At 37.8% G+C, this 72089-nt stretch overlaps 1 protein-coding gene across 2 annotated transcripts; it reads right to left on the minus strand.

Moving 5' to 3' along the window:
- Positions 1 to 14378: 14378 nt before the first annotated feature.
- On the minus strand, positions 14379 to 33861 carry LOC104225236 (ABC transporter B family member 26, chloroplastic). 2 transcript variants are annotated; one of them, XR_011405556.1, is made up of 19 exons: positions 33296 to 33861; positions 33072 to 33199; positions 32908 to 32950; positions 32622 to 32666; positions 32397 to 32519; positions 32219 to 32322; positions 31462 to 31516; positions 31303 to 31373; positions 31058 to 31160; positions 29667 to 29877; positions 28366 to 28439; positions 27973 to 28029; positions 16698 to 16772; positions 16426 to 16500; positions 16063 to 16344; positions 15922 to 15986; positions 15791 to 15851; positions 15183 to 15337; positions 14379 to 14667 (listed from the first exon to the last, which is right to left on the minus strand). XR_011405556.1 is itself a non-coding variant. In XM_009777000.2 (18 exons), the coding sequence occupies exons 1-18, from the start codon at positions 33710 to 33712 to the stop codon at positions 15257 to 15259; spliced, it is 2070 nt and encodes a 689-aa protein (XP_009775302.1). In that variant the 5' UTR covers positions 33713 to 33861; the 3' UTR covers positions 14705 to 15256. The 2 variants fall into 2 exon arrangements, 1 of the variants encoding a protein (XP_009775302.1); XM_009777000.2 differs by lacking the exon at positions 14379 to 14667 and having other exon boundaries at positions 14705 to 15337.
- Between the last annotated feature and the right edge of the window lie 38228 nt (positions 33862 to 72089).

The raw sequence follows: 72089 nt of genomic DNA on the forward strand, positions 1-72089 counted from the left end.
AATTTAGAATCAAGAACCAGGTCCACTCCCCTGACTTCAAAACTCACTATGCCATCCTCCGGCAATTTGAAGTTTTGGTAAAATTGAAGCATTGACTCACCATACATGAATGGGAGTGGGTATAAAAACAAGTGCGTCCACCCCTGAAACTCGAACTTCTCCATCAACTCCTTTATCCCAAACATGGTTACCACATCTGGGTTAATTACTCGACCCTTCAACATCATCCATCCATCGAACCACTCCTATCTGCCAATAAGACCAGATCAAAATAAGAATGATGCTCCTCTATGACAAACCAAAACCATACCTGTAGCGGCATCATCTGGTGCAGTGGCCTCATCCCTACTAGGGAAAGCATATCAACAAGCCGAGCCCCCCCCCCCCTAGTACGCCCTCTACCTGACTATCCTCCATATCTAGTTGGCTGAGCAGGTGGAGTAGAAACTGGAATGGAGCCTGTAGCCTGAGCGCCCTGGTGAAATCCAACTCTCCCGAGTCTGGGACAATCCCGCATGATGTGCGTAGTATTGCCACACTCATAACAACCCTTATGTGGGTGTGGCTGCTGGAACTGAGTCTATATCGGATAACTGGAATAACTACTGTAGAAACCCCGTGCAAGTAGTGTACTAAAAGATGACTGCCCCATATGAGTACCTTGAGGTCCCTGACTAGCTGGAGCACCACGAGTAGTCTGAAGTGCTGATTGGACTGGTCGAACCTCTACCGTGATGGGTGCTGAAGAGTAGAATACACTGAATCCTCTAGAATCTCGAGACCTCTTGGCCTATTTATCCTCCCTCTACTCATCTCGAATACGCTCTAACCTCATGGCAATCTCCGCAACCTACTGAAATGGAGTATCAATCTCTAACTCCCGAGCTATGCTGAATCTAAGACCAAAACTAAGCCCCTCGATAAATCTACGGAATTATTCTCTGACTGTAGGAACCAAGTTAGGTACATGTCGGGAAAGCTCAATGAACCTGATGGTGTACTCTGACACTGTCATAGTGCCCTAGCGCAGCTGCTCAAACTCTATGCGCCACGCATCCCGGAGAGTCTGGGCAACAAACTCCCTCAAAAACATATTTGAAAACTTAGTCCAACTGAGAGGTGTTGCACCAGCTGGCCTACCATCCTCATACGATTGTCACCACTGATACGCTGCTCCTAACAATTGAAATATAGTAAAAGCAACTCTGCAAACCTCCATAATACCCATGGTACGGAGAATATGGTGACACTTCTCTAGAAAACCCTGCACATCCTCGGTAGTTGTGACACTAAAAGTACGTAGATCATACTTTTTGAACCTCTCAAGCCTCTTCCACTCCTCCTCTGATGCCAATGGCCTAACCTCAGGTTGAACCAGAATAACAGGCTGTAGTGGCACCACACTTGGAGTATGACCAACATAAGCATGCTGCTCTAGAGTATGGGTGGCAGGAGTTTGAGCTTCTCCCCCAATCTGTGAAGTAGCTAGTGCAACCGAGATCCCTCCCGCCCGAGCCAGTGTACCAAACAGGATCAGGAACTGCGCTAAAGTGTCCTGAAGTCTGGGAATAACAACAGGCGCCTCTGGTGCCTGTCCCTCAACCGGAGCTGCTAGTGGCTCCTCAGTTGCTACTCGGGTAGGTGCTCTAGCTACAAGACGTGCCCCTACCCTACCTCTACCTTGGCCCTGGCCTCTCCCAACTCTAGCAAGGGGCGCGGGTGTCTGTTCGACTAATCCGGTAGTGCGTGTTCTCATTATTTGTGAGAGAATAAAGATACAAAGGTTTAAACTTCAAAATCAATAAATCAGCATGATAGGAATGAAAGAAGTGGAGTTTTCCTAATAGTTTCGAAGCCTCCCAATGATAAGTACAGACGTCTTCGTACCGATCCGCAAGACTCTAGTAAACTTGCTTGTGACTCGTAGAACCTACGAACCTAGAGCTCTGATACCAACTTGTCACAACCCAATATCCCGCCTTATGCGTCATGATGGCACCTATTATCTAAGACTAGGTAAGTCGATTACTTACAGAAGTTAAGCACGATGTTTGGCTATAAATGTATATTTTTAGTGCATTGTTTATCTTACATTATAATGTTTTAGTGATTAAATGTGCGACGTTTGAGCCTAATTGTGTCATTTTATGTGTAAGATTTTTTAAGGATGAAAATGCATGAAGGTTTCACACATGGACGTCAAAGATACACAAAAAGAGCACCAAAAGGCAAAAAAATTGGACCAAGTGCCAGAGTGGGCGACACCTGGTCCTGGGTGAGATCCACCGGGCGCTGGAGTGGGAGACGCCTGCTCTGAGGCGTGCTGCACACCAAGCCTCGCGAGCTCTGAGGTTTGGTCTCTTCCCAGTCCACACTTTAAATGATTTCTACTTGTATTTGAGCTTGGGACTCCAACCATAACCTATAAATACCCCCTAAACGTGATTAATGCAGGGTTGGTCAATTTTGGAGGCAATCAAAGGCAAAGAAACACGAACGAAGCATGCAATTCATCAATCTTCCATCTTCCATCTAGTATTCATAGCTTTTATGTTTAAAAACTATATTTTGAGTATTGTCATGAACATGAGTGGCTAAGAACCTCATTATTCTGGGGTTATGGGTTGTTATTGACTATTGTGGTTTGACGGCTGAGAATATTGCATTATTTTATCATATTAATTTATTTATTTAATCTTGCACTTAATTATTCTATTGTGTAGCTAACAATAGAGTAGTATCTACGAATTTATAGTTAAACTCGAAAGTGAGAACTACAGATTGCATATAAGATTGAATAGAGTAAGTTCTTGAATCCGGGCATTAGAGAATAGATTCGCGATTAGGATAGACATATTCTAGTTGTCTTTCTTGGTTACTTTTGCTGGAAATACATATATGTTCTTGTTAATTCTGATTCTATAGACATATAGTCTTACGTTGGCTTGAATAGATGATCGAAGCTTTGAAAGAACTTCATGAGCAAAATCAATTAGATAAATCAAGTGATTAAATCAACCTGAAGAATGCAATAGGAGAGATATTAATCCCATAACCCCAGAATATTCCTGTCTTACTGAATTCTTTCTAATTGCTTGTTTATCCTACTTGCGATCTAATTCTCTTATTTGCTTATCAGTTCATAGTAATTTAGTTAGTGAAACCACAATCATCTTCCTAAAAATCTCTTGAACAAATAACTCGTAACTAGTTTAGTTTAGGCAATAGTTGATCATAAATCCTCGTGTGACGAAAGTTTATGGAAAATATGACAGTAATATCTCAGAAATTCATAATCTACAGGTAACGATACAAGAATTTAGGCATTCTTTCAGGTTTAACAATTTAACTCAGAACAGATAAAATATGTCAAGTCTGAATGATATGAGAAATGTGTCTCTATATTACATGCCAATATGCATATCGTATGTGATGAAACACAATAAAAGCCTAGCATACTCATACTCTCGGAGTACTCAACCTGACTATCTCATTTCTCACTCATCACACTCAATCACTCATCATTGTAAAAGGCTGATCCAGCCCATATGCAAATAAGTCTAGGGCGGATCTAGCCCAAATGCATATAAATCTAGGGCAAATCCAGTCCAATGCATATAAATCCATGGCAGATCCAGCCCAATGCAAATGAATTAATAGAAATTATGCTCATTGTGGGTGTGCAAACTTCGGAGGGGCAAATCCAGCCCAAGCGCTATAATAAGCCATATCCTGGCATGAATCAATAAAGTCTGTTGCAGCGTACAGCCTGATCCCATAAATGTCACTAACAAACAGGCCCTCGGCCTCACTCAGTCATCAATCTCTCCAGTCTCTCGGGCTCACAACACTCATGCTAAGAATCCCAAATCAATGATACAAGATGTGACAATATACGGTAACAGATTGAGATATGATATGCAATGATAAATGCGATTGAGTACATAACAGCAATTAAGCAAATAACTCAACAGCAAAGATCGACCACTGTGGGCCCCAATAGTACCAGCATATAGCCTAAACATGTTTTCTATCATGAATCATAACTCAAGTAATTTAACACTTAGAGTACAGTAAAAATGTTCAGTTAAGATAGCTACACAGTTCTATGGAATTAACTAAATCACAATTACTACGGTGCATGCTCACACGCCCGTCACCTAGCATGAACGTCACCCCAACACCATTCACATAACACGAAATTCGAGGTTTCATACCCTACGAACCAAGTTTAGAAGTGTTACTTACCTCAAGCTGTGCAAAACTCTACTCCAACAAGCCCTTGCCTTGCGAATCGGCCTCCAAATGCCCTAACTCTAGCCACAAACAATTCGATACAATTAATATGAGCTAAAGGAATCAATTTCATATATCAATTCTAAGTTCTTAATCAAAAGTAAAAAAGTCAACTCAAAAGTCAATTCCTGGGCCCATGTCTCGGAATCCGATGAAAGTTACAAAATCCAATCACTCATTCAACCACGAGTCCAACCATACAAAAATTACTCAAATCCAATACCAAAATCTCGCTCAAATCCCCAAAATTCGGCCAAAGAAGTTTCCTCCATTTTTCATAATATTTCAACCCAAATCACTAATTAAATAATAAAATTAAAGATATAATCATAGAATTAAACCAAACTAAATGATAATCACTTACTCCAATGACTCTCTTACAAATCTCTCCAAGAATCGCCTCCAACCGAGCTCCCAGAATCAAATTGTAAAATATACTCAAACCCTCATTTTTGAGACTTTAAATTCTTCCTAGTTATCCCTTAATCGCGATCGCAGAAAACGCTTCGCGATCGCGAAGCACAAACTCAGCTGCCCAGAGAAATAACCTTACGTGAACGCAACAATACCCATGGGAACGCAAAGCACTACCTCCTCAGACCAACGCGATTGCGTCCCTCATTATGCGATCGCGAAGAACAAACGGGTGACCTTAGTTGCTGCTACATTTCCTCTTTGCGAATGCGGCCTAGCCCACACGTTCGCGATTCGCTGCTTGACCAAACTACGCAATCGCAACCTCCATCTCGTGAATGCGTAGAGTAAAAATCCCATCTGCACAGACAAGCCTTCGCGATCGCGAACCTATCCACGCGATCGTGAAGAAGAAAACCAGACCTGTACGCCAAAAAAACTTCAGCAATCTCCCAAGTCCAAAATTTGATCCATTAACCATCCGAAACCTATCCGAGGCCCTGGGACCTCAACCAAACATACCAACAAGTCCTAAAACATCATATAAACTTGCGTGAAGCATCAAATCACATCAAACAACGCTAAAACCAAGAATCATGCATCGAATCAAGCCTAATGAACTTATGAACTTCCAACTTCTACATTCGACACCGAAATCAAATCAAGTTCGATTGACCTCAAATTTTTCACACAAGTCATAAATGACACAACGGGCCTACTCCAACACCCGGAACCAAAATTTGAGCCCGGTAACCACAAAGTCAACTCTCGGTCAAACTTCTCAATTTCCAAAATTTCAAATTTTCAATTTTTGCCATTTCAATCCTAAATCATCTACGGACCTCCAAATCACATGCGGAGAAAATCCTAAGTCCAAAATCACCCCAACGGAGCTATCAAAACCATCAAAACTCTATTCCGAAGTCATTTACACATAAGTCAACATCCGGTTAACCTTTTAAATTTAAGCTTCCAACCTTGAGACTAAGTGTCTCATCTCATTCCGAAACATCCCCAGAATTGAACCAACCAACCTGGCAAGTCACGTAATGACAATTGAGCATAAAATAAGTTGTAAATGGGGGAACAAGGATACAATACTCAAAACGACCGGCCAAGTCGTTACACCATATATGTATCATCATCATAACTCGTCGGTGCCCATATGATATAGATTACTCCACATCGCATACGAATGAATAGAAACAACCGAATATATAGGCTTCAAGACGAGACAAAGTCGCATGGTAAGGAATCAAGAAAGAGAAGTTCCTAAAACTTTATAGCCTCTCGAAAATAAGTACTATATACCATTCTGCAAGACTCTATTAGGCCCACTCATGACTCAAGAGACCTATGTAAACCTAAAGCTCTAATACCAATTTGTCACGATCTAAAATCCCACCATAGGTGTGATGGCACCTAACATCGATTGCTAGGAAAGCCAACAAAAATATGCAAAAATAAACTTCAACAATGATAAGAAATAGTCTCAAATAGCGGAATAACATAAATACTGAGGCCATAATGAATACAACTGAAATCCACCCCAAAATTTGGTGTCACCGAGTGTATGAGCTCTATGAAGTACTAAATATAAAGTCTGAACAAAATAGAGCATTGTTTGAATGACTAACCAGCAATAACAATAGACAAACGAGGGGACTTCAAGGCCTGCAAATGAAACTGCAGTGCTATCTCGAAATCACCAAGAAAATTCGGATAAATAGCTCACTAGCAACTAGCGCTATCAACAAATACTGGTTCTGCGCACGAAGTGCAAAGTGTATTACGAGTACAACCGACCTCATATACTCAATAAGTAGCAAAACAAACCTTGGAGAAGGCAGTGGCAGGGTTAGGAAAGTCCGATGCTCACTTTTAACAGCCAGTAACAACAATAACAGCAGAATAATTGCAGTGGCGAGGTTGGCAAAGTCCGATGCTCACTTAGATAGAGATTTATCAAATCTATGTGCCAAATCAACAATTTCACAATTAAATTCTCAAGTATACACAATCTCAGCACATCCATAGTGTCTGGCACAAGTACCTCTCAATCATTCTCTCAGCACTCTCACGGTGCCTGTAAAAATTCCCATGAATCATACTATCACACTCTCGCGGTGCCTGGAACAATGCCCCTGAATCATGACACACACACACTCAGTACTGTACGGGTGCCTAACATAAGTTTCTCACCAAGCACATCTCGTGTGTATGCACTCACAAGTTATTACTTGACTCCGGAGGGGGGATCCTAGCCTAAGAACTCAACCTAATATGGGGCCTGATGCAGGTCTCACCTCACAATTAATATCAACACCCAACAATCAATGTCACTCAACCTAATATGGGGCCTTGACGCAAATATCGCCTCATAATCTTATGGCCCAAGATCAGTCATCTATACGCTAGTATGGCTCTATGGCCCAAAATCAATCATCAATCTCCTCAAGTCTCAATATGCCAATATCTCACTATCATAATCAATATACCGCACGGAATATGCCAATGTGCCACAACTCATCTTAAACACAATATTACACACACAAGCAAACTGACAACATGAGAGACAACATATAAAAATACATAAAGACAGGGATGTAATACGCAGATATAATATCATGACTGGAAAATATGACTATGACTAAGAAAAAGAGCTTAATATAGCAAAAATATCCCTATCATGTCTCAACAAATAAGTAAATGGCGTAGACATGATTTCTAGTATGAATAATAGCTCACGTAGTCATACAAATGGACAAAATATGATATCAAAGAGGCAAGATAGTAAAACAAGGCGTATAATAAACTAAGGTATACCCAGGACATGAATAACCACATTATACGTATATACGCTCGTTACCTCGCATATACGTCACCCCAACATATAATAGGTATCACAGCTAACAGTAAAAATACCCCCAATCCAAGCGTAGGCAAGATACTTACTTTATTCGGGCTAGTCTTCAACCTAAAATTACTACAAAATCTCGCTCTAGCCCTCCAATGGTGCAAATCCAAGCCAAACATCATCTAAAGAAGTCAACTATGTCAGAGGAAGCGATCCCAATCCATAAAGCTTCAATCTTTGAAATTTTTTTCAATAAGTCAACAAAGTTCAACCTAGGCTCACGTATCCTAAACCAATACAAAATTACGATGACCCATAATTTGTCGAGTTCAAATATATAATTAGTTTTCAACATTGAGTCCAAACCAGTATTCAAATACACTCTCTTAAAGTGTAGATAAAAATCCCAAATTTTCTTCCTTAGATTCGTCAATCAAATAAAAAATTAAAGATAAAATCATGATTAATAATCAAATCCGATTCAGGAACACTTACCCGATTCACGTGGGTAAAAATTGCTTCGATTTGAGCTCCCAATCTCCAAATATGAAATAACAAACTATCCCTTCAAAAATATAACATCTGCTAGTGAATCCGCATTTGTGGACAAAATAGCCGCATCTATGATACTGCTTCTGTGGTAAAAGCTCGATTCTGCGAGCATCCCTCAACTGTAGGGCTGCTAATCGGGCAGATTGGGCGGTTATTTACTCTTAATGGTTTGGCATATCGATTATCGGTTATTGGTTTTTAAATGTATTTATCTACTAGCCACCTGATAAGATATCGGGCGAATTGGTATCGGTTTAGCTATTATCGGGCGGTTATCGGACGGTTATCGGTTTAATTTCAGTTGATTGAAATTTAACATACCTCAACACAATGTTGGGGAGTACATCCCCGAGACAACAATATAGTCAACATTTCTCATGCATATATATCAACTAAATTACAGCATGAGGCCATATTACTAGTTTACTGCTCTGTTACTGCTGCTGCTCTTCTTTTTAATTGGCATTATCATACTTTGACTATGGAAACGACTTTAATTGGCAATTGAAATAAACGAACTGCTTGCTGAATGTTTTTTAGTGAAGTAAAAATAATAGGTGTTGATTGTTGCGATTGATTTAGATATATGGCATCACATTAATTTGATCTAGATGCTTGATGCATTTTTTTTAGTTTATGGATGAGATATTTGTGTATCTTATACAAGGTTATGCATTTCTTCTATTGGTGCTTTCTTTTCAGTAAATTGGTCCGCTCCTTCCATAAAAGCCCTTGAGACCTCGTTGCCTTTCCGCTTGTTGCTTTTGTATGCAGTGGTTTGACCTGCACGACATTTGTGACTAAGCATTTCTGTTTTTAACCTGACATAATTAGCGTGGCAGCTGATATTCGTGTCCATGAATTCTTGAAGACCTCTTATTTCAAGACATGAATTCATACAATTCCCGGTGCTCGACAGGCTTTTCAAAATATTATATATATATATATATATATATATATATATATATATATATATATATATATATATATATACACACACACTATATTCTTAACGGGTTAACGGATAATCCATTAAGAAAATTGAATAGTCCGCCTCCAAAACCGATAAGCCGTTAATAAAAAGATTTCAATCTGTTCCCCGTCCGTTAAACCGTTAACCCGATACCAATAAACCATTAAGCTTCGGTTTCGGTTCGATTTTCGGTTTCGGTTCGGTTTTCGGTTTCGGTTCGGTTTTCGGTTTCGGTTCGATTTTGAACACCCCTACTCAACTGGCCACATATCGGATCTATGACAACAGAGCCGCATATGCGGCTTCGTAGGTGTGCTACTCCTCGCATGTGCACTCTCACATTCCTGCAACAAGCTCCGTACATGCGGACTTCTAACTCCAGCAGGCTCCTCGCATCTGCGTCCATAAACTCCGCAAGTGTAAACTCACATCGCAGAAGAGACAATCCCCAGAACAACCAAAATTGCTGAAGCGACACCAACCTCACATAAGTGGACGCGCACCTGTAATGATCAAACCTTGCGTAGGTACGAAATATCAGAACCAGAATTGCTCAAAGACATCAAAATGCTCCGGAATCCAACCCAAACACACCCAAGCCTCCAGGGACCTCGTCCAATCATACCATCAAGTCTGAATACCTAATCCAAATTGATCAAAAGGTTCAAAACACCACAAATAATATCAAAATCATGAATTGAAGATAAAAAAACTATTCCCTTAACTTCAAATCTTCAAACTTCGTCAAACTCATCCAAATCACACTTAGACATTCTGGATCGCAACCAAACTTTGCATACATGTTTCAATCGACTAAAAAGCTAACCAAGGGATCAAACCACAATAGGAGTCCGATAACATCAATGTCAACTTCCGGTCAAACTTATGAACTCTCCAATTCTTCAGATTGCCAACTTTCGATAAATAAGGCCAAAACCTTCTAGGTAGGGGTGTTCATAAAAATCCGAAAATCCGAACCAAACAGACCAAAAAACCCGATACTTTTTGGTTTGGTTTGGTTTTGAAATTTAAAAACCGATCAAATTTGGTTTGGTTTTGGTTTTAATTAAAAAAAACCGAACCAAACCGAATATAGGAGTAGTTATTTTAAATTTATTATTACATCTATATATATGTATACTTTTATACAAAATTTTTAAAAATTTATATCAAAAAATTAATCGTTTGCACTTTTAGTACAGTTCTTTACCTATACATTCTAGTTTAATTGGTAGTTTTCTTTTGTTAAGTGTAAGAATCTATTTCATGCTAAAAATAATATATTTTTAATTGAGTCCTTAAATTATTCATTACTATTTGATTCAATTATCATCAATATATCTTGGCAAGTAATAGATTTCTCAAAGGGCAATTGATTTGATAGTGTTACATTGAAAATGTGGTCGCCGAAATGTGTGTTTTGTAGTGTATGTCTTATATTTAAGAAAAAACGATAAATAACCGAAAAAACCGAAAAATCGATATAAACCGAATCGAGAAAAACCGACTTAATTAGTTTGGTTTGGTTCTAATATTTGAAAAACCGACTTACTTGGTTTGGTTTCTTTTTAGGGAAAACCCGATCCAAACCGAACCATGAACTCTCCTACTTCTAGGAATGTCAAAATTCAAATGTGAACATATGCCCAAGTACAGAATCACTATACCAACCAACTTAAACCATAAAATATCGATTCCGGTGTCATTTACTCAAAACTTGAACCTTGATCAACTCTTCCAACTTTAATTTTCCAAATTGAGAAATACTCTTCCAAATCAACTCCAAACCTCTCAAAAATCAAACCAACCATACACGTAAGTCATAATACATCTTATAAAGCTACTCAAAGTCTTAAACCTCCGAACAAAATGCTAAACCTCAAAACTACCGCGCGGGTCATTAAAAAGTGCCTGATTTGGCAATGAAATCAACAAGGAAAGAAAAATCTGGAAGTACATGATTTGGCAGCGAAATCAACAAAGAAATCGAATACATAGATTGTTAGAAGGAAAAAATACAAAAATTTCAATTTTAGCTTTTAACTGCACTTGTACAGTATATGTATAATGATGTATAACCTTATATAACTTATATATGAAATGTATAATAATGTATATCGGTATATTTCACCAGCACAGAAAAGCAAAATCAGTGTTAATTTAAAACATAGAGGAAACGAAGTAAAAGCAACAAAAAAAAAGATCCAAATAAAATATATGCGATGCAAAAGCAAAAGGGAAACACAACAAAGCTAAAATGACTACGAAGAACTTACTTCAACGGTAGGACCACTACACTAAGTGGAATAAAAATTGGAAAAAAAAGATTAATGTTGTATAATAATATTTTCACACTAAATATACAACACTATATAAATATTTATATACTTATTATAATTTTGTATAATATTGCATAACGACGTATAATGTTGTATATGAAAATTAGGTTTCATCTTCAACTTCTTTTTCAACTGGTCTAATTCTCAAAACAAATGTTAATCAAATAAAATCAACCCAGCACTTTAGATTCAAGTATCGCTTTTGATTAAGATTTTCCAGATCCAAGTTGAACTTCGAGCTTCAAAGCTCCTTCAATGGAGTTTCGAGGCTGGCTGCATCAAAACTTCAACTTCAAATTTGGACACCCATCAATCTGAGATTCAAATATTTGGGATCTATAAATATTTGGGAAGATTAAGCAACTTAGTAGGAAAAATGCTTTAAATCAAGTTTGAGATCTATAAATATATATATATATATATATCTATGTGAGTTAGAGAAAAAGAAGCGATAGCAGGCAGGAGAGAAAATTGAGTGGGTTGGAAATGAAGAAAGAAGAGAAAAACATCATAAGTATGTCTTTAATAGTTGGATAAAGGATGATACAACCTGCGTCAAACTGTGTTAAGAAGCAAAAATATGGGACAAAATTAATTGGATTGTTAGCCCAACGAACAAAGAGTGTAATTTTTGTCTTATTTTATGTGTGGAAATTTGTAAAAGATTATAGAGACCTTTTAGAGATTCAGAATATTTTAATCGAATATTTTTCTTCATATTGATATTAGAACTTCTACTATCTTGGGAGAGAACCAATAGCTTCTGCAACCTACGGGCGATGCTAGCTAGCTAATGTGTGTCACCCATCTGGCCAATATATGTTGGAAAACGCCGGCCCAATAATATATGCATGTAAAAAAATTGATGCTAGGAAGGATAAAAAAACATTACAAGTTAAAAGAGGTACAAGAAAATATGCAATAAAAGGACTCTAAAAGTTAAAGAAAAGTTGAACCAAAAAGGAAAAACAAAAAACATGGTAGATTGGAGAGAAATGCTTCAATAACTGAAGGTTGAAAAAAACTGCTTCAACAATTGAATATTGGTAGAATGCACCAACAATTGAAATTTGGAGAGAAATGCTCCAATAATTGAAGGTTGAAGAAAATTGCTTAAGCAATTGAATATTGATGAGAAGTGCATCGACAATTGGGAGTTGGAGAGAAATACTTCGTTAAAGAGAGGCGCTTCAATAATTGAATGTTGATGAGAAGTGCATTAATAATTGGAGTTGGAGAGAAGTACTCCCGTAAATGAAGGTTGAAAAGAAGTGTTTCAACAAAAATAATTGAAGGTCGATGAAAAGTGCATCAACAAGTGGAAGTTCAAGAAAGTGCTTCAACACAACAACAAAAAAGTCAAACGTATACAACTTTAAATTACGGGAGAATATTAAAAAAACTAATTCAAAATTGTAGTAGAAAACTTAAATTGTTCAAAATTTGACAATTTCTAGTTTATCTAATTTATGTCTCAGTAGAATTTGAAGTCAGAATTATTTAGTAATAGATTTTTCTGTTCTAGTTAAAATTGGTTTCGTGTTATTATAAATAGAGATGTTGCTAGCTTATATGTGTGGAGATTTTTGGAGAATTGTATATATCTTTCATATATCCAAAATATTTGAATAAACTATCCTTCAATAAATAACCAATATGTAAATTATTACCAGATAATTTCAACGACTGAAGAAGTGTCTTTTTTTTTTTTTGTTTCAATTAGTCTCATAGACCTTTTTCCAAAATCTAAAGCAATATTAGGTTCTGTCTTTTTTTAAAAAAAATTGATCTTAATTATTCGGAATAAATTATGGAATTAAGAAAATAACCACTAGAATGTCTTTGGTTTTGATAGTTGATTTCCTAAAAATTGAAATTAGCTCATCTTTTCCCCCATTTGGGCATTAAGCGTCCAACATTTAATTCCATTTTTGAAATCAGCCCCTCCCCCGCTCTCCCCCTTTACCTTTCACTCTGTCTATAACAGTGCCAGAAAGATTTGCACTAATCCTATTCACTTTCGTAATTGAAATAGTTTATTTATTCTAATATTAATATTATTAACAAGTGCAATACAGTTTGAACAGAATTACTTGCAGTTTTTTTTTTTTTTTTGGGGTGCAGAACTACTTGCAATTCGAACAACACTAGCATAAAATATTTGCTCTAAAACACTAAACCTCACCCCCCGCCAAAAAAAAAATGTTAACGAATTTTCTATTCAAACTATTTGGGACTATAGAGTCAAATAGTAAATTAAAACACTAAATTTAAGACAAATAACATATATTGTGAAATTATTTAACTTGACTCTAGTGTCCAATAGTATTGTAAATGTTTCCCGACAATCTTCATCATTTATTTAAGAATCGGAAAATGCTGGTTGGTATTTTCTTCACTTATAGTGTTGCATTATTTTGAAAAATAATGAAATAAGATGCAAAGTGTTTTGATTAGAAAGGAGGAAATTCGGTGTCAACATAAATAAGAAACACAACCGTGTTTTTAATCCAAGAAAAATTAGAGAAGAAAATGTTTTGACAGATCTGGTGAAATTAGTACGTGAGAGAGAGCGCGCGCTTTTAAACTATTTTTAGTTTATTTGGGTGTTTGACAGAGGAAAAAAAAGTACTTAATTTAAGTCAAAAGGTTCAAAATGGCTTTTTAGCTTAAAAGTCATTTTCCTTTGACCTATGATTTTACCATTTTATGCCATAAATTTTCCTAATCCTACAATACCCCTTACTAACAAAATCCCTAGACCCTGTCCCTTTTTTTTTTCTTCCTCCTCCCATCTCTGCTATATTTCTTTTCCTCTCTTCCTTTCCTCCATCTCTACATCCCTTCTGTCTTTCTACTTGCGATTTCAACTCGGTGAAGTCCTCAGAGTTAAAGAATAATACAAAAAATCGAAATGGGTATTTCAGGAAGAAGCTTTTATGCATAGTTAAGCTCCACAGGTGAATAGATAACCCACCTTTAATAAAAATTATCTCTTGTATTGAATGTAGATTTTCTCATATGTTTTTCATCGATAGAAGGTTTCCATAATGTTGGCATGGTGTAACTTTTGTCACGCCACCAATTAGTGCAATGTTATGTATGAAATCCTACTTCCTGGAAAAGTTATTAACAACCGAAAGAATTGAAGAACCACTGGAGGATTACACCATACACTCACAGAAAGATCTTCAACCAAGATGTCATATACTATCACCGGAGGAAAAGCCCTGAATCTATCAACCATGGAAATTATCAGTAATCAACAAATTATTCGGAAAGAGAATAGCAAAACAATATTTCAAACAAAAGATTCTTCAGTTATGGAAGCCAACCGAGGGTTTTCCGTTATTGGTCTTGGTGAGGATATCTATATAGTTGAATTCCTAAAAGAAGAAAATATGAGCCGAGCCTCACACAATGGGCCTTGGTTTATTGATGGGTTTTTTCTGTAACTTTGTAACAACAGTACCTGCTCTTTGTCGATAAACATATCTGCTATCTATACAGGTTATATATTTACTCCCACCCCTTGAACCAGTTATGCATCAATCGCTGTCAAAACTCAATGGTTACAGCTTTGGCCGGTGATGCAGCAGAATCTTTGAAGCCAACCTTCTCACGAGAAAACCTGAGATGGTCGAACTGCAATGTCTGCAACTAATCTTGTATTGCCTTCTTCATTCTGAAGCCTATACCTAATCTGGTGCATAGACATTGCTAAAATTGCTCGAAAAGAAAAAACACCAACCTATCTGCAGCGTCCAATCAGGAACGAACTTGGTCAAAGAATCCGCCAGAACATTTATGTCAGTTAACAAGAGTTCATGCCACAGCATCAGCCTGTCTTCTTGTTAATCGAGCATACAAGCCATCCTTGAGGAGAAGCTCTTTGTGGCCACCCATCTGAATGTAGCAAAAGTAAGATCAGAGGTTGATCATCCAAATCAGAGTTACTAAGAGTGATTAGAGCCAGGAGACATGCGATATGACCAAAACTTAATTGAGAGAGGCAGGCAGCTCTTAGCTATGAACAGAATGAGAACCTCCAGATTGCAACATTCCACTCCTGATTGCAACATTCCATGCTTAAGTTTCCAACTTGTTAGATGCTAAATGGACAACTATAGACTAATAGCTCTTCATTTACAAGTACACAAACTTTGGCATCGCAAAACCAGTCCAGAGTGGACCACTGTCATGATGGTAAATGCACTAGTCTTAATGCAGTGCTGCTATGCTAGAGCTGCCTGACAGACTGAATCACACGACATAGAAGCGAAGATCGCAACAAGAAAGGAGACTGAATAATGACGTTAGCTACTCTCACTCTGATAAGTTAAAAGCCATAATTTGTACCTCAACAACTTTTCCACTTTCCATCACAACTATCCTGTCAGCAGCTTGGATTGTCGAAAGCCTGTGAGTAGCAGTTTGTCAATATTACATACTAGTACATGGTTCTGTTGAAAGAACAGAGGCAATTTTACCTGTGTGCAATTACTATGACAGTTCTCTTTGAGTTCAGTTCTCTTCTGACAGAACGAAGCACACCCTATGGGAATTGGAAATGCATATTTAGCGGGCAATTCAACAATCTCTATCAGTTAAACAACTTTTATAAAACACACCTTTACGTTGTGTTCACTCTCTGCATCTAGAGCACTAGTGGCTTCATCAAGCAATAAGATATCTGGATCCCTAAGAATGGCTCTAGCAATTGCGATTCGCTGCTTCTGGCCTCCACTGAGCAAATCATCATCAACAACTGTGTGGTAGCCATTGGGTAGAGATGAAATAAAGTCATGGGCAGCAGCCTCCCTAGCAGCCCATTCTACGTCTTGTTGATTGACATCTCTACTACAGCCGTATCTTATGTTTGAGCTGATATCCATGCGGAAAAGTCTAGGCTCCTGTTCAAGATATCTTAGTAATATGATATTATAAAACCATACTAAACTCAAATTGGGAAAATAATAATTAATAAGGCTAACCTGTCCCACATATCCAATTCTTTCCCTCAACCACTTGATGTCCAAATCTCGAAGTGGGTAGCCATCAATAGATATCTACAGATCCAAAACAAGCAAATTGGAAGAAAATGAAGTTCTTTTTTGTGAGAAAGAAAGGTGGAACAAAAGGTAACTGTTATTGTCAAGGCCTCTTAAAGTGAGATTTAAGCTTGTACAATTTCCTCAAGAAGCGCATGTTATATATTTTCATAATTCAACAGTATTATTTTAACATTGAACAAGACAAGAATTACCTGCCCACTTATCGGCTCATAAAGCCGAAGGAGCAGGTTCACCAGAGTGCTTTTCCCACTACCGCTTAGACCAACCTATACAGCAGATGACATTCATTTCAGAGTCATTGTTACAAATTGATGAATAGAGAAATAAAAATATACACAAATATATATCCAAAAAAAGATGGATAATATACCATACATTTATTTTTCATGCAAGTCACATAGTCACAGATCAGCAGAGATGTGATCAGGCAAAAGCCATAAGCATACCTATGTATTATATTAATGCACAAATATGTAGCATATATACAGATATGTTTACACTCACTTGACAAGAGAGAGAGAGAGAGGGCGGGGGGGGGGGGGGGGGGGGAATCTACACTTATGCCACACGTCTACGTACTTTTTATCTGTACACTATCTTACACATTATTTGCATAAATTGACTCATGAAGCCGTGTGTAAGGCCCTATAGGTTTTTGAACAGTAATTATGACAGTTACGAGCCTAATGATGTGATTAAAGTATCACAAATGTGTTAGTGATGCCTCACGATGTAGGTAATGCGCTTGGAACATTATACTGGATGATTGGTATGATTTGGAAAGGTATAAGGTTAATAAATAGCAAGAAAGTGTCGAATGAAATTTGGAAACCTAGAATAGGCTACAGTGGTGTCTCGCGGTAAGCTCGAGGCGCAAGTCAATCACGTGGAACCATCACAAGCTTAAAAATGCCAACAATACAGTTAGCCTTACCGCAAGCCAATCGCAAGAATCAGACCTTAGCCATCCAAAGGATCACGCCGCGAGAAAAAAAACTGGCAGGGCAAAGGAGCTCGTGGCTGCGAGAAGCTCCTTACTATAAATACTCCGTGAATTGGGGAAAGAGAAAAGGAAGGGAGAAAGGGGTTAGGGTTGTGAGTTCCAAAGGTCGTACCCAGTCAAGGGGTACCATCTAAGGAAGTGATTTCGAGTATTTTGAGTCAATTATGCTCACTAAATGCTAGTCCCAACATCCATTAATCTTTCATTTCACTAGATTTCAATATCTTCAAGAATCTCCCAAGTATGTAAATTAAGGAATTTGACTACAAGAGGTAACCCCATTACCCAAACTCCATATACGATGTATAGATGAGTATGTAGAAGGTGATTATGAGAAGAAATCATGGTTTGATTGAAGTATTAGTTGAACCCCAGAAGTGGATTCGATGGATGCGGTTGGAATAATTGGGGAAGATGATGAAGAGTAATTGGGAATGTTAATTGGGTGTAGTGACCTAAATGGCTTTGATAACCAAATAAATATATGTGATTAGATTGATGAAGTTAATTTTTTGCCATTAAGGAAGAATTAAGGTTTTGGCTGTCTTGAATCTGATACCCAAGACCCAAATTGGTCATGTTAGTTTATAATGGATATGAATTGATGAAAATGAGTTGTAATATTATATGTCTCACTTCACTTAACGTGTCAGAGCGTTGTTTGAATTGTTGAGGCAAGAGATTGAGGTAAATGGAAACCTAACCTTCCTTGAAGCGTTCACCTCAAAAAATGAACAGTTCAATGATTAGAAATGTGATTTAGAATGTGAATACATGTTTGCAGGAGCAAACGAGTCTGCATTCTCCAAGTTTTCATGCAAATTATGCAAATAAATGCTATATTTTAATATGAAATGGTATAAAATCTATCATTCGATGTTTTATGACTTATGTTTTGAAGGTATGAAAGAACTGAAGTTTATCTCATGATTTAGACTTTAACGAACGAATGTATTGACATGATAATTGGCTTTATGCAAATTATAATTTTCTTATGCATCACATGATTTGTCTGAAAGACTAGACTATGATTCAAATGTGAAGCTTATGATATGTTCAGAAGTTTATGATATGTTTTCATGTTCTAAATGATACAAAGGGACAATGAGTCCCAAAATTAATATATACAAAGAGATAAAAGGGGCCATAATTTCAAAATGAAAATATTTGAAGTAACCTTAGATAGCTGAGAATTGAAAGTATATTTGCTTTCCGTTGACCAACTTAATTATAGGAGAAGAATCAGAGAGTCAAATCTTTAATTAATAGCTTGATTGTAGGACCTTATCAAAAAATAAAACATGTCTGAAGAAGTTCTCTGTGATGTTTGGATCTGGTGTTCTGTTTTAGTGCCTTAGCCTTATCTAGAGAAGACGGCTTAGATCTCCTTTCCTTTTTTTTTCAACAATTGTTCTGGAACTTTGAACTGCTACCTAAATACCTTGACAACTAATCCCATATATTTCAAGGGAACTCTTATGCTACTTTATTGTGCTTCCTTTCTTATCTGAAACAACTGTTCTCTAGATGTAGAATGTCATGGTCCATTTGCCAAATAGTTTTGCGAAAAGATGTTTAATTTCCAGCAAGTTTATGTTTGCTTATTTAGCGTGCTTACAAACGGGAAATAGTATGTGTTGAGGATCAATAAGTATTATCAAATAGAGGACAGTTCAAATTATCTAGGTTGAGTCCCTTTAGGTTTAGTGCAGATTATCTAGATTGGCCATGAAGTTGCACAGAACACACTCAACCTCTCTGGCACTGCCCCTTTCTCTATTTTTAGTGTTTTCCCTTACTCTTCAAGTAGGCGTGCCTTCAAAAAACACAGCAGATGGGGACGATTCCCTTGTACTGCTGATGTATCGCTATCAATGCAATACCAGGATTGTGATAACCTAGTAAGCTTTGTGCTATGCTTTTGGTATTCCTTTCTGTTTATTTGTATAGATCAGATTTTCATAGGAGGGGAGATCTGAAAATTTCATCCCATTGAGGTTAACTTCCATTCTGCTTCTTCATCCTTTTCGACACCATTAAAACCTTAGGAGCGAGCAACAATTGATTTTGATAGAATAAGTTGTTCAACATAAAATAAAATATGGAGTATGCTGAGGGTCTACCGAAACCGCCTCTCTACCTCCTTGGGGTAGAGGTAAGGTCTGCGTACACACTACCCTCCCCGGACCCACTTGTGGGATTTTACTGGGTCGTTGTTGATTGTAGGATAGCTGATTATAGGAAGATTGTACTGTAACTGAATATTCTCTCATTATTTTCGTTTATTTTCTTAGGACTTTTGTATAAATGCATATATCAGTTGGATGTAAAGTATACATTGAAATACAAAGAAGCCTTCTCTTCTTCTCAATTTCATCGAGGTGTCAGAAACCATTGCTGCCCTTTTGAGGTGCATTTTCTCCCTCTGCAGCACTAGGGTTCCATAGGTTGAGTTTTCTCCATCTTTCTTATAGTTTTCTTGCTAAAGTTTCTGTCTAAAGCTTTTTATCTCGCCCTCCGTCAGTTCTGTACAAAAACTGGTACCACTGGAAGGATTATGTCTACTACACGACCTAAAACAAGTTTCAGATTTTTTCGAATAACATAAGACAAGTCCGCATAACCAGTTAGCCCCGGTAGCCTTTTTTTCAGATTTTGAAGGTTGTTTTGGGTCACCGGGTTCTTCTGTTTAGCATTTATATTCTGCAATAAAAAAATTGTGCGCGCTTCAGATTGTTCAAAAATATGGGGGACTCAAAAACAGTAGATTACAATAATTCTGTTTCACATGGTATTAGTATGGTAAAATTGGATGCTGATGGTTCGTATCTTGCCTGGTGTAACGACCCGACCGGTCGTTTTGTGTGCTGTAGCTCCTTTCCCCTATTTATTGCTTTACTTTGTTCACTTGCGGGTTATGTGACTTGCCGGGATGGTTGGATTGGTTTCGGGAAAGTTTTGAAGTGAATTGGGAAACTTAGCACCAAAGTTGAAGGCTTAAGTTGAAGGCTTAAGTTGACTGGAGTTTGACTTTTGTGTAGACGACTCCGGAATGGAGTTTTGGTGATTCCAATAGCTTCATATGGTGATTTTGGACTTATGCGTATGTCCGGATATTGATTTGGAGGTTTGTAGGTTGGTTCGAGGCTTTTTGGCGAAAATTGAAAACTTGAAGGTTTGGAAGGTTAAAAGGTTTGACCGAGAGTTGACTTTGTTGATATCGGGTTCGGATATTGGTTCTGGGAATCAGAATAGGTCCATTGTTTCATTTGGGACTAGTGTGCAAAATTTGAGATCATTCGGAGTTGATTTGATATGGTTCATTAGTTTCTTAGGCTTAAATTGAGTGTGATTCGTGATTTTGATGTGTTGTACAGTCTCGAGTTATGATCGTGTTGAGGGATCTTTCAGTCCAGTTTGGGATGAAATGGATTCTTATGTCTTGTTGACGAGTTTAGACTCGAGAAGATTAAGTGATTGCATGATGGTCGTGGTCATGGTAGGGCGCAGTGAAATGCCAATTTGAGGCTAAGCAGATGGGTTATCTCCTGCGAGGTGATCTATGAATGTGTGATCCTTATGATATTGTGTGAGAGTTTCTTTCTAGCAGTGGATTATATGTGTTGCGATTGAGTAGGATCGGTTGAGAAAGTTGACTTGACTATCTACGAGGGTGAATGCGAGCTTAGCAGATGATTTAAGATATTTTATGGGTTATGTTGCATGAGCTTATGAAGGATTTAGTTGAGTTTCAATACGGGATTATGGTAGTAATAGAGTATGGGTATTGTGAGTTATCGGGTGTTTTGTTCTATGGCCTTGAGCCAAGTGGGAGAGATTGTTATCGACGATTTGATTGCATGGCTAGGTGTTGTATTGGTTTCAGTCTAAGGCATACTTAAGGATCGATTATGACTTGCAGAGGTTGGTCTTCATGATGAGTTAAGCAAGGAGATTTCTGGATGTATGACGTGTTACACCTTATGGATATATAGAAGTCTTGGAATGTTAGGTTTGTTGTTCGTGGTGGATGTAATGTATTAAGAAAAGGAAATCACTAGGTTGCTTAGAGGTGTGGATTACTCTTTTGGGCGTTGGTGTGCTAGTGGGGCACAGGTCGTTCGGCTCATTTTGGGCGGTGCATTTGAGATTTGCACGGGGCGGATAACTCTCTGGAAGGTTCTAAAGAGTTCAAGATTCATATGTGGCATTTGAGAATTTTTTGGATTTGTATATGGCTAAGATTTGGGACTTGCATTGGATGGTGTCGGTAATCGCGGTAATTCTGTATCATTATGGATTTTATATTTCAGCATTTAAGAGGTTAAGGAAACAGCTTCATATTCACATAAGGTCTCTTCAGATTGGGTAACTCGAATGCGGCATTTTGGGTGCTCAAGAGGGAATACAGTGGCTCATGGGCTTTAAGACGATGTGATTTCATGCTAGGATCTCTTGTGATGAGCTTTAGGTAAGGATCGTGGTGTTCTTGCAAGGAGAAGCATTAACTTGAAGGCAATTTGGAAGGAACTCGGAGATATAAGATAGCTTGGTGGTAGATCAGATCAGCATAGTAATGGAAATGATCGGTTATTTAGGTTCTTATGATGTGGTGAGGCTTTACTGGTGTTTTGTGGCAATATTCTTGGGCTTAGCGACCTGCGTGACTTGGTTGAAGTAGAGGGATTCAGTTTTGATGTCTTGGTTAAGTGCAAATGGGTTTCAAAGTGTTCTCGATGATTTCTTCCACAGCTTGAGATGGATATTATCTACAGGTATGAGGGGTATGTTGCGTTTTGTAATTTTCTCTGGGATGAGAGTCAAGTAATAGGTTTCTGACTGATTGAGTATATACTCCTGCTTGTGGCTCAGAGTTGATAACTAGATTCTCATATTTTATTTGATGGTATGATAGATGCGGTGCGTCGTGTGGGATTGAGGTTTGCATGTACTAGTTTGTGGCTCGGTTTCGAAATGGGAGGTCATGAATTTAGACAGCGTGGACGGTCTCAGATGTTTAGATGAATGTTATTACTACTTGGTATTACCTGAGAAGGATGCGTATTTCAGAAGGCGCACTGTGTTCTGATTTCGGATGTTTCATTGGTATTGCGGTATTCACCTGGTTGAACCACTGCTAATGTTCAGATTTTTGTTATGTCGCACGGAAGGATTTTGGAAGTATTTCTCGTGGGATGATTGTGTACGAATGATGTGTTAGTCATTCGAGCGGTAGAGTTGGGATCGACTATGGTGATTGATGTGTTCTATGATTTGGAGACTGGGAGTTCTCAAAAGCAGATTGTTTCGTGGTTACAGACTGTGAAGGTATGGCCAAAGTTAGACAGCTAATAGTATGTGTTATGGTTGTGTCTTGTGGACTTTTGGAGGGTTATTATCTATATGTGGATGACCGAAGTTGATTTGGGGGCCCATTGGTAGGCTAAATGACGATGTGTATCCTACACCGAGTCGTATTTGTTGACTTAGCAGTGTTATTGTTGAGGCGAGTGTCATTCAGTTAGAGTTGAGCTTGTTCGTGTTCCGATATGCTCTCTGTGTTACTCTTCTATGCTACAATGGGTTGTGAGTTGTTGGTTATTTGCACATTTGATGTGTTTTTGTTTGGGCCTTGCGGCAAAATAGGAGCGAGATGGTTATTGGGGTGTTGAATGGTTGATTGCGCCTCGGTTATGGTCTTTCCTGTTGGTAGTATGTTGTGCTATCCGTTTTGCCATGGTTATGGTCATGCATTTTGCGTGGTTGTTTTTGACTTGCGTATGGTTGTTGATTTTTTAACATTGTGGCCCGAGGTATTTCATATGGACCGGTGTTGGATGGGGTAGCGGAGTTACGTTAAGATATGATCCTTTGTGTTAGATTCGCGGGTCTTGGTTATATACTATGTGTGATGGGATCATAGCATTGCGTTTGTGGTGGTACTTGTTGAGCTTGCGGGACGGTTCTCTCATATGAGTCATTTTCCATGTTTGAATACATTTGAATTATTGACTATTGGTGCACAGTTTGTGGCTTTAGGTTGTATTGGTGTGGCATGCAAATAGAATAGCTTTGTTTGATGAAATGAGGTCATTGGACCTAGAATGGGTGCTATCGGATTAGATTACGGTATGTTTGGAAGAATAATATCAGAAGTCGGCTTAGAATTTGGCTTTGGTTCTTGTTGGACGAGAGAGCTACATGACTTGTTGATTTGATGAGTGGTTAAGAGTTTCTATGTGTTTCTTTCATCATCGGCAGTGTACAAAGGTTTTGAACGAGGTTTTATTTGATATGAGATTTATTACCGACACCGGGTTTGTATTTGAGCAGCTACTGTGATCGAAAATTACTGCTACGAGTATGTGAGTTATGGGATATATCATGTGATTACATCTTGGGTTATGGTTATGACTTGACACAGCTTGTTCAGACTTATACAGTGTGTAGATGCAAGATTCGGGTCATGTAATGAATCGGATGTTGGAAATTTGGTTTTAAGGCTTATCGGTTAAGGTTATATGAAGAATCTCGATCGAGATTGTGTCAATGGGTTTTTATGGATTGAGATGACGTGGGATCACCCATGAGTATGTGTATGACGGGTTTATACAGTGATTTGATGGCTTTGAAACAACTCTTGGCACGTTCGAGGACGAATGTATATTTAAGTGGGGGAGAGTGTAACGACCCGATCGGTCGTTTTGAGCTTTAGTGTTCTGTTCGGTGGTTTGAGACTTTGAATAGCTTCATATGATGTATTATAACTTGCATGTATAGTCGGTTTTTGTTTTCGAGTTGTTCGGGATTGATTCGAAAGAATGACTCTCGATTTGAAAGCTTTAAGTTGGAAGAGTTGACCAAGGTTTGACTTTTGGGTAAACGGACTCGGAATTGAGCTTTTATGGTTCCGATAAGTTCGTATGATGATTTTGGACTTGTACGTATCTTCGGATTTGATTTTGGAGGTTCCTAAAAGAATTCGACTCTATTTCTCGAAAGTTGACAATTTGAAGAACTTAAGAGTTCATAAGTTTGACCAAGAGTTGATTTTGATGTTATTGGACTTCAATTGGTGTTCTGAGACTTTGGATAGGTCTATATAGTTGAATTGAACTTGTGTGCACAGTTTGGAAGTAATCCGAAGTTTTTAAGTGTGATTCGGACACTCTTTTGAAAAGAATTAAGATTTAACAACTGAAGAGAAATTCTATTCGGTTTGAGCCTCAATTCTTTGTTGTGATGTTCCCGTGGGTGTTTTGAGGCATTGGATAAGTTTGGATAATGTATTTGTACTTGTTAGTATGATTGGATAGGGTCCCGAGGGAGTAATGTGTATTTTGGATCATTGGTTGAGAAACTAGTTAAGGATTTGCAGTTTGACCATGGTCAATATCGGGTCAAGATAACCTCTTTTTGGTGTTTTGACTGCGCGAGCAGGTTCGTACCGTGTTTTATGATTGAAATGCATATTTTGTGTCCTGGAGGTTCAGAACGAGTTTTGGGAACTAAAACGAAAATTCTTTTGTTGTTGATTGTCTGGTGTAAAATAATTACGAAAATGTCACTTTTTGTCCCTTAAATTTTCAAACTTCCTTAACAACTTCAAAACATCATATCTCCCTCATTTTAAGGCCAAATTGGGTGATTCAAAAGGCTATCTTAGGTGTAATCTCGCAAGGATTATGCTGCGCTTATCAAATGTGATTTTAGGGGTCATCTGGGATCTGATTCAAGATAGAACAACTGCTGCATTTTTTTGTACTTGTTCCGGAATTTAGTCACTTTTTCTCACAAGGTTTTGGAGCTTGGATTTGGGCGATTTTGGAAGGGATTTTCACAATTTGGACTGGGGTAAGCATTTTTTACTCGAATTTGTTTATATTTCATGATTCCAACCTTGAATTTAGCGATTGTTTGATGAATCAAATTGAAGAAATTAGGTATTTTAGTGAAAACTTTTCTAACACATAAATTGATGATTCGAAGGCCGATTTGAGGTCGAAATTGAATGAAATTGGTATGGTTGGACTCGTATCAGAATGGGTGTTCGGAGTTTGTGAGTTTTGTTGGGTTCCGAGGTGCCCGGTGTTGACCTTCTGGGTTGATTTTTTTATTTTAGCTAAAGATCGAAGCTTTATTATTCGAAATCGTTTTCGATGGCGTTTATTTATGATATTAAGTTTTTTTGGCTAGTTTCGAGCTGTTTGGAGGTTGATACACACGGGATGGCGTTTCTAGAGTATTGTTTGGCTTGCTCGGTATTGGATTTGGCTTGTTCGAGGTAAGTAACATACCTAACTTGGATTTGAGGGTATTTAACCCGGGGAACTATGTTATAAGAGATGTATTGAGGTGATGCACATGCTAGATGACGAGCGTGTGGGTATGCACCGGGGTAATCATGATTCAAGTTGACTATTAGACTATGACCGGACTTGTTTTGCTGTTAATTGAGCTATGATTCATGTTAGAAATCATGTTTAGGCTATGTGCTTATTTGGTTGAGACCTAATGAGGATATTTCTATTGTTTTGAATTATCTACTCTAACTGTAATTATATACTCAGTCATGATTCTTTATTGTATATCATATCTTAGTCTTTATTCATCATTCACTGTTAAATCACACCTATCATTGTTTGGGCTGAGTGGTACGAGATTGTGAACCCTTGAGAATTGAGAGATTGATGACTGAGGTGGGCCTAAGAGCCATGTGAGTGCTATTGTGGATCGGGTTGCACGCTGCAGCAGGCCTTATTGGCTTATTTATCATTATGGATCGGGATGCACGCCGCAGAAGGCCTTATAGGGTTTTGATTAGCTCTTGGGCAAGATCCGTCCCTCCGGAGTCTGACATTGAGATGTATATTCCTCATGCTAGACGGTGTATGATAAATTGATAACTTGACATGCATATTGACATGTAGGCATAGAGATGTACTTTCCTCATGCTATCTGATAATGAAATGTCTTATCTGTTGTTGAAAGTTTGGGAAAAATCATAGTTTTTTTTTCCTGATTTACTCATATTTTGGTGACTCCGGTGAAAGATTTGGGCTTTACTGTTATACCTGAAAAGCATGTCTACTTTTCCGCAACTGTGATTGAGTTGAGTATAATATCTTTTGAGTTATTGCTTGTACTGCCTTCATTATATTATTACGAGTTGTTATTTGGCTATCGATGTTGGACTTTGACCGTTTTCCCAGCTCGTCACCGCTTTCAACCTAAGGTTAGGTTTGTTACTTATTGAGTACATGGGGTTGGTTGTACTCATACTATACTTTTGCACCTTGCGTGCATATTTCAGAGCTGATATTGCTATGTATGGCGAGAGTTGGCATTGAAGATGTACCTGCGTCCCGATTATTGCTGCCCCATCTTCACGGTAACTTTAGATTTGTAAATCTGTTTATGTATATTTCAAGCAGAGGATGTATTTATTTCATACCAGCTTTGTAAATTCTAAGTCTTAGAAGTTCGTGACATGTACTACCTATCCTTGGGATTTTGTATAAAAAGATCAATTATTTTATTTATTGATTCCTGTTATCCTTTTTTTTGATAAGGTAAAATCGTATTAATCAAAAGGGAGAGAACTCCCGTATACAGGAGGTATACCAAAAAGCAGAGAATTTACATCAGAATATGATTCTCTACAAAAGACGCTCAATCTCCTATACAAGTAGGGGCTATATGAGTGCACCAAAAAGCGATCAAAGATAAAAGACTATTCTTAAGATGTGAAAAAGGAGACTGAATCCCCTCAAAAGCTCTCCTATTCCCCCCCCCCCAAGCTATCCACATGAGTGCTAACGGGGCGAACTTCCACACCTTTTGCTTTCTTCTTCTACGGAAACTGGCCCAGCTATATAATTTGATTCCTGTTATCCTATTTGAGTGATGTTGTCTATCATTTAGCTTACCTAGTGGGTTGGGTTAGGTGTCATCACGACTAGTTAGATTTGGGGTCGTGACAATACTCTATATGTGCAGCCATTTTGTGCCACACCCTTGGCCATAATAGAAAAACTACCTGCTTGCTCGAGAAACTGTAAAGGAGCAATTCAGTCATGACGATTATAGAGGGAAGCAGTTCCATAACTCTAACGAAATGGAGAAAATTGATACTCCATTCATCCCATTTTATATGAAGGTGTTTGATTCGACGCGGCGTATAAAAACGAAAGAAAGACTTTTGAAACTTGTGGCTTTAAACATGCCATAAGATATTTGTTACTACAAAAATATGTTACTAAGCATAACAGGGATGTTTAAAGCTAAATATTTCTAAAATATAGAAATATTTCCTTTTTTTTGGACAGAGTGATAAAGGAAAGTGTGTTACATAAATGGGACAGATGAAGTATGACATTTGATATTAAAAGATGCACGCATAAATATGGAATATAGCAGCCAAAATAAATTTTAGATTGACAGTCAGAAATTAAAGGACTCACAAGTGCTACTACTTCACCCGGATGCACCACGAAGTTAATATGTTGAAGCACTGGCATCTGTACAGTAGGGAAAGTGTCAGTTTTTCTAATTTCAGCCGCAAAATTCTGTTTTCTAGCATAAGTAAGAAGTTTATACATAAAATCAGCAAGAAAATGAAACTATCAAGAAGATTGTTTCACAATCAGAACATCAAGAATTGAAATCAACTGCTTTATACTCCAAAACACGAATCATATAATCTTTTACCACATAAAAAGTTATACTAACACGCAGATGCAAATAGCTAAGAAAAGGATAAAGTGATCGACATTGTATTTGAGTCTCGTTGCGAAAAGGAATATTTGTTCTCAGATAATGAACCACATGCTGTGAGATCGAATAGACACGTATACCTCCATTCTTGAAGCATAGTAGAAACTAACATTCTCAAATTCAATGCGTCCTGCTAATCCTTTTAACTTGGCTCCTACAACAATCCACAAAGCAGGATGAGAATATGCAGCCTCCGCAAAACATTTTTTTCAGAGTACTTATTGCACCAATGGAGCTATTTCAGCTTACATGAGTTTATTTTTATGCTGCATTTGGAAGGCATTAAACACCTTCCATCAGAAATTCTTTAATTAGGTACTTAAAACTGTCAGCAATTTTGATTGGATGGAACTTTGCATCAAAGAGCGACTAATGTTGTTTAAGGACAGAGGTAAAGCGATTCTACACCCTCCCCATCAGTAGTTGAGAACCCTTGCTTTTATGAACACCTAAATAATTTGTACCTCTAAGTACAAACCACTGCCTCCCCCTTCACCCCCAATGATATACACGCCATCTTCTACCATTTGTCAAGAAAACACAGCAAACAGTTGAGCCACGCTTCGCAAAACATCTTCCATAAAAGCCAGTCTTGAAGAAGATCTACAACTTCATAAAGCTTCTCTCTCAGAAATTTAAGCGTACACAGGGGATTTCAGGTATTTATCAGGCCTTCTACCTCAAAAAATTTCACTTTGAAGCATAGGAGAGAAATTTCCTTTAACCGAATCATGAAATCATTCTTTGAACATGAACGGGCCTTTGCAGAAAGCCAAAGTATGAATGCACACCAACTCTGGTGAGTCTATTTTGTGCCTAGTTTCAGTTTAACTTATACTTCGGCCATTAGAAGATTCAGTTAGCCAGAGGGATCTGTAATGCATTAGAAAGTATTGATAACACCTATTAATAGCTAAATTTTATAACTGAAACAATATATCCAACAGATTATAAGCAACCAAATGACCGAAAAGAGCAAGCATAACAAATGAAGAAGAGGCATTGGAAATCCAATCCAAGAATGTAAAAGTGACTTGCTTTCCAATAATCTTTACTAAAAGTTATTTTTTCATTTCAAATTGTACATCATAGTTCGTCTTTCAACCATCACAAGATAATGTCCCTTTGACTAAATTGAATAGATAATTTCTTTCTTTTAATGTTATATTAACTCAAAAGTTAAATTTTCACCACTTCTTACATGTTTAAACATACAGGACTTCCCAAAATCTAAACTGAATATTTAAAAGGTTTGTACATTTCTTTCTTGCAAACACTTAGAACCCTAGTTGGGTGAACATGCCATGTCCTGCCAAGATACTCAATATAAATACAGGGAGTAGATAAGTGAAACAAGAAGCTAGTTGGAAAATGATTTCACCTTTGTCAACGAATTGACCACTAGGTCTAAGATCCATTAATTGAAAAACCTTCTCACTTGCCCCAATAGACTGCATCAATGATGATAAATTGTCCCCCACCCACCATGTAGAATAAATCAACCATTCACTGTACAATATGAATTTTGTAAGTTGTTCTGCTGTAATATGACCAGCCAGAATAGACATTCCTCCTACCAGCACAGCAATAACCTAAAAGTCAAAGCACAAAATTGGACTTCACTTTAAATGATTAACTGAAAAACTTTCTTTCAAACAATTAGCAAAAAAGACTACTATTATTTGGGCTGATCTAAACACCAAGAGTAGAATCTGCAAATGATTATGAAAAAATATCTGATTGAAAATGAGAAGCATCTATTTCTTTCTATCCAAAACCATTGAAAGGAAATGGTTGTGTATGCTTCATTAGATGAAACTCGGAATTCCAGAAGTTTCTAAGTAAAAATATGCAAGTCATGGAAGTGCTAAATGATGTAGGGATGCATTTTCAGGGAATACTTGAGATGCTGTGAGCATTAGCCAAAAATATTGTTTACGAGGTTGCACTGACAGGAATATGAGTGTCATACACAAGGACAGGGTTGTATTTGACACATATACCTTTAATTTCAACTTTTAGCACAATTTTCCAGCTGCATTTGAAGGAGCTAGACGATTTACTTGTCTGATGGAACATGAAGGGTGACATAGGTCTACAAAGAGGAATTGATGCAAAAATATAAGGGGCAAGGTAAGAGAAATCAAGGTAAAACTTACAATTTGCAAGTATCGGGTTTAAGTTCTGCCCGGAGAATGTATCAACCAAGAGAAAAAGCAGTTGATAGCAAGAAGACTGGTCAAACAATCAACACCTCTCTAGAAAAGGAACCAAGCAATAGCGCAAACGTGTCACTCAAGAGACACAGTAGCATGCAGTGTAGCAAGGTGTCACCCACTGATATTTAAATAGTTTTTAACATTTGGGATTAAGCAGCATGCAGTTTAAGCAAGGTGTCACCCACTTATATATATATTGATAAATGATGCTGCATAAATACTTTTAAATAATGCAAAGGGCCGAATAATGAGGTGTAACGATGTCTAAATGTTGGGAAGCAAGGGCTAAAGAAGAGTGTGGTTTCCATGTGAAAGATCTTTCTGAAAATCCATCGATCATTTTCCTTCTAAGTAAATTTAAATTGATCTTGGAGAAAGCATTTCCTGTTATGTTTAGCTTCTGTATGACATTTGTTTTCAGAACATAGAGCTCCCGATTTTTGAAATGTCTTTCTTTCAAAGAGAGTTCCTCATTTATCAACCAACGAAAAAAGATGGAAGGTACAAAGGAGAAGAAAGATACTCCAGTGTTCAACGGTGGAAAGAGTTTGACCTGTGTTGAGTGATAGAGCGTGTTGAAGCTAAAGTTCCAATATCCATAAGCAGCACTTTGACGCAAGCTTATATCAGCTAACTTCCCTAGCCACCGTGCATACCTGTTCTAGAAGATGGTCATTTTCGAGCTCTTGTTAATACTGAGCACCTTGATATAATTATATTTTGCATATGTTCTATGCTTACTCCTGGCAGTGTTAAACAAAACACAAAGGGAATAAAATCCCTTCTGTTAAGTAGTACCTTCCCAGTTCTTGTTCCTCGGTTCCATACACTCGTACAGTCCTCATGAGGGAGAATGTCTCTTGGGCAACCTACATCACATCAAAGGATATGAAATCATTAAGAATTTAACTTATAACATCTTGGGAAAAAATGGACCAATTAACTTCTTAAGATTACTTCATTTGCAGAAGCAGTGTACTCCTGAATTAATTTAGCTGCTTTCTTCTGGTATCTATGAAAAGAAGGAGGCACAGAGAGAGAGAGAGTTAGAAGAAGTTCAGGAAATCATAAATTGCAATAATTCTCAAGTATAAGTTTTTTTCACCTACTTGAACAAAGTATTATGGTACTCATTTGCTACTAAGAGAATTAGCATAATATAGCAACTAATGAAAATGCGATTTAAAAGAAGAGAGACCAATTCTATAACTAGAGTTCACATGACTGTGGATGGGAAATTGGTTCAAAGACCAACTTGGCCCCTTTTTTAAAGATAACCAAGAGTGGCCTTATTCCAGCTTCAAAGCCTGATGAATAATGCCCCTCCCCACCCCCCACCCTTCTCTACTTAAATACCAGACTTGGTTCACGATCTAGAGTTCTGCACCTACCATACACCTTGTGTTGTAGTACCTTTGCTATTGGACCAAAACCCTGCGGCAACAAAGGCTAGCTTGGCCCTTGTCACTATTTGTATAATTTCCTAAAGTAAGAGATAAGTTCATCTCTTACTATAAATAAGTCAGTCCTTACATTATCAACTCAAAAAATTGGTGACCAAAAGTTTCAGTAAAACGGTTATCCTTGGAACTTCTCATTTTTAATAGATGTAAAACCATGCACGGTTTACTGTCACCTACGTCTATCCGGTAAATAAGATTCTAAGTTAATATACATCTGATTCATACAAGTAAAACAATGAGCAAAAACTTACTGGCCATACAACAGCATTATCGTGAGAAGTGCACAGCAGATAGCCAATGTGCACAATCCCAGTGGTGGGGACAAAATCAACAAATAAGCTAAAGCACCTGTTCCCTGGAAAGGACAAAAGTAAATTACCAACTCAAAAATGAATATCGGAACGCATTAGACATCTTAGGAAATCTTACCTGGAGAACATTACGCAAAATCAGATTTAGGTCATTTCCAATTACGCGAGAGACTTGTTGACAATCTGCCCCTAGCCTACTTGTCAAATCACCAACTGTTTCAGAATCAAAAAAGGATATATCCTACAAAGAGGGTAAGCAGAAATATATAAGGATCTGCGCTTCATATAGAAGCAATTTTGATGATGCTTTAGTTGTGTTTAAGCAAATAGAAATTCCTGAAACCTGAAGAAGAAGAGTGGAATACAATTTTTCCCTCATTCGCTGGACCTGCAAAAAAGATGAAGTGCAAGGCAATTAAACCATCTTTGTTTCTTGACGACTCTAACCTTTAAAAGATTATTTAAATGGTACTGATTTTATAGTGTCTGATAGAAGTAAAGATACAATACTAGATGTTTAGGCCAGTTCATGATAGACACCAGTATAACCCCAATAAAAAGACAATACAGAGTATATGTATATGATAACTGCATTGTTCTATTCTTCTAAAATGTGATGTAAGACTCACCAGGATCATATTTGCGAGCCCAAAAAAGCAACCTCGCACACCACTATTGGAGAAGCAGATGAACAAGTATGTATGTTAGGATACTCGCAAAAATGCAGGTAAGTAGGGTGACAGTGCAAAATAATACTAATGTGCATTATGTCCGTCTGAAATGATACAAAAACCTGCATATTCCGGAAATGATGCAGAGCACTACCAAGATGCGCACATTCCGGTGGAACACTGCGATACTGCTACTTTGCGCCGAAAAGATGGATGCTGTCAGAAAATGCGGGATACTAATTTCTGATAACTGATGCGAAGTAACTTCCAGTTAGTAATTATTTACTCCTACTATTTTCTTTGGTCCAATTTTGAAAGAAAGAAAAAAAACTGTTGGTTCACGTACAGCAGTAATAATGAGTGCAGTAAAAGCAGCAAAAATAAGCAAACCATCTTGAGCTATCAATTCCCACATTCGGTGAAGAGCACGCACAACAGTCACAGGCTTTGCCGTTATTCCAATATCATCCACATCAAGCCTCCACCAATTTCCACCCGGAAATACATTCCGAACAAATTCCATCCATTTCACCCCCAGCTTCTCACTAGAATCAGCTTCTTGTACGGAGTATCCATTAATTGAAGCCGAATTTAGGGGAGATATGTACCGATATCGCTGATTTATCGAATTGCTAGAGAAAGAGAATCGGGTTTTGGATTGAGACCTTTTGTGAAGAATGTTGTTTGGATTTTGCCTTTTCTGTACAGAATATACAATTCTTAATCCAGGTTGAAATTGCACACTTGACACAAGCAACGCCATATAGCAATAATGAATTAACAGAGCAGAGGAATTGAACTTTTAGTTTGAAGGCTCCAATTTTGTGGGAAATTGAACGAGATTTTACTTGTGAGGCTATGGGCTTCCCAAAACTACTACAACATGTGTTTTCCTTTGAAAAGAAGGGAACCACAATATAATATGATGACGTGCTTCTTTGAAGAACTAGTGTACTAAAAAGAATCAAATCAAAACATAGAGCCCCTTTGATTAACTCATAAGCTTGAAGTGTTTGAAAAAAAAAATTTAAGTGGAAAATTGATTTTTAAAATAAGTATTTACGTGTTTGGATAGAAGTGGTTAAACTGATATAAGCAAGTGTTTGATTAAAAAGTGCCGATAAGCTATTTTTTGTAAAAATGACTAAAATACCCTTGATTTTTTTTTTTGAAAACATTATAATTTAAATTTTTTTGTAAAGAAAAGAATTAACAACGAATATGGAATGAAGAGAAAGTCAAAAAAATTATTTTGGGAAAAGTATTTCGTGAATTAGAGAATATTATTAAGGATAAACTAGTAAAAGTGTTGGTCAAACAAAAAAATGCTTATAAGCTTAAAAGTCATAAGTTGGGGGTGACCAGCTTATGACTTATGGTTGATTTTAGCTTATAAGCATTTTGGGTATTTACTAAATACGTAAATAAGTCAAAAAGTATTTATAAGTCAGTTTGACTTGCTTATAAGCTTAGCCAAACACCCTCATAGTTAAAAGAAAATGAGAGAAAGAAACAAACCAAATTACACTATATTTTGAGAAGAGAAGCAGAAAAAGATACAGAAAAATATTAACTTTTTTTGACACAACAAAAATAATATATTAAACATTACGGAGTACCAAAATATTAACTTTCACATACCTATATAAGGTAAAGAAATGGCAGGTTAAAAGGGGAAAAAATAAAAAGATGCGCATAGCCTTAAAATGAATTCTATGAATCTGGTCGAAAAAGAATTTCTGTGAATCTGGTTTACATTTAAAGATTATATGAAAGCAAATTTGCAAACAAAGAGTTCTAATTTTCTTGATACTTTTCTTCATTGAGTCAGAAAATGAAGAAAGAAACTTACCCGCACCGGGTGTTTACATCATGTTAAGTTAAGTTAACCATAAAATAAAAAAAAATTAAGGTCTAGAGTCCTATTTTAATAAATAAAGAAATCAATGGTCGTCCAACTATAGAAAAAACTTACCTGCATTCGTCTTTCTTCTCCTTCTGCACGATATTCTACGAAAAAACTCAACCGAGAGTTTAATGGGAAGACAATTTCTTAGGTATTATTCAGTTTGTTATTTGTTAATGCGTGCTGAAAAACTTCTCCTAAGTTTTAGTTCAATTAGTAACCCTGTTTAGGCTATTATTGTCTTCACAAAAAAAATCGGTAAAATATAAATTAAAATTTTCTTTTCAAGATTAAGTTTGATAGCCTTTTCATGATTAGTCATAGTATAATTATGCAAAGCCAAGTGCAATTGATGAAGTTCTTTCGTATGAGTTTAATCTTTTTGAATATACATGTCTGTTGTTTTCACAAACTAAGCGATTTACCTTTTGTGTGATAATAGCATATTCACCATTAGTAGACAACAGTACCGTTGATGTACTTGACTTTCCGTCTACAACATAACATAGAATTTCAAGATATTGGGTATTTTTATATTAATATTTAATAAAGGTTATATGCAAAATATATGGTACTTAACTACGGTTAAGTAGTAACAATTGTAGTTAAATAAAGTGACATGTGTTATTTGTTTATTGATCCGGTGTAAATACCAGATGTAGGTAAAAAATTTCCGATAAGGAATTTAGTAGCTCTCTATATAATAATACCAGTCTTTAGGTTACGCGAACGTGCGTGCATTCCTTCTTAATGAATACAATTTTTTAAGGAATTATATAAATTTTATGCTTGAGATATTATAAAAGATAAGTTAAAGAAAAAAGTATACTTTTTTTAAAATAATGATCCTTTTTATCTTATTATTCAATAAAAGAAACTTTGCTCTACCGAGTCCAGTAGTTTCCTATACATATGCAGTATTTCTATATTTATAATTTGTAGATGAGTATTTTTATTTTTGAACTCCTGTATTACATATATTATTTGAAACATTGGAGAGAACGAACTCTTATGTATGGTTGCCTATGTATCTTTTCAGGGCAAGAATCAAGTCAAAATGTAGTTCGGACCAACTACTAGGACTATGAGATTTGTATGATTATCATGAATGAGTGATTGTTACTTAAGAAGAAATTGTGCCTACGAATAAGAATTCTTGGGTTAGTGGGTGGAGACTGGTAGCTTTGGACAAGAGGTAGATGGTAGCATAGCGCATGGATCTATTTCAAATGACGGAAGTTAGTGAAAATGTGACATATGATTGAAAAGATGTCACGACCCAAAATTCCAAGCAGTCGTGATGGTGCCTACACATTGTCTAGGCAAGTCGAAACATAACAATAAAGAACTAGAACAACATAGTTTATAGAAATATCACAAGTTCGAAATCTCAATGTAACAAATACCGCTAATACAAGATAAATCCCCCCAAAACTGATAAATACAGAGTCATAAGCTCTACAAAGGAATACAAGTCTGAAACTAAATAATATATTGTCTGAACTTAAACAACAGTAACATAAGAAAAGATAAGTCAAAATTGCAAGCAAGAATACAGTTGTACCTTGCCTCTCGAAGCTCAGACCAACAAGTAAACCTACCACTGATAACTAATCCCCACACCTGGATCTGCACAATTAAGTGCAGAGTGTAGTATGAGTATAATCTGCCCAATATACTCAATAAGTAACGTAACTAACCTCGGCGAGGTAAAATAAGTGAGAACTATAAATGATACTAGATATAACCTGTATAGTTTCATCATTTCTAACAAGTACAGAATAATAATAAAATCAAGTCAAAAAGCATAGAAAGAAGCATCGGTATGTGTATGTGTATAGTTACTCAAATACTCTACCCAGTCAATGTTCATCATATAGAGATGATATGCAATTAATCATGTAATTAACCACGGAAATTGCAAGTAAAGATGAAATGCAAGATCCAAACAAAACACTGGCCAGATTTCCTCAACCTTTCCATATCTGTACCAAACCACTGATCATCTTTCCTTAATATCCGCGTGTATACCATCAAGAGAAAAATATGAGAAGGTGGCCTTAGGGGGATGGATACATATCCACACGCAAGCACGACCAATTCAACGTGCTACTGGCCCGGCATGGTCACAGGCTCAATATCATAATCCGCCCAACATGGTCACAAGCATAACAGTACAATCAACCTGGCATGGTCACAGCATAACAACATAATCCGTCCGGCGTGATCACAAACATCCTTTCCAAATCATATCACACAGAAGCAAATATAAAATAATACATGTATATGATGAATGAATAACATATCTCAAGCTCATGGGCTGGTATAAGTGACATACTAAAGTGTAGGCATGTGCATAGTGTACTATCATAGCTCAAATTGGCAATTTCATCACAAAAATAATAATTATCAAGTTCAATCAGGGAATAAGCCTTTTATATAACCTCAAATATGGGTCAAATAGTTCACAACAATGTTACGGATATGAGAAACATCATAGCTTAAAGCGTAACAATCAATTCTAGGCATATCATAGCCTAAGCACAACCCGAGCATGAATAAATACCCCCTTTGTTAGCACATGAGATCAAACCTCACACATGTGCATACCCATAACACATAGCTATCACAAATAATTCAGGCAACTAGTGCCCCAACCAAGTTTAAATAAGATACTTACCTCAAGCAAGCCAAATTACTCCTCTAACAAGCCCTTTTCGTGTGAATCAGCCTCCGAAAGGCTCGAATCTAGCCAAAATAACGTAATACTATCAATAAAATCCATAGGAAGTGATTCCAAAAGACAAAACTAAGATCTTTAACTCAATTCAAAAAGTTAACCACAGGCCTGCACCTCGGTACCCGATAAAATTTACAAATTCTGAATACCCATTCAATTATGAGTCCATACATACCAAAATCATCCAATTCCAACAACCAATCGACCCTCAAATCCTCAAATCCTCAAATTTCACTCTCCAATAACATAGTCCAAAAAATTTCAAATTCTAACACAGATTCATAAAATTTAGGTGAAATAATCAATGGGTATTTAATATTTATGGACAAAAGTGATTAAAAGTCACTTACCTCTTTAATATAGGTGAAAAACTCTCCAAAAATTGCCCTAGTCTGAACTCCATAATTCCAAAATCAGAGAAAAGCTCAAACCCTTATTTTTATTACACTACCTAGCGATCCCGCACCTGCACCCCATTTATCCGCTTCTGTGGGACCTCTTCTGTGGTCAAAATACATATATGCACTCATTACTAAACTCCCGACCTTCCACCCGCTTCTGTGGGTCCGCACCTGCGGAGTCCTTCTGCATCTACGGTGCAAGCTCACCCAGTCGCCTTTTTTGCTTCTGCAACCCATAATCCACATCTGTGGACTCGCATGTGTGGTCCTTCTCCACACCTGCAACTTTCACCAGTCTTCCCCACTTCGCATCTGCACATAAAATCACCGCACTTGCGGTGCCACATATGCATCCATACCCATCGCAGGTGCGAAAGCATCAGAAGCCCGAAGCTTCAGCCGACACTCTAAGACCCGAAATGATTTGATAACCATGTGAATCACTCCCGAGGGCCTAGAGGCCCCATCTAAACATACCAACATGTCCTAAAATACGATAATAAATTAGTCTAAGCCTCAAATCACAACTGTCACACCTCCTTTTTCCGCGCCCGCGAGGGTGCGTGGGAGTTTTTCCAATTAAAGGACAGTCGAAACGGGATTTATTTGTTTTGTTTCAGAGTCGCCACCTGGGAATTTTAAGGCGTCCCAAGTCACCAATTTTTAATCCCTGAATCGAGGAGAATATGACTCTGTTTGTTATTCTGCGAACCAGAAATCCTGAATAAGGAATTCTGTTAATCCGGAAGAAGGTGTTAGGCATTTCCGAATTCCGTGGTTCTAGCACGGTCGCTTAACTGTTATTATATTTGACTTTGATTTATTAAATGCATATTTATTGCCCAATTTTATTGTTACCGCTTCTATTTAGACTGCTTGTAATTAAGGACCCTTCTTCGAATCGAATCACGCATACGTGTATCCGTTTTATATATTATATATTTTTTAACGTGAAAATCGTGTCACGCGTACGTATACACAATATAATAATTATTATTTATTTTTTTTCGAATTTTTTTTTATTATAAAAAAAGACTTAAGTTCGAAATTGTGCTAAAAATAAAATTAAGAACGTTCGTCGCTCTTGTATAATTAAATATTGAACCGCACATCTCGAGTTATATGAAATTAATATTGATATTCTCCGAAGAGCCCCCTTTTTATTAAATGTTCGTTCGAAGTTGCGCGAACGCATAATCCGAATTGCTTTTAGAAATATAATCAGGTTACGCGAACGCATCCCTAATCACGCAAAAGATTCTTAATAGTAGTATAGATTTTCCATAAATGTTTATTGCATCTATCTATTTTTAAATGTAAGAATCGTGGAGAATTACCGATTGGGATGCCACCAAATTTCTTGACAAAGAATTCAAAATTTATTAGGCGTTGCTACAAGTCTTATTTTACGCGTATGAATTATATACCTCAAAACTATTCAAATTTTAAAGAATTAATGATATGAAAAAGAAACAAACAACATGTAACTAAAAATACTACCATTTTTATCGTGGATACAACATTAACATATCCAAAAATTGAATCGCATATAAAACTGGAAAAAGAATTAATTTGATAAACAAATTAATAGTTTCTGAAGAATTTTTATTGTTACATTTAATGCGAATTCTATTTCTACATATCCTTGACATAAAATGTTGCAATTCGTGCTTGTAAATCCCATATCCTTCTCATATACTTGTTTTTAGTCCAAAGTTATAATTGTTTGGTTAATTTGTTTACAAAGATTGAGTTTGAGATAAATAAACCAATTCTTATTCTCTGCCTATGCGACTATTTGCAAACACTTAACTCTATATTTTGTAAAAAAAATCATTGACATTATTTCATATATTAAAAGAAATGAGTTGATCGCGTTCCTAAAATAACTAAGCCATTAGTTATTAAGAAAGAGAACTAATCTACTAATTGATTTAATACTATATTAACCAACTAAAACAAAACTGAAATTTAAACTAATAAAATTTAAATGAGTAGAAGACATCCTTATAATTCCAAACTTCATTTACTTGCCATGTTGAAGCTCTTCACAACATGAGTTTAAAAGATATGTACCTGATATTGGAAGCAAAAGAAAATGAAGATGAAAATCAGCAACAGTAATAACAGTGCAATAGCAACAACTGCCCAGCAACAGTAACAACCCAGTAACAGACCGGTGGAGTAGTAATCCCAAAAACAAAAGCTTTAAGCTTTAAATGTAACAACAACCATTAATACTAATTTCAAACAAAGAAAGAAAGCAGTAGATTTTTTTTAGCTTTTATTTTTATTTTGAAAGCTTAAATATTTTTCGAAATTTTTCTCTCTTCTATTCTCTGTCCGTTTTTTTCTCTCTATCTGTATTCTTGTTTTCCTCTCATTTGTCTTCAAGACTTCACATATATAACACATCCCATAAACCTTTTAATTAATTAAAATCAATACTTTTTCTCTACCCAACCCATTATCTTTCCACTCATCCCCATTACATTAAATAAACATATCACACCACCCCATTATATTTTGTCCCCCATGCTTTATTTAAAATAATGCAAGATTCCCCTTTAATTTAAATCTTGTCCCCCCTTTATATTAAATAATCATATCACAACCCACCCCATTTCATTTTGTCCCCCATGCTTCAAATAAACAATTTCAAAATGTACAATTCCTAAACTACCCCCTCCAACCTTACTGAAATTACCAAACTACCCCTGAACGTACTACAAATTTACCAAATTACCCATCAGCTATAACACATCATTTAATCAAACATAACCAAAATATAGTCAATATGATCAATTTCTAACAATGTTCAAACAACAATATGAACATGGATGAACATCATAACAACAATATCACATGAACATGATTTTAACAACATTTCAACAACAAATCACATGAACACAAATTGAACAACAAAGAACAACTAAAATTTGATTGAACAATATTTTGGCAACAAACAATTCTATTTTCGGATTCAACAACAACAACAAACAAAGTATGAAGATTTCTAAATTCAATCATATTGAACTTAAAATCAACTCTAACAATATTACAACCAACAATTCCTATATTAAACTTAAACAACAAGATTATGAGACAAATTCAAGAAATAATCATAAATGATAAACAAGAAATCAAACTATACAAATTTCGGATTCAAGAACAATCAAACAAAGTATGAACATGAATTGAATCTATTTTAAGACAACAAACATGACGGATTAAACGATTAAAACAATATATTCCTTTAATACAACTAAATTCTTTAAACAAATAACAAGATCGACGAAGAAACAATTATGAACTTAAACTTGAACTTAACAATATTAACAATTTCTAACAATACATACACATGAAACAAATTGAAGAAATAGTTGATTAAATTTCAATTTGAATCTAACAAACATCAAACTAACAAATACTTACTTAAACAATAAAACAAACATGAAATAAACATGAAAACAACTAATTAAACTTCCATTTTAAAATCTGAAAATTAATTTAACAAACAACACATGAACATGAACTAAAAATTAATTCAAACGATAAACAAAACAAACATTTGTTGATTTTAGATTTGAAAATATCAAAACAAAATACGGACAACATAAAACTCAAAAACTACTAACCGGATCGAAATGAAATATGTACGGATTGTTTCGACGAACCTCGAATGGGAATGAATCTGTCCGGATTCGACAACAAACTCAACGACGAACTCAAGACGAAGCTTGACGACCTCGGCTGAAACTCGACCAAACGATATGGTGGCAGCAGCAACTGAAACAAAATAAGTTGCTCGTCGTGGCAACAACGCAGCAAAACAAGGCGGGTTTGGACGTAGCGAAGCAGGAGGAAGACGCTATGGTTTCAGAGAACGGACAGCAGCAGCCATGTGCGATGGAGGTCGAAACTAAGGCAACAACTATCATGGGTGTCGAGCTTCAAACTCGACGCCGGAGAAGACGAGACAGTAGCCATGGTTACGAGCAGCAGCAGCATGATGGAGGGGACGGAAACAAACTACCACGACTAGGCAGCCATGGATGTCGAGCTCAAGCTCGAGCTTGACGAAAGACGAAGAAGATGAAGTGACGACGCAGAGATAGCTACGCGGACAGCAGTAGCTATGGTTCTTGGGGTCGTTTGGTCATGACGAACTGTTTGTTGATGGTGTTTGGATGAGAGGGGGTGGGGTAAAAGGCAGCCATGGTTGTGCTTTGGAGTTGTGAGGAAGAAGAAAGAGAATAGGGGGGGATGCTTTCCTTAGTTTTTTAGTTTTTTCTTCTTTTTTCTTTTGTTTTGTGTTGTAAAATGTAAGACAAAAGGGGTTTGGGTCTTTTGGGTTATGGACTGGGTCGACCCAGTTCGAAATGGACTGGGTCGTAGAGAAGATTGGGCCATTTTTTGGGCCTGTGGCTTGAAATTGAAGAAGAGGTCCAATTCCGACTTTCTTTATATTTTCGCTCTCTTTTCTTCTTTTATTTTTCTAAAACTAAATTATAAAAATACTTAAACTATTATTAAGAACTAAATTAAGTTATAAAAGCGCAAATTAATTCCCAATAACAATTAACGCACAATTAAGTATTAATTAAGCATAAAATTGTATATTTGGACATTAAATGCTAAAAATGCAAACGATGCCTATTTTTGTAATTTTTAATTTTTGTAAAACAAATTTAATTACTAACAATTGTAGAATTAAATCCTATATGCAAAATGCGACATATTTTTGTATTTTTTATTAATTTAGCAAATAAACATGCACAGATAAATACAAATAATTATTCAAAAATATCACAAAATATCACAAAATTGCACACCAAGAAAAATTACTTTATTTTTGAATTTTTTGGGAGTAATTCTCATATAGGGCAAAAATCACGTGCTTACAGCTGCCCCTCTTTGCCCGAAGACACGAAGGGTTTTCGTGCAAAGATAAAGCGAGCGATTTTTGCCCATTCGAGTACTCCGTTGAAGCATTTTTTTGAAAAAGATTTGACCGAACCTTTGCTTCAAAGGTTTCCTACATATCCTGGGCTAAACAGGAATCAGGTCAATGTAGTTCGGAAAACTTTGGTAGCTGGGACTACCGTTGGACTGCACTGTTACTGTTGTTGCATGCTATTACTACTGCTTACCGATCTCCTTGTTACAACGTGCTTAAAAGAAAACAAGAAGCTAGGCTAGAGTACAATTTGTTTTTGTTGCCTTGCTTCCTTGTCTGCTTGCATTTCTTCCGATACTTTTCTTCTTTTGACACATGCACTTGAGTTTGTGCTGTGACCTCTTGTTGCAACCTTCTGTTTCCCGGTGCCGGGGAATTTTATTGTTTCCTGCTGGGGATTCCTATTGTAACCCTCTGTTTTATTGTTCTCTGACTTGATCTTGAAATGTATGCCTCTGTTATCTGGGCGGGCTCCCAACTTCAATACTTGAAAATTAAAGACTTGAAATGTATGCCTCTGTTATCTGGGCGGGCTCCCAACTTCAATGCTTGAAATGTAAAGACTGAAATTTATGCCTCTGTTATCTGGGCGGGCTCCCAACTTCAATACTTGAAAATTAAAGACTTGAAATGTATGCCTCTGTTCTATGGGCGGGCTCCCAACTTCAATACTTGAAATTAAAGACTGAATGTATGCCTCTGTTATCTGGGCGGGCTCCCAACTTCAATGCTTGAAATATAAAGACTGAATGTATTCCTCTGTTATTATGGGCGGGCTCCCAACTTCAACACTTGAAATGTAATCGCCATTCCTCTCTTTAGGCGGGCTCCTGACTTCAAACCATACATCGCCATTCCTTTCTTTAGGTTGGCAAGATTTCAACATTTTTTTAAAACGCCTTTCCTCTCTTCAGGCGGGCTCCTGACAACAACTTTGAAAATAATCGCCATTCTTCTCTTCAGGCGGGCTCCTGACTTCAAACAATACATCGCCATTACTTTCTTTAGGTTGGCAAGATTTCAACAACTTTTAAAAATGCCTTTCCTCTCTTCAGGCGGGCTCCTGACAACAACTTTGAAAATAATTGCCATTCCTCTCTTCAGGCGGGCTCCTGACTTCAAACCATACATCGCCATTCCTTTCTTTAGGTTGGCAAGATTTCAACATTTTTTTTTTAAACGCCTTTCCTCTCTTCAGGCGGGCTCCTGACAACAACTTTGAAAATAATTGCCATTCCTCTCTTCAGGCGGGCTCCTGACTTCAAACCATACATCGCCATTCCTTTCTTTAGGTTGGCAAGATTTCAACATTTTTTTTAAAACGCCTTTCCTCTCTTCAGGCGGGCTCCTGACAACAACTTTGAAAATAATCGCCATTCCTCTCTTCAGGCGGGCTCCTGACTTCAAACAATACATCGCCATTCCTTTCTTTAGGTTGGCAAGATTTCAACAACTTTTTTAAAACGCCTTTCCTCTCTTCAGGCGGGCTCCTGACAACAACTTTGAAAATAATCGCCATTCCTCTCTTCAGGCGGGCTCCTGACTTCAAACCATACATTGCCATTCCTTTCTTTAGGTTGGCAAGATTTCAACAACTCTTTAAAAATGTCTTTCCTCTCTTCAGGCGGGCTCCTGACTTCAAACCATACATCGCCATTCCTTTCTTTAGGTTGGCAAGATTTCAACAATTTTTTTTAAAACGCCTTTCCTCTCTTCAGGCGGGCTCCTGACTTCAACAACAACTTTGAAAATAATCGCCATTCCTCTCTTCAGGCGGGCTCCTGACTTCAACCAATATATCGTCATTCTGTTCTTCAGGAGGTCTCCTGACTTCTTCTTAAATTCTTCATCCTCGTTCTCCAGGTGGACGCCTGACTTCTTCTTAAATTCTTCATCCTCGTTCTCCAGGTGGATGCCTGACTTCTTCTTAAATTCTTAATCCTCATTCTCCAAGTGGACGCCTGACTTCTTCTTTAATCCTCATTCTCCAGGTGGACGCCTGATTTCTTCTTTAATTTTTTCATCCTTATTCTCCAGGTGGACGCCTGATTTCTTCTTCAATTTTTTCATCCTCATTCTCCAGGTGGACACCTGACTTCTTCTTTTCTTTTCTTTTTCCTTCGCTCTGATTTGTTCTTGCTTGCTGGGGATAATACCACTGTGGGAGTCTCCTTTCTTCCCCTCCTTCAAATTCATTTTTTTTTTCTCTCAACACTGCTGGGGATAAAAGTGTTATCTTCTTGGGATAACGTTGTTGAGGATAATGCTGCTGGGGAATTTTATCCCTTCAAATCGATGCTTCATTCTTGTGGAAGCTGCTGGGGATGATAATGGCTTTTTGCTTTTCTGAGCACAAGCGTCATCCCTTTATTCTGTCTGCTGGGGATAACTTCCTCCATTGAAACTTATTATGTTGGGGCAACACTGGTTCAAAGACCACTTCCTTGGTGTTATCTTTATTCTTCCCCATATGGGTACCTAATTTCCAGAAAATTTTCTAATTGAAAAGAAAATTTTCTGCCCCAGTTTGATAATCTTCTTTTTTTTATTTTTTATGGCATGCCTTTCCGTCATCAATGCCATTTCCTTTACCTGTTTCAAATCAAAAATTTGTTAGCTTAAAGCGTGGTAGTTGGCTGTGATACTCCACTCGGATGGCTTTTCCCTTTCTCCTTCCTTGCTCTGCATTCCACAACTTGCTGGGGGATGATATTATTTGCTGGGGATAATCCTTTTCTGCTGGGGATATCCCTCTTCTTTCGTGGCATGGCTCGGAGACTTGCATTTTCCCGACCTTTTAGTCTTGCATGAATTTCCCAAATCATGCTTATTGCTCTCCTTGTTTGTCCACGGGCCTTGGCCTTGAGGTTTTAATAACCTCTTATTTTGGCAAGGATATCCCTCTTGACACTCGTTGATTTTTTTGTCAATTCCCTATTGCTGGGGATATCTTTTTTGATACTAGCCTCGCGCTTGTTCCTTGCTGACTATATCACTTGGATGTATTAGTCAGATCTTATCTTGGAAAGCTGATGGCTTATTTTTAAGTCATTTCCCACTGGTTCTGACCAAACAGACTCTACTGGGGAAATTTCTATGAAAGGAAAAGATAAAAGGGAACAGAATAAAAGACAACGGGAAAAGATGACTCTTTAACAAAAGAAACTATAAATAAAAACCTATCAAACGCAAATACCGACTCTAATGGTCATGACAGGCACATGTGGCCTATCCTCGGTTGTCAATCATCTTTCAAGATCTTCAATTGGCAATTCCTCATCTGATTTTCAATCCTATTCGACTTGTAGTGCCCGAAGGGTTTTCACTATCAAGTCTCTCTCATTTTTGGTTTGTCTCTCAGCTTTCATCGCCTTATGGTGCCTGTGAAGGTTTTCACCGATAAGAACTCTCTCATTTGTATCACTTTCCAGCTGGGGATTTGGAGTGTTGCCGGTATGACTCTCTCTGCTGGAGATTAGAGTCCTTTCTGCTGGGGAATAGAATGTTATGTTCGCCGGTAAGACTCTCATTTGTCTGACTTGGCATCTTTTGTAGACTGGTCAGAAGGTCTTTCTTTGGACCGTAATGTGGGTTTTTTGGATAGGTTTAGAAAGAAAGGGTATTAAAGGCTAAAAAAAAACAAATAAATTTGGGGTTTAAAAATTACAACCTTCGAAATCATATTTGTTTACAACAAGCGCAACCCTTGCCCCAGTTTCTTGCTTGGGGATTATTTATTTATTTAATTAATTTTTTTTTTTAAAAAAATTTATTACACCATGCATACCATGCACATTATGCACACTATGCACCCTATGACCGAGCCGTGAAGCGCCTACGTATCCTCTTTGAGGAATCAGGTCAAACGTAGTTCCCAATTCCTCTTTTTTCATTTGACTTTCTTTTGTTTTTTTTTTCATTTTTCTTTTTCTTTTTCGTTTTTTTTTTTGATTTTTTCTTTACCTTCCAGGCTCGTATTTCCTAGTCGTTGCTATTGATTCCGAACGAGGGGTATGAAAGAAAATAAATAAGACTCAAAAGGGGTAACGAAGGATAAAATGTTTAGGTAGCAGAATAAAATGCCTTCGTCATTCCAGTCTTCAAAACATGCCAAGTGCAAACAACACAATTGAACATAGATTTATAGTCTCCTCCGATGGTGCTGGACTTGACAATTATGTTAAACACTTACTTTTTCATTTGTCATTTCTAAAGCACTGCTGGGCGACACTCTCACTCTCATGCACGACCCTCATGCCAATTTGGCGAATCTTGCATTTAACGGTTTTCTTTAAGTTTTACTTGCCCCAGTTCCACATGACTCGGGCTTCAAATAATTTCAAACTGTTCTTATTTCCCTTAAATGCTTTGATCACCTCTCCAGGGTTTTATGATTATCTTTAAAGACTAGGCCCAAACTGTGTGCGCATGTCATGTCACTAGAATCAGCGCTTGAATAAAAATGATAAAAGGACTAGTCAAAAGAAAACTGGAAATAATAAAAGACCGGCTTTTGTATTAGACTACTGGCGAAATGGTTTGAATAATAAAACAAACAAAACAAGCAGAATAAAATCCTAACACAGCCTTGACAAAACTTAAACAAACTGATATGACAAAATGGAAAGATAAGAAGGTTTGACACAAGACAATATTCGGATTACAACCCTAAGAATAATCCGGACAACAGAAATGACAACAAAATAAGCCACCACAAGCTTCTCTCTTGCTAACCAAGGAACGGAGCGTCCTCCCATTTTATCAAAGTTGGCATCTTTAGCCACTGAGCTTTGTAGTATTGTCCAGACCATTTCCAACTTCGATATCATTATCATCAGTTAGTGGCTTTCCGGGATGACTCTAAAATCCCATGTTACCAGGCATCCTCCCCATAAAGTGTGCATCATGATGTGCAGGTAAAGGATTCTGCGCGATATTCTGGGTGTCATTACCTTGGATTACAATCAGATTTTCCTGGATCATCCTTTCTATTTCTTTTTTCAAATCCCGACAACTTTCAACATTGTGCCCCTGGGCATTGGAATGGTATTCACACCTTTTAGAAGGGTCAAAGCTTCTTGCACGTGTGTCCAGATGATTTGGAGGAATAGATGCAATCATGTCGTGATGCTTTAACCTCTCAAATAAGCTTTCATAGGACTCTCCTATTGGTGTAAAATTATCTTTCAACCTTCGTTCCCCTTTATACTTCTGGCTTGGATGTGGGTTATAGGGCACCTGAAAGTTATGTGGAGGCTTCTGGAGATTTTGTGATGCTCGTGCTCGCCTTCTGGGGCGTTTTGGTGGCCGGGCAACATACTGAGGTGGAACAATAGAATGTTGTGGGTTCTGAGGGGGATAATATTGCTCAGGGGATTCATAGATAACTTTAGGAGGCTGCTCATACCTTCGAGATGTTCTCATAGGACCTCTTCTTGACCCTGATGTCATCATGATTTCTTCAATCTTCTCATTTGTGTCGCAAAAATTATCAGACTCAACCCGGACAGCGTGAGTTGCAGCTTTAAAAACTGCTTGACTCATAATTTTTCCTGTCTTAAGACCATTCTCTATTATTTCTCCCATTTTGATTGCTTCCGAGAAGGATTTGCCAACTGCGGACATCATGTTCTGAAAGTAATCTGGCTCTTGCGCTTGAAGGAAGACAGTTATTAGCTCGTGGTCATCCATGGGTGGCTTAACTCGAGCTGCTTGCTCTCTCCATTTAATGGCATATTCCCTGAAACTTTCACTTGGTTTCTTCTTCAGGTTTGAAAGGGAAATGCGGTCTGGGGCAATGTCGATGCTGTATTGGAACTGTTTGACAAATGCTTGTGCCATGTCGTCCCAGACATACCAGCGAGACGTGTCTTGATCCATAAACCATTCGGAAGCTACTCCCGTAAGGCTTTCCACAAAATAAGCCATCAACAATTCTTCATTTCTTCCCGCACCTCTCATTTGATTGCAATACCTTTTCAGGTGGGCAATGGGATCTCCATGTCCATCGTACTTTTCAAATTTGGGAGTTTTGAAACCAGGCGGCAAGTGGACATCGGGGAACATACATAGATCTTTGAAGGCAACACTCTTTTGGCCAGACAACCCTTGCCTGTTTTTCAACCATTGTTCTAAGTTTTTCACCCTTTGGGTCATTTCTTCTTGTACCATCTTTCGGGCAGGCTCTTCAATCTTTGCAGGAAGATCAAACGAGTACGGGTGGTACTTAGGAGAGTGGTACTGCTCTTGTTGTGTCGCAAATTGTGACTCATGACGAGGCTGTCCTTGCCCACTGGCCCATGCTTGACACCCTCCGGTCATTTGCTGTTTCAGTATTCTATTTTTTCCAGCACAGTAGACTCTTGTTGAACCCTCTCAACAAACCGACCAACTCAACTTTCTTCACAATTCAAAACAAAACATGTTAGAATGGACTCAGTCGGTTCTTATTACTAGCAACATTTTTTTACTTCTTTTTTTTTCGATTTTTTTTTTCAATTTTTTTTTTCATTTTTGTTGTGGTCGAATCTTATGGAGATTGCCTACGTATCATGACCCCGCATGAATCAGACCTTGCGTAGTTCGGACCGACAAAAGATAAACAATACTAATCATTTTTTCGATTTTCATATTAAAATAAACTGAGTTTCAAAGGTTTGAAGATGACCTACAAACTCGAAAATCAAACAACCCACATATTTTAATTAAAAGATTTACAAACTCCAAAAACAAATGACCAGCTTCTTTTCCTGTTTGACAAAGACAACCAAACAGTTATTTTTTAAATGTGGCCCCTTCCAAATTTTGAGGCCGGAGAGGATTATTTTACGACACTTTACAAACTTGTTCATTCTTTTACGAAAATAGCCTTTCAACAATTGAAAGATACTCTAGGGCTATTTCGGCAAGAACGGTTTAAGACGTGGTCAAAGCTGGCTCGGCTTATTTTGACCAAAAATCCAAATGGTATTCACCTAACCGTTGACTCTTTGTTTTTGTGTTTTTTTTTTCAAATTACAATAAAAACCGGGTGTTGCAAACACGGCCCTTCAGCGCCTCGGGGACGAAGATTTTTTTTTAAAGGCTGTGTAGGTCAACTGGACCAAAAATCCTAAACATGACCCAAAAGGTGGCTGTTTATGCAAAGTCAGCCTTCCGGCGTCCCTTTCGGGAACATTCGGCTATGTCTTGATAAATCAGCGTCACCCGACTTCTTTCAAAATTAAAATTTGACATATTTTTTTTGGCTATTTTTTTTTAGCAAAAGGGGAGGCTGGACACCGTCCGACTTATTTACGACAAAATTAAAATTTTGACACGTTTTTTATTTATTTATTGGTTTTTGGCTTATTTTAGCAAAAGGGGGGTTGGACCCGATGAGGGTTGCCTACGTATCTCACATAGTGAGAATCAAACCCGCGTAGTTCGGGCCTTGTGAATAAGTAAATGAACTAATATATATATATATTTTTTATTGGAACTGTGAAAGAACTGCTCAAAGGAAGTATATATATTTTTTTGATTGATTTCTTTTTGAAAGAAAAACTCGTAAAAATTCCTTTTCTTTTGATTTGAACTTTGAGAATTTCAAAAGTAAAAGGAAGTTTTTTTTTTCGAATTTCCATTTGTCTTTTTTTTTATTCTAAAGAAAAAAAATATTTTTGGAATTTTACTTTTGATAAAAGAAATGCTTCTAAAAAATATTTTTTGAATTTTGAATTTTCTTTTCAATTTTGAAAGAAGAATCAAAATATTTTCGGATTTTTTTTCTTAAAAGAAAACATTTTTATTATTTTTGTTTTATCAACAATGGAAAATAAAGATATTTATATTATTTTTTGCAAGACATATTTTTTTTTGGAATTTTATTTTGAATTTTCTTGGCAAGACAAATACTCTTTGCAACAAATAAAGATATATATATCTTTTGGAAATAAAAAAAAACTTTTCGGATTTATATGTATATATATAGATATATATTTGCGACAAATAATGAAAGACTTTTTTTTATTTTCTTTTTTTTTATTTTTTTATTTTTTTGCATTTTCATAAAAAACCATTTTAAAAATAAGACTCTTTTTTATTTTCATTTTTTATGGCAAGATAAACTATTTTTTTTTAATTTTTTTTTTAAAAACAAGACAGAACAACGACTTTTTTTTTTCCTTTACTTTTAATAAAACAAACTAATAAAACATTTTTTTTTCAAAAATAAACAGTCAATTCCCTAACCGCTATTTCTTTTTTTTTTTTTTCAATTTTAAAAATATTATTCATGATATTCAAAAGTCAGTCAACACACAAATCCGGATCAAATAAATGCGCAAGTAGCAGCAAGTAAGATGCATCAGGATGGTCATTTTTTTGGTACACCTGTCCTAGACAGACCCAACCCCTGTGTTGAGTCTCCAAAGTCAAATGCACGTGATGCAAACAATCGCTCCTACTAGGGATCCGGCATGAAGCTGAGTTATTCTAAGTGAAAAAACCTGAGGCATATTGATCTAGCCCTGGCTTACCCAAACGGACAGTTTGAGCCGAAGCGGGGGCAACGTACCGGGAGCACGAAAGTCTACCCGGCCTAGTTACTTGTCCCAACTTCGTCTTATTTGGTATGACTTTAACAGAAAGGTGGGCCACGCGCACGTGTGCACCATAAATTTAGAAGACTCAGAAAGAAGGGGGTTTCGTAGCAGTTGTATATATTCATAATTCAAATAATATTAAAGCGGTAAAAGTGTCATTTAGCACATTGGGCATATATCATGTAAAAAAAATCAGATAATAAATAAAGCCAACTATAACAATTATTTTAAGCTCGAATTCTTGAACCCTGAACCAGTGGTTCTGGGTTAAAAATCGTTAATCCCCAGCAGAGTCGCCAGAGCTGTCGCACCTCCTTTTTCCGCGCCCGCGGGGCGCGTGGGGATTTTTCCAATTAAAGGACAGTCGAAACGGGATTTATTTGTTTTGTTTCAGAGTCGCCACCTGGGAATTTTAAGGCGTCCCAAGTCACCAATTTTAATCCCTGAATCGAGGAGAATATGACTCTGTTTGTTATTCTGCGAACCAGAAATCCTGAATAAGGAATTCTGTTAATCCGGAAGAAGGTGTTAGGCATTTCCGAATTCCGTGGTTCTAGCACGGTCGCTTAACTGTTATTATATTTGACTTTGATTTATTAAATGCATATTTATTGCCCAATTTTATTGTTACCGCTTCTATTTAGACTGCTTGTAATTAAGGACCCTTCTTCGAATCGAATCACGCATACGTGTATCCGTTTTATATATTATATATTTTTTAACGTGAAAATCGTGTCACGCGTACGTATACACAATATAATAATTATTATTTATTTTTTTTCGAATTTTTTTTTATTATAAAAAAAGACTTAAGTTCGAAATTGTGCTAAAAATAAAATTAAGAACGTTCGTCGCTCTTGTATAATTAAATATTGAACCGCACATCTCGAGTTATATGAAATTAATATTGATATTCTCCGAAGAGCCCCCTTTTTATTAAATGTTCGTTCGAAGTTGCGCGAACGCATAATCCGAATTGCTTTTAGAAATATAATCAGGTTACGCGAACGCATCCCTAATCACGCAAAAGATTCTTAATAGTAGTATAGATTTTCCATAAATGTTTATTGCATCTATCTATTTTTAAATGTAAGAATCGTGGAGAATTACCGATTGGGATGCCACCAAATTTCTTGACAAAGAATTCAAAATTTATTAGGCGTTGCTACAAGTCTTATTTTACGCGTATGAATTATATACCTCAAAACTATTCAAATTTTAAAGAATTAATGATATGAAAAAGAAACAAACAACATGTAACTAAAAATACTACCATTTTTATCGTGGATACAACATTAACATATCCAAAAATTGAATCGCATATAAAACTGGAAAAAGAATTAATTTGATAAACAAATTAATAGTTTCTGAAGAATTTTTATTGTTACATTTAATGCGAATTCTATTTCTACATATCCTTGACATAAAATGTTGCAATTCGTGCTTGTAAATCCCATATCCTTCTCATATACTTGTTTTTAGTCCAAAGTTATAATTGTTTGGTTAATTTGTTTACAAAGATTGAGTTTGAGATAAATAAACCAATTCTTATTCTCTGCCTATGCGACTATTTGCAAACACTTAACTCTATATTTTGTAAAAAAATCATTGACATTATTTCATATATTAAAAGAAATGAGTTGATCGCGTTCCTAAAATAACTAAGCCATTAGTTATTAAGAAAGAGAACTAATCTACTAATTGATTTAATACTATATTAACCAACTAAAACAAAACTGAAATTTAAACTAATAAAATTTAAATGAGTAGAAGACATCCTTATAATTCCAAACTTCATTTACTTGCCATGTTGAAGCTCTTCACAACATGAGTTTAAAAGATATGTACCTGATATTGGAAGCAAAAGAAAATGAAGATGAAAATCAGCAACAGTAATAACAGTGCAATAGCAACAACTGCCCAGCAACAGTAACAACCCAGTAACAGACCGGTGGAGTAGTAATCCCAAAAACAAAAGCTTTAAGCTTTAAATGTAACAACAACCATTAATACTAATTTCAAACAAAGAAAGAAAGCAGTAGATTTTTTTTAGCTTTTATTTTTATTTTGAAAGCTTAAATATTTTTCGAAATTTTTCTCTCTTCTATTCTCTGTCCGTTTTTTTCCTCTCTATCTGTATTCTTGTTTTCCTCTCATTTGTCTTCAAGACTTCACATATATAACACATCCCATAAACCTTTTAATTAATTAAAATCAATACTTTTTCTCTACCCAACCCATTATCTTTCCACTCATCCCCATTACATTAAATAAACATATCACACCACCCCATTATATTTTGTCCCCCATGCTTTATTTAAAATAATGCAAGATTCCCCTTTAATTTAAATCTTGTCCCCCCTTTATATTAAATAATCATATCACAACCCACCCCATTTCATTTTGTCCCCCATGCTTCAAATAAACAATTTCAAAATGTACAATTCCTAAACTACCCCCTCCAACCTTACTGAAATTACCAAACTACCCCTGAACGTACTACAAATTTACCAAATTACCCATCAGCTATAACACATCATTTAATCAAACATAACCAAAATATAGTCAATATGATCAATTTCTAACAATGTTCAAACAACAATATGAACATGGATGAACATCATAACAACAATATCACATGAACATGATTTTAACAACATTTCAACAACAAATCACATGAACACAAATTGAACAACAAAGAACAACTAAAATTTGATTGAACAATATTTTGGCAACAAACAATTCTATTTTCGGATTCAACAACAACAACAAACAAAGTATGAAGATTTCTAAATTCAATCATATTGAACTTAAAATCAACTCTAACAATATTACAACCAACAATTCCTATATTAAACTTAAACAACAAGATTATGAGACAAATTCAAGAAATAATCATAAATGATAAACAAGAAATCAAACTATACAAATTTCGGATTCAAGAACAATCAAACAAAGTATGAACATGAATTGAATCTATTTTAAGACAACAAACATGACGGATTAAACGATTAAAACAATATATTCCTTTAATACAACTAAATTCTTTAAACAAATAACAAGATCGACGAAGAAACAATTATGAACTTAAACTTGAACTTAACAATATTAACAATTTCTAACAATACATACACATGAAACAAATTGAAGAAATAGTTGATTAAATTTCAATTTGAATCTAACAAACATCAAACTAACAAATACTTACTTAAACAATAAAACAAACATGAAATAAACATGAAAACAACTAATTAAACTTCCATTTTAAAATCTGAAAATTAATTTAACAAACAACACATGAACATGAACTAAAAATTAATTCAAACGATAAACAAAACAAACATTTGTTGATTTTAGATTTGAAAATATCAAAACAAAATACGGACAACATAAAACTCAAAAACTACTAACCGGATCGAAATGAAATATGTACGGATTGTTTCGACGAACCTCGAATGGGAATGAATCTGTCCGGATTCGACAACAAACTCAACGACGAACTCAAGACGAAGCTTGACGACCTCGGCTGAAACTCGACCAAACGATATGGTGGTAGCAGCAACTGAAACAAAATAAGTTGCTCGTCGTGGCAACAACGCAGCAAAACAAGGCGGGTTTGGACGTAGCGAAGCAGGAGGAAGACGCTATGGTTTCAGAGAACGGACAGCAGCAGCCATGTGCGATGGAGGTCGAAACTAAGGCAACAACTATCATGGGTGTCGAGCTTCAAACTCGACGCCGGAGAAGACGAGACAGTAGCCATGGTTACGAGCAGCAGCAAGCATGATGGAGGGGACGGAAACAAACTACCACGACTAGGCAGCCATGGATGTCGAGCTCAAGCTCGAGCTTGACGAAAGACGAAGAAGATGAAGTGACGACGCAGAGATAGCTACGCGGACAGCAGTAGCTATGGTTCTTGGGGTCGTTTGGTCATGACGAACTGTTTGTTGATGGTGTTTGGATGAGAGGGGTTGGGGTAAAAGGCAGCCATGGTTGTGCTTTGGAGTTGTGAGGAAGAAGAAAGAGAATAGGGGGGGGGATGCTTTCCTTAGTTTTTTAGTTTTTTCTTCTTTTTTCTTTTGTTTTGTGTTGTAAAATGTAAGACAAAAGGGGTTTGGGTCTTTTGGGTTATGGACTGGGTCGACCCAGTTCGAAATGGACTGGGTCGTAGAGAAGATTGGGCCATTTTTTGGGCCTGTGGCTTGAAATTGAAGAAGAGGTCCAATTCCGACTTTCTTTATATTTTCGCTCTCTTTTCTTCTTTTATTTTTCTAAAACTAAATTATAAAAATACTTAAACTATTATTAAGAACTAAATTAAGTTATAAAAGCGCAAATTAATTCCCAATAACAATTAACGCACAATTAAGTATTAATTAAGCATAAAATTGTATATTTGGACATTAAATGCTAAAAATGCAAACGATGCCTATTTTTGTAATTTTTAATTTTTGTAAAACAAATTTAATTACTAACAATTGTAGAATTAAATCCTATATGCAAAATGCGACATATTTTTGTATTTTTTTATTAATTTAGCAAATAAACATGCACAGATAAATACAAATAATTATTCAAAAATATCACAAAATATCACAAAATTGCACACCAAGAAAAATTACTTTATTTTTGAATTTTTTGGGAGTAATTCTCATATAGGGCAAAAATCACGTGCTTACAACAACAAACAACGTCAAAACCACAAATTACACATTGATTCAAGCCTAATGAACAAATAAACTTCCAACTTTTACAACTAATGTCGAATCATATCAAATCAACTCCGATTGATCTCAAATTTTGTACACAAGTCATAAATAACACAACAGACCTATTCAACTTCCGGAATCAAAATCTGAGCCCGATATCTATAAAGTCAACCCTCGGTCAAACCTCTCAACCTTCCAAACCTTCAAGTTTCTAATTTTTTCCAAATGCATCAAATCAACCTACGAACCTCCAAATCCAGATCTAGACATATTCCTAAGTACAAAATCATTGTACAAAGCTATCAAAACCATCAAAACTCTATTCCGGAGTCATTTACACAAAAGTCAAACTTACATAAACTCTTTCAACTTAAGCTTTCAACCTTGGGACTAAGTATCCCAATTTACTCAGAAACATACATAGAACCAAACCAACCAACCCGGCAAGTCACGTAACCATAAGTGAATATAGAGTATGCAATAAACAGGGGAATGGGGCTACAATACACAAAACAACCAGGCAGATCGTTACAAAAGAATATGTCAAACCACTGAAAGATGTACCAAGCTAAATTAATGTGTCTTTAAAAGGATGGTAGAGTCCAGATGATGGTATAATTATGGGCATGGTCATGAATATCGGAATGGGCATGTGCATTTGAATGTGTTTATTCTACTAGTGGTTCAAAAGTTATGATGAAATTCTTGTGCTCTCACGTAGCAGCATGATAAGTGCAATGAGCGGTATGGAATCAGAATTTGAGGATCAAGTTTACGATCCAATTTTGATAGGAATTTCATGAGCTCGGAAGAGTTGGGGAGATATTTTAGATGTTTAGAGTATGTTGGTGCTATTTTTGAATCACCTGAGAATGGTGTTCTGTGGAAGAGACATTGATTGTTGATTTGTGGATTCTTAATTAACATTACAAAAATAATATGGTTGGTGTCATGGATGTGCAGGCTTTGCTACTTGGTGCGGAAGGTCGTGGGATTATCTCCCATGGGAAGACCGTATAAGTATGGTGTGTCAGTCATTTAAAGGGCGGAGGTTGAAATTAGGTATGGAGATTCGGGTTATGTCACTGATGGGAGAGTTTATGTCTAAGATATGCTCTATTTCTTTGGTGAAGGACTGTGGGAGTTTGTTCCGGATTGGACGGTAGATCGTATGTGTCATGAATAAGGTCATCGTGGATCTTTGGACGACTATGGGTCCATTTTGGGATGATCAGAATCGCCTGAGTCCGTTAGTGGGACTAATATGAACGTATATTTATATCAGATCAGATATGCTTATTCGTCATAGCATCACTTATGGATGGGTCTTCGGGCGTGGTGGATGATATTCATGGCATTCTCTATTTCAGGTGCTACTCTTTTATGCCATGTGGGTTGTGAAAGGTCTTGATTAATCACATGTATGTTATGATCCGGCATAACTTCTAGTATTATATGACCATGACGGCTCTCGATTTACTGGTTATTTATTGCACCTTAGTCATACTTCGGCCTTTGTAGCGCATGATGTTATCCGTCTCCCTAGGGTTGTGTTTATGCACTTGGGGTGCTCGTGGTCGATATTCGGGCATTTCGTGGGTATGAGCATTATGGCTTGATGTGTATTTCCTTATCGATTATTATGTGTAGATCGGGTGGCATGCCACCATGGGTATGATGTGTAGATTGGGTTGTACGCCGCAACAGTGAGATGTTGAGTACGGTTCTATGTACTTATTTTGTGTGTTTTGTTTCTCACCCTTGTGATAGTTCATAGCATTTGTCTAGTTGATTTGAATGTTATGTCGGTTAGGTAGTTTTTTTCCAGGGTTCATTCTTTCTTATTGGATATATTCGAGTTGTAGCTTGTTGGCGCTTTGATGGCGTCGTATGAGGTTTCAGACGGTGCTTGAGGTGTCTTATTGCCCAAGCAGCTCGTACTCGATGAGATGAGGTTATTGGACCTGAAATTAGTGCGATCGAATTTATATCATGTATATTAGAGATAAAATGTCACTAATCAGTTCAGAGTGAGGCAATGGTTCTTGTTAGCATTGAGACTCAGTGATTTATTGACATGGCAAGTGGTTATGAGCTTCTACACATCTCTTTCATCGTTGAAGTATTGCAAGGGTTGGAACCAGACTTATATGTATTATGAGGTATACTACAGGCATCAGGTTCTTGAAGTTGCAGTTATTGTTGTTGGAGGATGTTATTCCAGGCATATGAATTTTGCGGTGCATTATGTGATTACAACATGGGTGCATAGTCATGTTTTTGTTCAGCGTGTTGAGATTGATACGATGTTCGTATATTAGAAAGAGATCTGGAAGTGAATTCTGGATGTTGGAATTTGGTTCTAAGGCTTGTGGGCTAAGGTAGGAGGAAGAATTTTTAGTCCAGCTTGAGCTAGCGTGCCCATATGGGTTGTGGTGGCATAGGTAGGTGCACAAGGTGTTAAACAATGATTTTGGGCAACTCTGGAATGGTTCTTGGCATGTTTGAGGACAAACGTATGTTTAAGTGGGGGAAAATATAACGATCTGACTGGTCATTTTGAGCTCTAGTGCATCGTTCAGCGGTTTGAGGCCTTGAATAGCTTCATTTCACGTATTATGACTTGTACATGAAGTCGGATTTGAATTTTGGGAAGTTCACAGTTGATTTGGAAGGAAAATTCTCAATTCGGAAGCTTTAAGTTAAAAGAGTTGATCAAGGTTTGACTTTTGAGTAAACAACCTTGAAATTAGGATTTAAAGTTTCCAATAGGTTCGTATGATAATTTGGGACTTGGTCGTATGTTCGGGTTGAGTATCGGATGGTCCGAGACCATTTCGACCTATATTGTGGAAAGTTGGCATTTTGAAGATTTTAAAATTCTCTAAGTTTGATATAAAGTGGACTTTGGTGTAATTGATGTCCGTTTCGAGATGGTTAAAGACCATTTCTCTATGTTTTGCAAATGTTGTTTTCTGGTGTGTTTGATGTGCATTGCGATCGCGGAGAAGGGCGTAATTGCGAAAGGTTAAGTGGACTGGTAGGGACTTTGTTCTTCGCGATTGCGAAGATGGTGTCACGTTCGCGAAGCTTGATCAAGTGTTTATACCCAATTTTTCCCTATATTATTTTAAAATGCATATCTATCTTCAAAATAGTGCATGAGCTTCAATTGATATTTTTTTCACAATTTTTGCATTTTCTAAGGATTTTATTAACTTATCCCAGTATTTTTATTATATAAATAATTACTAATTGCATCAAAAATGATTTTATAATAATTTTATGGTTTAATTTTATCATTTATATTTATACCAAGCTTTAATTATTTCATGAATAGCCATATTTATGTTTCGCAATATTACCATTTTATGGTTCAATATTATAATAGCTATGTATGCATTAGTACTTTATTTCACCAGAAAATAGCTTTTTATAATTTTATAATATTGAGTAATTATTTTAAAAGATTTTTTATACATGAAAATCATTTTTAATATTTATTGGTTATTTTTAAAATTATTTGTCGAATTAATTGAGTACTTAACAAATAGCCCTTTTGATTTTTGTTTTAATTCCGGATCTAGCCCAAATCCTACCCTTATCCCAATTAAAAATACCCAGGCCCAATTGTTCATCTAACCTGCCCCAGCCTTTAACTAATCATGGTCGTTGATCTCAAGAGATCAACGGTCCAGGATATTGTTTCCTTTTTAATTAAGCCAACCCCCCAAAACCCTACCACACTTTTCATTTCCGCCGTCTTCGTTCTCCCTACCTATCCTCTTCTCTCTCAAGCACTCCCCCTAACCCTAGCTGTCGTCATCGGAAAAACCCCTATCCCATGGGATTTCTCTGTAATTTTCGGCCCCTACCAGCCTCTCACCTCTTCTGGTTGTTCGATTACGTTGATTTATGAAAGAATCTCAAAGATTTAACTCAGATTTTGTTCAAAACCTTTTCACAAGGTACATATGGCCATTTTCATTCGTGAGTACCATTATCTTCGTGTTTATGACTCGAATCTATGGTTTTAAACCAGGTTTTCTTTCATCTCTGTCATTTTTTTAAACCCTAATCTTATGCTACTTGGGTCTGTTCAGATCTTTGTAGATCTGAAACGTTTTAAAGTGTTATTTGGTATTTCTCTGTGACGACTCGACCAGTCGTTTCATGAGTTAATCACTCTGTTTTCCCCTATTTCTGCTTCTTATTGCTTTGTGTATCGGTTCTATATGTGATCGGGTTGGTTGGCTCGGGTTCGGAAAGGATTTGGTAAGGTTTGGGACACTTAGTCTCTTTTGAGGAAGCTTAAGTTGGAAAAGTCAACCAGATATTGACTTATGAGTTAGAGGGCTCGGATGCAAGTTCCGATGGTTCGAATAGCTTTGGGAGGTGATTTGGGACTTAGGAGCGTAATCGGAATGTATTTTGGAGGTTCGGAGTAGATTTAGGCTTGAATTGGTGAAATTGGATTTTTGGCGTTTTTTGGTTGATAGGTGAGATTTTGATATAGGGGTTGGAATGGAATTCCGAGAGTTGAAATAGTTCTATTGGGTCATTTGGTATATGTGTGCAAAATTTCAGGTCATTCGGACGTGGTTTGGTATTACTTTTTGATCAAAAGCGGAATTCGAAATTTTTTTGGAATCTTAGGCTTGAATTTGATGTGATTTTGGTGTTTTAATGTTGTTTTGAGTGTTCCGAAGGTTGGAAAGAGTTTGAATAAGGTTATGGGATATGTTTGTGTTTTTGGTTGAGGTCCCGAGAGCCTCGGGGTAATTTCGGATGGTTGACGAAGAGTTTGGAGTTTTTGGTGAAGCTGCAGATTTTCTGCTTCTGTTGTTTCCGCACCTGCGGATTGGGGACCGCAGGTGCGATGCCGCAGATGCGAGGAAGAAGGCTGCAGAAGCGGCTGAGGAGCCGCACTTGCGATGGCGCAGGTGCGGGTAAGATATCGTAGAAGCGGAAAGTGGACGTTTAAGTGATGACCGCAAAAGCGGTGCCGCAGAAGCAGGGATTTGGCTGTAGGTGGGGAATCCCTGGGCCAAAACTTATAAGTTCATTCCTTCGCGATTTTTGAGCTATTCCACTATTTCTAAGTTGGCTTTTGGAGCTTTTTGGGCGATTTGAAGAAAGATTTCATTGAGGTAAGGATTTTGGACCTAAAACCCGTTCCTATGGTATTATTTCACGGACTAGAGCTGTAATTAATCGAATTTAAGGGTTAAAATTGGAGAAACTAGGGCTTGGTATTGGAGACCTAGACTTGAGGATTTTAGGGACCATTTGTGGTCAGATTTTGGTACTTTTGATATGTATGAGCTCGTGGGAAGATGAGGAATCTATTGATGTAAATTTATTGAATTCCGAGATGTGGGCCCGGGGGTCGGGTTTTGGTAATTTCAAAATTTATGCTATAAATTGATTATTTTCCCTTGGGCTTCGTTCCCTTAGCATATTTTGACGTCATAATTCTGATTTTGGATAGATTTGATGCGAGTGGAGGCCGATTCGAGGGGCAAAAGCGTCGCGGGCTAGAGTTTGGACCGGATTGAGGTGAGTAATGATTGTAAATGTTGTCCTGAGGGTATGAAACCCCTGATTGCACATCGTTGTGCTATATTAAGGTGACACACATACTAGATGACAAACGTGGGGTCATGCACTATTGGGGATTGTGACTTAGTCCATCCCGAATGATTGTTTTACCGCGTCTTTGATTGAAAACTATTTGTTATCATCATGTTTTGGGCTGAATGCCATATTTGGGCCTCGTGCCAACTATTTGAACCCTTAGCAAATTTTTTACTGATATTTCCTCACTATTTTGGTTTTATACTTGAACTCAGTCATGCTATATTCTACTATTTTCATAACTCAGCCATGTTTACTCTGTTTTAACATTTAAATGATATTCTGGGATGAGCACCATGTTTTACTATGCCCGAGCGACCTGTGAGATTCTGATTGAGTAAGGCTGAGGGCCTATGTTGTGAAGAAACACTGATTATGATTATGAGGCCGAGGGCCTGAGATTTGTACGCCACGAGGTGGCTTGTTGATATGAGGCCGAGAGCCTAGTGATGATGCCACGAGATGGATTGATATTGCGCTTGGGCCGTAAGGGGTCCCTCCAGGAGTCTGCACACCCCAGTGAGCGCGGGTACCTATTGTGATGTAAGATATAGCCCAAGGGGCTAGTGTTGTTCTATGATATTGCCCGAGAGGTGATCCTTTATGTGTTTATCTTTCCTAGTTGCCTGTCATTTACCTGCTTAATTATTAAAAAGGCATTTCATGAAGTTTAAACTAAACTAAAATGACTTTACATAGATTCACTGATTCACTATTTTTACTGGTTTTTACTGCTTTATTATAGCCTATAATGTGCCTTACGTGATTTCATATTTCTCAGTCTTTATTTATGATTATTATTCACTGAGTTGGAGTACTCACTTTACTCCCTACACCCCGTGTGCAGATTCGGGCGTTGCTGATCCTGCTTGCGAGGGTTGAGAGCTTCCGGCAGATTTTGGAGTTCACGAGGTAGCTGCTCAACGTCCACAGCCCCGTGCTTCTCCCCCTTTATCTCATTTCCTTTCTCTTGTTAGTGATTCTGTAATAGCTTTGTAGATGATTCAGACTTGTAGTATACTGATAGATGCTCATGACTTGTGACACCCCTATGTCGGGCTATGTCTATTCCGCAATTGTGATACTCAACTTTATTTTGGGATCATTATTATGATTAAGACTTAATTTGTATTATTTAATTGCTTAAAACGAATTGAGAAAGTGTCGGCTGGCCTTGTCTTCATGAGAGGCGCCATCACAGCCGTGTTCGGGTTTAGGGTCGTGACTAGTTAGTATCAGAGCCTAGGTTACATAGGTCTTACGAGTCATGAACAGGTTTAGTAGAGTCTCGCAGATCGGTACGAAAACATCTGTATTTATCCTCGAGAGGCTGCAGAACCTTTAGGAAAAACTTCATATTCTTAAAATTCTTGCCGTGCAAATTTGTTGATCCGAGTACTAAACTTTTGTTATTCTATTCTCTCACAGATGGTGAGGACATGCGCTACCGGTTAGGATAGACTACCACTAGTACCACCAGTTGTGGCCACTAGAGGCCGAGGATGCAGTCGTGGTCGCGGTAGGGGCAAAGGTGTGGCCCACACAACAACTAGGGCAGCACCTGCAGATCCACCAGCCGCCCCAGTTCAGGATCATGTCCCAGTTGTAGACGCTCCAGCAGCACCAGCTCAGGCACCAGCTGTGCCCATTGTGATTTAGGTCTTCAGGAGGCCTTGGCTCAGATTCTATCAATTTGCACTGGCCTAGCTCAGGCAGTTTCAGTCACTACAGTCGTAGCTGCTTCTCAGGCAGGAGAGGAAATCAGACTCCCGCCGCTCGCACACCATGCCTGAATGGACGGCCTCTGCCGTGCTGGAACTGACCTCTTGAAGGAGCACCACTATAACTACTCTATCCTCGAGGCCTCTTGGACTCCCTCTCCTCTCGCTCCTGCCGATGAACTGACTCAATCTCACGAGCAATGTCTACAAACTCCTCAAAAGTCGCACCAGTCACCCTCTCCCTGGTCATGAGAATACGAAGCTGATAAGTGAGGCCATCAACAAACCTCATAGTCCTCTCTCTATCTGTCAAAACCAACCAAATAGCATGACGAGCTAACTCGAAGAACCTCATCTCATACTGTGTCATAGTCATCTATCCCTGACGCAACCACTCAAACTGCATGTGTAGCTCCTCTCTGCAAGACTGTGGCACATACTTCTCCAGAAAGAGAACGGAGAATTGCTACCAGATAAGGGGTGCTGCACCAACAGACCTACACCTCTCAAAAGTCTCCCACCAAGTTAAGGCAGCTCCAGAAAACTGATAAGTAGTGAAAGAGACCCCGCTGGTCTCCAGAATACATATTGTACGAAGCAACCTCTGACACTTATCCAAGAAACCCTGGGCATCCTCACCCTCTACACCACTGAAGGTCGGAGGCTGAAGTCTACCAAACCTCTCCAACCTACGCTACTCGTCCTCTGGCATGGCAAGAACTACATAGTCTTGAGCAGTTGTAACCGGCTGGGCTGGATGTGCCCCCAGCATTTGAAGTCTATGCACAATCAAATAATACAGAGGCATCTCTATGGCAGACTGAAACAATACCTATAATAACAACATCGGAAGCAATAGCATCGGGTCCAGCTTGAAGTGCATAGAAACGGGCCTGACCGCCACCTGATCAACCTCCCACTCTAGGAAGACCTCTAGCTGACTGACTTTCACCCCTAGCTGGCTGGGTAGGTGATGATAAAGTAACTGGCACTGAAGCCGATGACTGACCCTCTACTGATATGGACCCACAAGATGATGAGGACACTACCTCCACATATGACCCATCTCTCCACACTCATAGCAATTCCCAGGTGCTGGAGAAGGGGACTGAAGGGAACCCCTCGCACCAGAATGACTAGCAGATGCACCTGGCATAGAAGAGCCCTGAACTGATGGAGCACAGGACGAACTCTAAGTTGGGAGGGCACTGAGTGATGACTGGTCCTGATGAGAACTGTGAGAACCATGACCCGATGACACCCCACGATAACCTGGGCGAGCTGGCTGAGTTTCCACCTTTTCTTATGTGTCATCATACTTTGCTCGTTATTTGGGTACGCCCCATGAGTCTCTTATTTTACCTGTTCATATATCTACCCCGGCGAGCGATACTGTTATTGTAGATCGTGTGTACTGGTCGTGTGTGGTGACTATTGGGGGTCTGGAGACCCGAGTGGATCTTTTACTATTGTGTATGGTGAACTTCAATATTATTTTGGGAATGGATTGTCTATCTTCGTGTCATGCTATTCTAGACTGTCATGCTAAAATAATCACATTGGCTATACTAGGTGTGCCACAGATTGAGTGGCGAGGTTTGACTGATTATGTTCCCAGTAGGGTAATCTTATTCTTGCAAGCCCAGTGTATAGTTGGAAAGGGTTGTCTTTCGTATCTCGCCTTTGTGAGGGACATCGGTGCAGAGACTCCCAATATTGATTCTGTTCCAGTTATAATCGATTTTCCTAATGTGTTTCCTATAGACATGTCGGGCATGCCACCGGACAGGGACATCGATTTTGGTATTGACCTGGTTCTGGGCACTTAGCCCATTTCTATTCCGTCATATTGTATGGCACCGGCGGAGTTGAAGGAGTTAAAGGAGCAGCTTCAGGAACTCCTTGATAAGGGGTTCATTCGGCCTAGTGTGTCACCTTGGGGTGCGCCGGTTCTATTTGTGAAGAAGAAGGATGGCATTGTGAGGATGTGCATTAATTATAAGCAATTGAACAAAGTAACAGTTAAGACCAAGTATCATTTGCCTCGCATTGATTATTTATCCAACCAGCTTTAGGGAGCGAGAGTGTTCTCTAAGATTGATCTTCGTTCAGGTTATCACCAGTTGAAGATCAGGGACTCAGATATTCTTAAGACAACTTTCAGGACGTTATGGTCATTATGAGTTTTTGGTGATGTCTTTTGGGCTAACCAATGCCCCAGCAGTGTTCATGCATTTGATGAATAGTGTGTTCCGACCTTATATCGGCTCGTTTGTCATAGTCTTCATTGATGATATTTTGGTGTATTCGCGTAGTCAAGAGGAGCACGTAGAGCATTTGAGAGTTGTGTTGCAGAGATTGAGGAAGGAGAAACTTTATGCAAAATTCTCCAAGTGTGAGTTTTGGCTTAGTTGAGTGGCTTTCTTGGGGCACGTGGTGTCCAATGAGGGTATTCAGGTTGATCCAAAGAAGATAGAGGTAGCAGAGTTGGCCCAGACCGTCCTCAGCCACAGAGATTCGTAGCTTTCTTGGTTTGGCAGGCTATTATCGCCGGTTTGTTCAGGGATTCTCATCTATCGCATCGCCCTTGACCAAGTTGACTTAGAAGGGTGCTTTATTTGTATGGTCGGATGATGTAGGGAGAGCTTTCAAAAGCTCACGATAGCCTTGACCACAACTCTAGTGTTAGTTTTGCCATCAGCTTTAGGTTCATATACCGTGTATTGTGATGCTTCAAGAGTTGGTATTGGGTGTGTATTGATGTAGGAGGGTAGAGTTATTACTTATGCTTCTCGTCAGTTGAAGCCCCATGAGAAGAACTACCCTGTTCATGATTTGGATTTGGCTTCCATAGTTCACGCGTTAATGATTTGGAGGCATTACTTGTATGGTGTGTCGTGTGAGGTGTTTACTGATCATCATAGCCTCCAGCACTTGTTCAAGCAGAAGGATCTTAATTTGAGGTAGCGGAGGTAGTTGGAATTGCTAAAAGATTATGATATCACTATATCGTACCATTCGGGAAAGGCCAATGTGGTGGCCGATGCTTTGAGCCGAAAGGTGGTGAGTATGGGGAGTTTGGCATATATTCCAGTTAGGGAGAGACCTCTTGCAGTTGATGTTCAAACCTTGGCCAATCGGTTCGTGAGGTTACATATTTCAGAGCCTAGTCGGGTATTGGCTTGTGTAGTTTTTCGGTCTTCCTTATATGATCGCATCAGAGAGCGCCAATATGATGATCCACATTTTCTTGTCCTTAAGGACAGAGCTTAGCACGATGATGCCAGAGATGTGACTATTGCTGATGATGGGGTGTTGAGGATGCAGGGCCGGATTTGTGTGCCCAACGTAGATGTGCTTTGGGAGTTGTTCTGGAGGAGGCCTATAGCTCACGGTATTTCACTCATCTGGGTGCCGCAAAGATGTATCAGGATTTGAGGCAGCATTATTGGTGGAGGAGAATGAAGAAGGACATTGTGGGATTTGTAGCTCGGTGTCTTAATTGTCAGCAGGTGAAATATGAGCATCAGAGACCGGGTGGCTTGCTTCAGTAGATGGATATTCCAGAGTGGAAGTGGGAGAGGATCACTATGGATTTTGTAGTTGGACTTCCACAGACTTTGAAGAAGTTCAATGTTATTTGGGTGATTGTGGATCGGCTGACCAAGTCCGCGCACTTCATTCCTGTGTGTACTACATATTCTTCAGAGCGGTTGGCAGAGATCTATATCCGGGAGATTGTTTGTTTGCATGGTGTCCCAGTTTCCATCATTTCAGATAGGGGCACTTAGTTTACTTTACAGTTTTGGAGGTCTGTGCAGCGAGAGTTGGGTATTCAGGTTGAGTTGAGCACAACTTTTCACCCTCAAACGGACGGGCAGTCTGAGCGCACTATTCAGATATTAGAGGACATGTTGCGTGCTTGTGTCATTGATTTCGGAGGGTCATGGGATCAGTTTCTACCGCTTGCAGAGTTTGCTTATAATAATAGCTACCAGTCGAGTATTCAGATGACTCCATATGAGGCTTTGTATGGGAGACGGTGTAGATCTCCAGTTAGTTGGTTCGAGCCGGGTGAGGCTAGGTTATTGGGGACAGACTTGGTGCAGGATGCTTTAGAAAAGGTGAAGGTGATTCAGGAGAGACTTCGTACAGTGCAGTCGAGACAAAAGAGTTATGCTGACAGGAAGGTTCGAGATGTGTCCTACATGGTTGGTGAGAAGGCTCTGTTGAAGGTTTCACTCATGAAGGGTGTTATGAGATTTGGGAAGAAGGGTAAATTGAGTCCTCGGTTCATTGGGCCTTTTGAGGTGCTTTGAAGGATTGAGGAGGTGGCTTATGAGCTTGCTTTGCCACTCAGCTTGTCGAGTGTGCATCCAATATTTCATGTTTCTATGCTCCGGAAGTATATTGGGGACCCGTCTCATGTTCTGGATTTTAGCACGGTTCAGTTGGATGGTGATTTGACTTATGATGTGGAGCCAACAACTACTTTGGAGCGTCAAGTTCGAAAGTTGAGGTCAAAGGATATAGCTTCAGTGAAAGTGCAGTGGAGAGGTCGGCCCGTGGAGGAGGCTACCTAGGAGACCGAGCGGGAGATGCATAGCAGATATCCTTACCTATTTGAGACTTCAGGTATTTTTCTTAACTCGTTCGAGGACGAACGTTTGTTTAAGAGGGGGAGGATGGGACGATCCGGCCAGTCGTCTCATGAGTTATCACTTCATTTTCCCCTATTTCTGCTTCTTATTGCTTTGTGTATTGGTTCTATATGTGATCGGGTTGGTTGGCTCGGGTTCGGAAAGGATTTGGTAAGGTTTGGGATACTTAGTCTCTTTTGAGGAAGCTTAAGTTGGAAAAGTCAACCGTATGTTGACTTATGAGTTAGAGGGCTCGGATGCGAGTTCTGATGGTTTGGATAGCTTCAGGAGGTGACTTGGGACATAGGAGTGTGATCAGAATGTATTTTGGAGGTCCGAAGTAGATTTAGGCTTGAATTGACGAAATTGGACTTTTGACGTTTTCTGGTTGATAGGAGAGATTTTGATATAGGGGTCGGAATGGAATTCCACGAGTTGCAGTAGTTCTGTTGGGTCATTTGGGATGTGTGTGAAAATTTTCAGGTCATTCAGACGTGGTGTGGTATACGTTTTGATCAAAAACAGAATTCAGAAGATTTTGGAATCTTAGGCTTGAATTTGATGCGATTTTGGTGTTTTAATGTTGTTTTGAGCGTTTCGAAGGTTGGAACGAGTTTGAATAAGGTTATGGGATATGTTTGTGTTTTTGGTTGAAGTCTCGGGGGCCTCGGGGTGATTTCGGATGGTTGACGGAGAGTTTGGAGTTTTTGGTGAAGCTGCAGATTTTCTGCTTCTGTTGTTTCCGCACCTGCGGATTGGGGGCCGCAGGTGCGATGCCGCAGATGCGAGGAAGAAGGCTGCAGAAGCGGAAAGGGCCTAGGAAGGCTGGAGCCACAGAAGCAGCCGAGGAGCTATCGCAGGTGCGGGTAAGATATCGCAAAAGCGGAAAATGGACGTTTAAGTGATGACCGCAGAAGCGGTCCATTGACCGCAAAAGCGGTGCCGCAGAAGCGGGGATTTGGCCGCAGGTGCGGAATCCATGGGCCAAAACATATAAATTCATTCCTTCACGTTTTTTGAGCTATTCCACCATTTTTAAGTCCGCTTTTGGAGCTTTTTGGACGATTTAAAGAAGGATTTCAAGGGGATTTCATTGAGGTAAGGATTTTGGACCTAAAATTTGTTCCTATGGTATTATTTCACGGATTAGAGCTGTAATTAATGGAATTTAAGGGTTAAAATTGGGGAAACTAGGGCTTGGTATTGGAGACCTAGACTTGAGGATTTAAGGGACCATTTGTGATCGGATTTTGGTACTTTTAATATGTATGATCACGTGGGGAGATGAGGAATCTATTGAATTAAATTTTATCGAATTCCAAGACGTGGGCCCGGGGGTCGGGTTTTGGTAATTTCGGAATTTATGCTATAAATTGATTATTTTTGCTTGGGCTTCGTTCCCTTAACATATTGATGTTGATTCTGATTTTGGATAGATTTGACGCGAGTGGAGGCCGATTTGAGGGGCAAAGGAGTCGCGGGCTAGAGTTTGGACCAGATTGAAGTGAGCAATGATTGTAAATGTTGTCTTGAGGGTATGAAATCTCGTATTGCACATCGTTATGCTATATTGAGGTGACACACACGCTAGATGACGAGTGTGGGGTCGTGCACTATTAGGGAGTGTAACTTAGTCCATCCCGAATGATTGTTTTACCGCGTATTTGATTGAAAACTATTTGTTATCATCATGTTTTGGGTTGAATGCCATATTTGGGCCTCGTGCCAACTATTTGAACCCTTAGGGGATTTTTACTGATATTTCCTCACTGTTTTGGTTTTAAACTTGAACTTAGTCATGCTATATTCTACTGTTTTCATAACTCAACCATGTTTACTCTGTTTTAACACTTGAATAATATTTTAAATGATATTCTGGGCCGAGCACTATGTTTTACTGTGCTCGAGTGGCTTGTGAGATTCTGACTGAGTAAAGCCGAGGGCCTATGTTGTGAGGAAACACTGATTATGATTATGAGGGCGAGGGCTTAAGATTTGTACGCCACGAGGTGGCTTGTTCATATGAGGCCGATAGCCTAGTGATGATGCCACGAGATGGCTTGATATTGTGTTTGGGCCGTAAGGGGTCCCTCCAGGAGTCTGCACACCCCCAGTGAGCGCGGGTACCCATTGTGATGTGAGATATAGCCCGAGGGGCTGGTGTTGTTCTACGATATTGTCTGAGGGGTGATCCTTTATATGTTTATCTTTCCTAGCTGCCTGTCATTTACCTACTTAATTGCTAAAAAGGCATTTCATGAAGTTTAAACTGAACTAAAATGACTTTATATATCTTCACTCATTCAATATTTTTACTGACTTTTACTGCTTTATTATAGCCTGTAATGTGCCTTACATGATTTCATAATTCTCAGTCTTTATTTATGATTATTAGTCACTGAGTTGGAGTACTCACTGTACTCCCTACACCCCGTGTGCAGATTCAGGCGCTGCTGATCCTGCTTGTGAGGGTTGAGAGCTCCCGGTAAATTTCGGAGTTCACGAGGTAGCTGCTCGGCGTCCGCAGCCCCGTGCTTCTCCCCCTTTATCTCATTTCCTTTCTCTTATTAGTGATTCTGTAATAGCTTTGTAGACTCTTCAGACTTGTAGTATATTGATAGATGCTCATAACTTGTGACACCCCGATGTGGGGCTATGTCTATTTTGCAACTGTGATATTCCACTTTATTTTGGGGTCATTATTATGATTATGACTTAATTTGTATTATTTAATTACTTAAAAACGAATTGAGAAAGTGTCGGCTGGCCTTGTCTTCACGAGAGACGCCATCACGACCGGGTTCGGGTTTAGGGTCGTGACATTCTCTTTGAAAAACCTTCTATTTTTCCTTATTACTAGTCGATTCCAATGTTTTTTGAAATTAGGGTTTCGTTTTTAGTTCTATCCAAATAGGTTTTAATACTCCTAAGTGTTTGAATATGTTTATCTTTACTAGTTTGACTAATTTTTGTATATATGCTTTAAACCCTAGGGTTTTTTTCTCTGCTTATTGCACTGATTACTTTAATTTTTTCCCGTTATTGTTTATCTTTTTTAATCAAAATAGATTGACTGATTTTATTTAGGGTTCAAATTATATTTTCCTATTAAAATCAGTACTTCCCCGTGATTTTACATATTTCCTTATTTATGACTTTTAATTGGTATTACTTGCCTTATTTAGATTAATTAGTATAATTTATGGTCAATAATTGATTTATTTACCTTGTTTGAATCCCAATCCGGACTGGTAACTGATTCTCCTTATTTTAAGGTGACTTTTCCGAATTCTGTTTGTATTAATTAGCTTGGGTTTAGCCCCAATTCATTGATTAATTATATTTGCTTATCTTACTTATGAACTGTAATTCTCTTGCCTTATTTGTTTACCTTGCTAAGTGCTATATAAATCCCATTCCGATTTCTTTTAGAACATGAACACACTTAGAAAGTTACACCTACACACACAAATTCTTACTCTTATTCACACATACTCTCCATTGTGATCTTTTCTGTTGCTTGTATTTGCTGCACTGTCTAGCCGGCTGAAAGCCAAGGCTAGACTATTGGACTCTACTTGTTCTCATCTTCCTGTTTGCCATCTCTCAACTGATATGTCTCCACTTATGCTATCGTTCAACATGCTATGTAATTATACTTATGTTCTTCATGTGTACTACTTTTAAATAGTATGTCTATCTCTGTTATCATTCAGTATGTTATTTGCTGTAGATATCAACATGCCTTTGTGTGCCCTTATGCTTCTGTCAACTAGCATGTTTCAACTCCTGTGAACTTGTCCTGTCCAATGTTAGTGTTTAATACACTTTATCATGC

The sequence above is a fragment of the Nicotiana sylvestris genome, chromosome 2, assembly GCF_000393655.2.
Source record: "Nicotiana sylvestris chromosome 2, ASM39365v2, whole genome shotgun sequence".
NCBI lineage: Eukaryota > Viridiplantae > Streptophyta > Magnoliopsida > Solanales > Solanaceae > Nicotiana > Nicotiana sylvestris.

Coding starts and splice junctions, on each gene's coding strand:
- LOC104225236 (XM_009777000.2), bottom strand. CDS start 33,712: ATGGCGTTGCTTGTGTCAAGTGTGCAATTTCAACCTGGATTAAGAATT. Junction 31,161..31,302: donor GAGGAACAAGAACTGGGAAG/GTACTACTTAAC, acceptor CTTCTAGAACAG/GTATGCACGGTGGCTAGGGA. Junction 29,878..31,057: donor CGCTCTATCACTCAACACAG/GTCAAACTCTTT, acceptor TTTGACTTTTAG/GTTATTGCTGTGCTGGTAGG.